Source organism: Cetorhinus maximus, chromosome 4 (assembly GCF_964194155.1).
Source record: "Cetorhinus maximus chromosome 4, sCetMax3.hap1.1, whole genome shotgun sequence".
Taxonomy (NCBI): Eukaryota; Metazoa; Chordata; class Chondrichthyes; order Lamniformes; family Cetorhinidae; genus Cetorhinus; species Cetorhinus maximus.
This window is the reverse complement of record NC_135882.1, coordinates 177751639-177822796: the sequence shown is the minus strand read 5'-3', so window position 1 is coordinate 177822796 and position 71158 is coordinate 177751639. Positions and strand designations below refer to the sequence as shown.

The following is a 71158-nucleotide window of genomic DNA, read 5'->3' as shown; positions in this document are numbered from 1 at the left end:
TTGCCCTTGAGAAGGTGGTGGTGAACTGCTTTCTTGAACCGCTGCAGTCCATGTGGTGTAGGTACACCCACAGTGCTGTTAGGAAGGGAGTTCCTGGATTTTGACCTAATGACAGTGAAGGAACGGCGATATATTTCCAAGTCAGGATGGTGAGTGATTTGGAGAGGAATTTCCAGGTGGTGGTGTTCCCATCTATCTGCTGCCCTTGTCCTTCAAGATGGTAGTGGTCGTGGGTTTGGAAGGTGCTGTCAAAGGAGCCTTGGTGAATTCCTGCAGTGCATCTTGTAGATGGTACACACTGCTGCTACTGTGCATCGGTGGTGGAGGGAGTGAATGTTTGTGGATGTGGTGCCAATTAACCGGGGCTGCTTTGTCCTGGATGGTGTCAAGCTTCTTCAGTGTTGTGGGAACTGCACTCTTGCAGGCAAGTAGAGATTATTCCATCACACTCCTGACTTGTGCCTTGTAGATGGTGTACAGGCTTTGTGGAGTCAGGAAGTGAATTACTTGTCACACGATTCTGACCTGCTCTTGTAGCCACAGTATTTATATGGCTAGTCCAGTTCAGTTTCTGGTCAATGGTAACCCCCAGGATGTTGATAGTGGGGGATTCAGTGATGGTAATGCCAATGAACATGAAGCGGTGATGGTTGGATTCTCTCTTGTTAGATATAGTCATTGCCTGACACTGGCCTGATGGAATACTCCCCACTTACTGCATTGGATGAGTGCAGCTCCCACAACACTCAAGAAGCTTGACACCATCCAGGACAAAGCAGCCCACTTGATTGGCACCACATCCACAAACATTCACTCCCTCCACCACTGATGCACAGTAGCAGCAGTGTGTGTACCATCTACGAAATGCACTGCAGGAATTGACCAAGGTTCCTTCGACAGCACCTTCCAAACCCACGGCCACTACCATCTAGAAGGACAAGGGCAGAAGATAGATGGAAACACCACCATCTGGAACACCCTCCCTAACAGCACTGTGGGTGTACCTACACCACATGGACTGCAGCAGTTCAAGAAGGGAGCTCACCATCACCTTCTCAAGGGCAACTAGGGATGGACAATAAACACTGGCCCAGCTAGCGAAGCCCACATTCCATGAATGAATAAAAAATTATAGGAAGGATGTGAACACAATGGAGAGAGTGCAGAAGAGATTTACAAGAATGGTTCCAGGGATGAGAAACTTCAGCTATGAGGATAGATTGGAGAGGTTGGGACTGTTCTCCTTGGAGAGAAGAAGGCTGAGAGGAGATTTGATAAGGATGTTCATAATCATGAGGGGGCTGGACAGAGTAGATAGGGAGAAACTGTTCCCACTCATAAAAGGATCAAGAGCGAGAGGGCACAGATTTAAAGTGATTTGCAAAAAAAGCAAACATGATGTGAGAGAAAACCTTTTCACACAGCGAGTGGTTTGGGTGTGGAATGCACTGCCTGGGAGTGTGGTGGAGGCAGGTTCAATCGAGGCATTCAAGAGGACATTAGATGATTATTTGAAACAATGTGCAGGGGATACGGGGAAAAGGCAGGGCAATGGCACTAAGTCATAATGCTCCTCTGGAGAGCCGGTGCAGACACAATGGGCCGAATGGCCTCCTCCCGTGTTGGTAAAATTTTGCAATTCTCTGTTCAAATTCAGCTCTTTCTATGTTGTCAGCACCTTTTATTTTGTGGACGGATCAGTTTTGTGATTTGCATGGGAGAAGCAGTTTGTGCCAAAACTTTTGCTGAGGTTCCCAGCATCAAATGGATTGCTGTCCTCCCTGCCCCCACCCCCACCCCCACCCTGCCCCAATGTGCCACAACTTGCCCGGGCAGCGCACAATTCGCATCAATCCAGGCATAAAGTGTCTCATGTTTGAAAGAATTAAAAATAAAGTAAACAGTGTATTACAGCCAACAGATTGGTATTTGTAACAAAAACAAAAATAGCTGGAAAAACTCAGCAGGTCTGACAGCATCTGCAGAGAGGGACACAGTTAACGTTTAGAGTCCGTATGAATCTTCGTCAGAACTAAAGGAAATAGAGAAATGTGGTGAAATATAAAAACAAAAAGCTACTGCGGATGCTGGAAATCCAAAACAAAAACAGAATTACCTGGAAAAACTCAGCAGGTCTGTCAGCATCGGCGGAGAAGAAAACAGTTGACGTTTCGAGTCCTCATGACCCTTCGGCAGAACTGAAGTATAGTTAGGAGAGGGGTGAAATATAAGCTGGTTTAAGGTGGGGGGGGGCGGGGGGAGAGAGAAGTTGAGGGTGGGTGATTGTAGGGATAAGCAAGCAGTGATAGGAGCAGATAATCAAAAGATGTCACAGACAAAAGGATCAATGAGGTGTTGAAGGTGGTGATATTATCTAAGAAAAGTGCTAATTAAGAATGGATGGCAGGACACTCAAGGTACAGCTCTAGTGGGGGTGGGGTGGAAAGACTAACAAGGTATTAGTTGTAGATTTAAAAATAATGGAAATAGGTGGGAAAAGAAGAATCTGTATAAATTATTGAAAAAAAAACAAAAGGGAGGGGGAAGAAACGGGGTGGGGATGGGGGGAGGGGGAGTTTAAGATCTAAAGTTGTTGAATTCAATATTCAGCCCGGAAGGCTGTAAAGTGCCTAGTCGGAAGATGAGGTGCTGTTCCTCCAGTTTGCGTTGGGCTTCACTGGAACAATGCAGCAAGCCAGGGACAGACATGTGGGCAAGAGAGCAGGGTGGAGTGTTAAAATGGCAAGCGACAGGGAGGTTTGGGTCTTTCTTGCGGACAGACCGCAGGTGTTCTGCAAAGCGGTCGCCCAGTTTGCGTTTGGTCTCTCCAATGTCGAGGAGACCGCATTGGGAGCAACGAATGCAGTAGACTAAATTAGGGGAAATGCAAGTGAAATGCTGCTTCACTTGAAAAGAGTGTTTGGGCCCTTGGACGGTGAGGAGAGAGGAAGTGAAGGGGCAGCTGTTGCATCTTCTGCGTGGGCATGGGGAGCTGCCATAGGTGGGGGTTGAGGAGTAGGGGGTGATGGAGGAGTGGTGCAGGGTGTCCCGGAGGGAATGATCCCTACAGAATGCCGCCAGCGGGGGTGAAGGGAAGATGTGTTTGGTGGTGGCATCATGCTGGAGTTGGTGGAAATGGCGGAGGATGATCCTTTGAATGCGGAGGCTGGTGGAGTGATAAGTGAGGACAAGGGGGACCCTATCATGTTTCTGGGAGGGAGGAGAAGGCGTGAGGGAGGATGCGCGGGATATGGGCCGGACACGGTTGAGGGCCCTGTCAACGACCGTGGGTGGAAAACCTCGGTTAAGGAAGAAGGAGGACATGTCAGGGGAGCTGTTTTTGAAGGTAGTGTCATCAGAACAGATGCGACGGAGGCAAAGGAACTGAGAGAATGGGATGGAGTCCTTACAGGAAGCGGGGTGTGAGGAGCTGTAGTCGAGGTAGCTGTGGGAGTCGGTAGGCTTGTAATGGATATTGGTGGACAGTCTATCATCAGAAATTGAGACAGAGAGGTCAAGGAAGGGAAGAGAAGTGTCAGAGATGGACCATGTGAAGATGATGGAGGGGTGGAGATTGGAAGCAAAATTAATAAATTTTTCCAGGTCCCGACGAGAGCATGAAGCAGCACCGAAGTAATCATCGATGTACCGGAGAAAGAGTTGTGGGAGAGGGCCGGAGTAGGACTGGAACAAGGAATGTTCCACATACCCCATAAAGAGACAGGCATAGCTGGGGCCCATGCGGGTACCCATAGCCACACCTTTTATTTGGAGGAAGTGAGAGGAGTTAAAGGAGAAATTGTTCAGTGTGAGAACAAGTTCAGCTAGACGGAGGAGAGTAGTGGTGGATGGGGATTGTTCGGGCCTCTGTTCAAGGAAGAAGCGGAGAGCGATCAGACCATCCTGGTGGGGGATGGAGGTGTAGAGGGATTGGACATCCATGGTGAAGAGGAGGCGGTTGGGGCCAGGGAACTGGAAATTGTTGATGTGACGTAAGGTGTCAGAGGAATCACGGATGTAGGTGGGAAGGGACTGGACAAGGGGAGAGAGAAGGGAGTCAAGATAACGAGAAATGAGTTCCGTGGGGCAGGAACAGGCTGACACAATCGGTCTGCCAGGACAGTTCTGTTTGTGGATTTTGGGGAGGAGGTAGAAGCGGGCTGTCCGAGGTTGGGCGACTATCAGGTTGGAAGCTGTGGAAGGAAGATCTCCAGAGGAGATGAGGTCAGTGACAGTCCTGGAAACAATGGCTTGATGTTCTGCGGTGGGGTCATGGTCCAGGGAGAGGTAGGAGGAAGTGTCTGCGAGTTGACGCTCAGCCTCTGCGAGGTAGAGGTCAGTGCGCCAGACAACAACAGCACCACCCTTGTCAGCGGGTTTGATCACAATGTCAGGGTTGGACCTGAGCGAACGGAGTGCAGCAAGTTCAGAGAGAGACAGGTTAGAGTGGGTGAGAGGAGCAGAGAAATTGAGACGGCTAATGTCACACCGACAGTTCTCAATGAAAAGATCAAGAGAAGGTAAGAATCCAGAGGGAGGGGTCCAGGTGGAGGGAGAATATTGGAGGTGGGTAAAAGAATCCGTTGAACGGGGAGAGGACTCCTGCCCAAAGATGTGAGCACGGAGACGAAGACGGCGGAAGAAGAGTTCAGCATCATGCCGAGCCCGAAATTCATTGAGATGAGGGCGCAAGGGTATGAAACTAAGTCCTTTGCTGAGCACTGAACGTTCAGCGTCGGAGAGGGGAAGGTCAGGGGGTTTGGTGAATACACGGCCGGGGCTGGGATTGGAAGATGGGGTGGGGACGGAGGGACAAGCAGGAGTGGAGGGTCCTGGATGGGTGTTGGTGTCGATGAGTTGTTAGAGCTTGCGTTCCTTAGCACTTGAGAGAAAGAGAAAAAGTTTCTTGTTGAGGCGTCGGATGAGGCGAAGAATAAAATGAAACTGGGGGCACGGACAGCTTTGAAAAAGGGTGTGGCGGTGCTGCTGGAGGGAGAGGTCGAGTGTGTTCATATGGCGGCGCATGGCACTGAGTGTGGATCTCAGAATGCGACGGGAACAGCAGTCCGAGGAGCGTTTTATGTCCCGGAGATACCTGTAATCCTGGGTGGGTTCGAAACAAGAGGGATGGAATTTCAGTTGAAATCCACGTGGGGTGAGTCGGAGACGGAGACAGTCACTGAGAAAGGAAATATGGCTGTGAAAGCGGGTTTTAGTAAACACCTTGTCAAACACCAGGAGAGAAATGGAAAGCAATGAAGGTGAGCAGGGCAGAAGAGACAGGTGGAAATCCTGTCGGAGAACAGAGCAATACTTCTTCAGGGAAGGCATTTCTTGAAGAGAGGTGGCAGTCAATTAAACACAGAGATAAAAACAAAAAGCTACTGCGGATGCTGGAAATCCGAAACAAAAACAGAATTACCTGGAAAAACTCAGCAGGTCTGGCAGCATCGGTGGAGAAGAAAAGAGTTGACGTTTCGAGTCCTCATGACCCTTCGGCAGAACTGAAGTATAGTTAGGAGAGGGGTGAAATATAAGCTGGTTTAAGGTGGGGGGTGGGGGGAGAGAAGTTGAGGGTGGGGTGGTTGTGGGGACAAGCAAGCAGTGATAGGAGCAGATAATCAAAAGATGTCACAGACAAAAGGATCAATGAGGTGTTGAAGGTGGTGATATTATCTACAAAAAGTGCTAATTAAGAATGGATGGCAGGATACTCAAGGTACAGCTCTAGTGGGGGTTCTTCTCCACTTTCTCTTCTTTTCTTCTCCACCGATGCTGCCAGACCTGCTGAGTTTTTCCAGGTAATTCTGTTTTTGTGGTGAAATATAAGCTGGTTGAGGGGGGTGAGACAGGTGGAGCTGGATAGAGGGCCAGTGGTAGGTGGAGGCAAAGAAGAGATTGCCAAAGATGTCATAGACAAAAGGACAAACAAGTGGCAGATAGCCCTAGTGGAGGTAGGGTAGGGGGGAAGGGATCGAAATGGGCTAAAAGGTGGAGATAAAACGATAGATCGAAATAAATTTAAAAATAGGTGGGAAAATCACAGAATCACAGAATGACAGTGCAGATGAGGCCCTTTGGCCCATCGAGTTAGCACCGACACGTCAGGAACACCTGACCTACCTACCTAATCCCACTTAGCAGCACTTGGCCCATAGTCCTGAACGTTATGACGGGCCAAGTGTTCATCCAGGTACTTTTTAAAGGATGTGAGGCAACCCGCCCCCACAGTGAGCTTGCACAGGAACAGGAGAGAGAGCACATCCTGAGTGGGGCACAGCCAGAGTGGGTATTCGGAATTTGGTGCGAAGCGGGAATTTGGTGCATAGGGGACGAGGTGCTTTTTGCATTTTTTCCTTGCGATCCAACTTCTTAAATGTTCAGAGCGTGCTGCAGCAGGAGAGACTATAAGGGAAAGGAATCACTGGTAAGTAGTGGGTAAGGTATTTATTAATTTAATCGCTTATTGTTTAAGGTCTTTTTGTGGTTTACAGTTTGTATATTCTACAGTAACGAGGATCAGGAAGGAAGGACCCTAGAGTATTTGATCTAAAAGGTTTAATTTAAAGGGATAAGTCATGGCAGGAGAGCTCAAAGCCGTGGTGTGCTCCTCGTGCTCCATGTGGGAAGCCGGGGACATTTCCAGTGCCCGGGACCAGCATGTGGGCAGGAAGTGTGTCCAGCTGCAGCTCCTGGAAGCTTGGGTTTCAGAGCTGGAACGGCGGCTGGGGACACTGTGGAGCATCTGCGAGTCTGAGAGCATCGTGGATAGCACGCTTAGAGAGGTGGTCACACCGCAGATGAAGGGACTTGAGGAAGGAAGGGAATGGGTGACCACCAGGCAGTACAAGAGAAACAGGCAGGTAGTTCAGGAGTCCCCTGGGGTCCCGCTCACAAATGGGTATTCCGTTTTGGAGGCTGATGAGGGCGCTGGTTCCTCCAGGGAGTGCGGACAGAGCCAAGCTTCTGGCACCATAAGCAGCCTGTCTGTACAGGAGGGGAGGAAGGGAGGAAGAGCAATTGTAATAGGGGGTTCGATAATCAGGGGAACAGATAGGCGCTACTGTGGCTGTCAACGTGACTCCAGGATGGTGTGCTGCCTCCCTGGTGCAAAAAAAGCAAACATGACGTGAGAAAGACTTTTTCACACAGCGAGTGGTTTGGGTCTGGAATGCACGGCCTGGGAGTGTGGTGGAGGCAGGTTCAATCGAGGCATTCAAGAGGACATTAGATGATTATTTGAAACAATGTGCAGGGGTACAGGGAAAAGGCAGGGCAAAGAGACTAAGTCATAATGCTCCTCTGGAGAGCCGGTGCAGACACAATGGGCCGAATGGCCTCCTCCCGTGTCGGTAAAATTTTGCAATTCTCTTTTCAAATTCAGCTCTTTCTATGTTGTCAGCACCTTTTATTTTGTGGACGGATCAGTTTTGTGATTTGCATGGGAGAAGCAGTTTGTGCCAAAACTTTTGCTGAGGCTCCCAGCATCAAATGGATTGCTGTCCTCCCTGCCCTCACCCCCACCCCCACCCTGCCCCAATGTGCCACAACTTGCCCGGGCAGCGCACAATTCGCATCAATCCAGGCATAAAGTGTCTCATACAAAAACAGAATTACCTGGAAAAACTCAGCAGGTCTGGCAGCATCGGTGGAGAAGAAAACAGTTGACGTTTCGAGTCCTCATGACCCTTCGGCAGAACGGTCGCCCAGTTTGCGTTTGGTCTCTCCAACGTAGAGGAGACCGCATTGGGAGCAACGAATGCTGTAGACTAAGTTAGTTCAACCCCCCCTGGCGGCATTCCGTAGGGATCGTTCCCTCCGGGACACCCTGGTCCACTCCTCCATCACCCCCTACTCCTCAACCCCCACCTATGGCACCTCCCCATGCCCACGCAGAAGATGCAACACCTGCCCCTTCACTTCCTCTCTCCTCACCGTCCAAGGGCCCAAACACTCCTTTCAAGTGAAGCAGCATTTCACTTGCATTTCCCCTAACTTAGTCTACTGCATTCGTTGCTCCCAATGTGGTCTCCCCTACATTGGAGAGACCAAACGCAAACTGGGTGACCGCTTTGCAGAACACCTGCGGTCTGTCCGCAAGAAAGACCCAAACCTCCCACTAGAGCTGTACCTTGAGTGTCCTGCCACCCATTCTTAATTAGCACTTTTCTTAGATAATATCACCACCTTCAACACCTCTTTGATCCTTTTGTCTGTGACATCTTTTGATTATCTGCTCCTATCACTGCTTGCTTATCCCTACAACCACCCCACCCTCAACTTCTCTCTCCCCCCGCTCCCCACCTTAAACCAGCTTATATTTCACCCCTCTCCTAACTATACTTCAGTTCTGCCGAAGGGTCATGAGGACTCGAAACGTCAACTGTTTTCTTCTCCACCGATGCTGACAGACCTGCTGAGTTTTTCCAGGTATTCTGTTTTTGTTTTGGATTTCCAGCATCCGCAGTAGCTTATAGCTTTTTGTTTTTATAAAGTGTCTCATGTTTGAAAGAATTAAAAATAAAGTAAACAGTGTATTACAGCCAACAGATTGGTATTTGTAACAAAAACAAAAATAGCTGGAAAAACTCAGCAGGTCTGACAGCATCTGCAGAGAGGGACACAGTTAACGTTTAGAGTCCGTATGACTCTTCGTCAGAACTAAAGGAAATAGAGAAATGTGGTGAAATATAAGCTGGTTGAGGGGGGGGTGGGACAGGTAGAGCTGGATAGAGGGCCAATGATAGGTGGAGACAAAGAAGAGATTGCCAAAGAGGTCACAGACAAAAGGACAAACAAGTGGCAGACAGCCCTAGTGGGGGTAGGGTGGGGGGGAAGGTGTCGAAATGGGCTAAAAGGTGGAGATAAAATAAATAAATATAGCTGTTCTCTAGTCCTCTGGCATCTCCCCCGTGGCCAGAGAGGAATTAAAAATTTGGGTCAGAGCCCCTGTGATCTCCTCCCTTGCCTCCCTCAGCAGTCTGGGACACAAATCATCCAGACCTGGAGATTTGTCCACTTTTAAGCCTGCCAACACCTCCAATACCTTGTCACTCCCTATATCAATTTGCTCAAGAACCTCACAGTCTCTCTCCCCAAGTTCAATACCTTCATCCTCATTCTCTTGGGTGAAGACGGATGTGAAGTATTCATTCAACACTCTAGTGATGTCCTCTGGCTCCACCCATAGATTGCCCCCTTGGTCCCTTATGGTCCCTACTCTTTCCCTGGTTATCCTCTTCCCATTGATATACTTATAGAATATCTTGGGATTTTCCCTACTTTTACCAGCCAGAGCTTTCTCATATCCCCTCTTTGCTCTCTTAATTGCTTTCTTAAGCTCCACCCTGCCCTTTCTGTATTCCACTAATGCCTCCGCTGATTTGCTTCCCTTGTACCTGCTAAAAGCCTCTCTTTTCCTTCTCATCGTAACCTGAATATCTTTGGTCATCCATGGTTCTCTGGGCTTGTTACTCTTTCCTATCACCCTAGAGGGAACATGTTGAGTCTGTACCCTCCCCATTTCCTTTTTGAACATCCCCCACTGTTCCTCTGTAGATTTCCCCACAAGTAGCTGTTCCCAGTCTACCTTGGCCAGATCCTGCCTTATTTTACTAAAATCCACTCTCCCCCAATCCAACACAATTTTTTTCAACTTGTCGATTTCTTTGTCCATAACAAACTTAAACTGTACCATGTTGTGGTCGCTATCACTAAAATGCTCCCCCACCACCACCTCAGCCACCTGTGCGGCTTCATTCCCCAGAATTAGGTCCAGCAATGCACCGTCTCTTGTTGGACCCTCTACATTTTGACCTAAAAAATTCTCCTGTACACATTTCAAGAAATCCACTCCATCCAAGCCCTTAACACTATTTCTAACCCAATTAATGTTGGAAAGTTGAAATCACTTAATATAATTACTCTATTGTTATTGTTTTTACACACCTCCACAAATTGTACACGTATTTGCTCCTCAATTTCCCACTGACTATCTGGGGGTCTATAATAAACACCTAACAATGTGGCTGCCCCTTTTTTATTCCTAAACTCTACCCTCAAATCTTCATTTGATGCCTCCTCCAAGATATCATCTCTCCTTACTGCAGTAACTGACTCCTTAACTAAGAATGCAACACCTCCTCCTCTTTTACCCCCTCCCCTGTCTCGCCTGAAGATTCTATATCCTGGAACTCCCTCCCTAACAGCACTGTGGGTGTACCCACACCACATGGGCTGCAGCGGTTCAAGAAGGCAGCTCACCACCACCTTCTCAAGGGCAACTAGGGATGGGCAATAAATGCTGGTCCAGCCAGCGAAGCCCACATCCTGTGAATGATTTTTTAAAGAAACAATGGAATCTAGAGCAGATAAAAATGCCAATGCTAGAAACGTTGTTGCTGGAGACGAGATGTTAGAGTTGGTACCTGTCTCTGGTGAACCATTAAAAGTGACGTTCGCTTGATCTTTTCAAATCAAAAGGAAACTCAATGATGTAAATTACCTAGTGAGTACTCCAGACAGGAGGAAGAGTCAGCGAGTGTGACACATGAATATGTTAAAATGATATTATGACAGGGAAGATAGTCAGGAGGGGAGTGTGTTTACAGTTGTGGGGAGTGAAATAAAAAATATAGAGCGATTCGGGAATGGATCAGTAGCTGAAAATGACATTATTGAACCGAGTCACAGTAGCTGGAGCTCGCCTATTATAACTCTCTTTCAGAGTTAAAACAATAAACTAAATTAACAAAACAAGGGGTAAATCAAGCACAGCCCCTAAGTCAGGTCAGCTGTAAAATCAAGGAAAAACTTTAAAGGAACCTTACAAATATCAAACCAAGATGTGATTAAAGGGGTCAACAAAACACCCCAGTCCCCGCGGTGCCCACCGGGCACGGAAGGTCGCCTATTGTAACTCTTGTAGAGTTAAAACAATTAACTAAAGCAGCAATAACAAGGGAGAAATCAAGCACAGCCCCTAAGTCAGGTCAGCTGTAAAATCAAGGAAAAACTTTAAAGGAACCTTACAAAGGTCGCCTATTGTAACTCTTTTGAGTCAAAACAATAAACTAAATGAGCAGAAAGAACAAGGGAGAAAACAAGCACAGCCCCTAAGTCAGGTCAGCTGTAAAATCAAGGAAAAACTTTAAAGGAACCTTACAAAGGTCGCCTATTGTAATGGTACTGAAACCAGATGGGTCTCAATGACGATGTATAGATTATTGCAGAGTTAATATGGTAACAAAGATGGATTCATATCCAAATCCACAGTTAAAAGACTGCATTGAGAAGATTGGACAAGCCAAGTTCATTACAACAATTGATTTATTGAAGGGATGTTGGCAAGTTCCATTGACAAATAGGACCAAAGAAATCTCAGCTTTCACAGCCCCGGATGGACTGTATCAATGTTAAGTCAAACCTTTCGGAATGAGAAATGCACCAGCAACTTTTTCAAAGATTAACCAACAAGATCATTGAACTGTACGGTATAGATTGCTGATCTGGTTATGTTCAGCCAAACATGGGAGGAACATTTACAAAACTTAAACAAATTGTTTGATCGGTCACAAAGAGCCAATTTGGTCATAAACTTGGTAAATAGTGAATTTGCCAAAGCAAAAGTGACTTTTTTGGCCACACTGTGGGACAAGGGCAAGGAGCACCCACAGGAGCTAAACAAGCACTACCTTGGCTTTTCCCATGCCTAAGACAAGAGGCTCAGTGGTAGATAGGCATGGACTCATTGATTGTGTTGTGGATCAGTGCTGAGACCAGCCGTATAACCCAGACACCATTGCAAAAACCCAACCATCCATTCTTTACCTTTGGACTTTTAACCTTTGGCTGAATTCCTCCATTTCTATTTTTTACTTTGTTTTTCTTGTGTATGTGTGTGTGTGGGTGTGTGTGTGGGTGTGTGTGTGGGTGTGTGTGTGTGGGTGTGGGTGTGCGTGTGGGTGTGTGTGTGGGTGTGCGTGTGGGTGTGGGTGTGTGTGTGGGGGTGTGTGTGGGTGTGTGTGTGTGGGTGTGCGTGCATGTGGGTGTGTGGGTGTGTGTGTGGGTGTGTGTGGGGGTGTGTGTGTATGTGTGTGGGTGTGGATGTGTGGGTGTGTGTGTGGGTGTGTGTGTGGGTGTGTGTGTGTGTGTGTGTGGGTGTGTATGTGGGTGTGTGGGTGTGTGTGTGTGTGGGTGTGGGTGTGTGGGTGTGTGGGTGTGGGTGTGTGTGTGGGTGTGTGGGTGTGTGTGTGGGTGTGGGTGTGTGGGTGTGGGTGTGTGTGTGGGTGTGTGTGTGGGTGTGTGGGTGTGTGGGTGTGGGTGTGTGTGTGTGTGTGGGTGTATGTGTGGGTGTGTGTGTGGGTGTGCGTGTGGGTGTGGATGTGTGGGTGTGTGAGACTGACTCACTTAGGGTGACTTGAAAGAGTAATTAGCATAATTTCATCTTCCATTCTGTATGTTGATGAGCTTCACATTTCTATTCAACAATTCTGGTGTTTATAATAAACTAATAAGTTTGTTGTTTATTGAAAGAAGCCTGGTTAAAAACTCTTTTATTCTGGGTAACAGTCATGAAGGGAAATAATTGACCATTTTGATGAGTGAATCAAACTTTTAACTAATGTTGTGACCTGTGGAGCAGTGAGTCTGGATCAACTGCACACTCCCAACAGAACACAGTACTGACCCTCCAACAGTGCAGCACTCCCTCAATACTGACCCTCCAACAGTGCAGCATTCCCTCAGTACTGACCCTCCAACAGTGCAGCGCTCCCTCAGTACTGACCCTCCGACAGTGCAGCACTCCCTCAGTACTGACCCTCTGACAGTGCAGCACTCCCTCAGTACTGACCCTCCAACAGTGCAGCACTCCCTCAGTACTGACCCTCCGACAGTGCAGCACTCCCTCAGTACTGACCCTCTGACAGTGCAGCACTCCCTCAGTACTGACCCTCCGACAGTGCAGCACTCCCTCAGTACTGACCCTCTGACAGTGCAGCACTCCCTCAGTACTGACCCTCCGACAGTGCAGCGCTCCCTCAGTACTGACCTTCCGACAGTGGAGCGCTTGTAATGGTGTTTTTGAAATGGTTTGGAATGTGGTTGAAGATATTTTATGAATAAAGTATATTTTTGCAAAAAAAAAACAATAATAAAATGAACTACTGGAAGGAGCGAGTGTCTATGGTGAAAAGGAAACTGGGCATGTGGGAGCGACGCTCCCTCTCCATTGCGGGTAAGAACCTGGTCATCAGGTGTGAGGCACTCTCGCTGTTGCTGTACGTGGCGCAGGTCTGGCCCATTCCAGACTCCTGCGCGACGGCGATCACTCGAGCCATCTTCCGCTTTATTTGGAGGTCGAAAATGGATCGGGTCCGCAGGGATGCGATGTACAAGCCTCTGGATAAAGGGGGAAAAAACGTGCCCAACATCGCCCTCATACTGATGGCCACCTTTGTGTGCGGCTGCATCAAGCAGTGCGTAGACCCTCAGTACGCAAACACCGAGTGTCACTACATGCTGAGGTTCTACCTGTCCCCGGTGTTGCGAAGGATGGGTCTGGCCACGCTGCCGCGGAACGCTCCAAGTAGTTGGACCGTGCCGTACCACCTGTCCCTGGTGGAAAAATTTATGCAGAGAAACACCTTTGACCACAAGTCCATCAGGCAGTGGTCGGCATGTAACATCTTAGAGGCCCTGCAGGAAAAGGAGAGGGTGGATCCTGTGGGATGGTTCCCCGAGCAGACTGTCAAAGTCATTTGGCAGAATGCCTCATCACCAGAACTTTCCAACAAGCACCAAGACATAGCTTGGCTGGTGGTGAGAAAGGCCCTCCCCATCAGATCCTTCCTACACGCCAGGAGTCTCACCCCCTCGGCACGTAACCCTCGAGGTGGCTGTAGTGGGGATGAGACCGTTGTTCACCTCCTGGTGGATTGTGCCTTTGCAAAGAAGGTCTGGAGAGAGATGCAGTGGTTGCTGTCGAGGTTCATCCTGAGCAGTTCTGTGACACAGGACTCTGTGCTCTATGGGCTGTTCCCAGGGACACACACCGAGACAAACATCAACTGCAGCTGGAGGATCATCAACTCGGTGAAAGACGCTCTTTGGTCTGCCCGAAACTTGTTGGTCTTCCAGCGCAAAGAGTTGTCCCCGACCGAGAGTTGCAGACTGGCACATTCCAAGGTCCAGCACTACGTGCTGAGGGACGCACTAAAGCTTGGGGCAGCCTCCGCAAAGGCGCAATGGGGAAAGGTCGCTGTCTAAGACCTTCGGTGCACCGAGGGGCTGGGAATTGTATAGACCCCTCGGGCTGTACGACTCACAATGAATGTCTGCATTGAATACTAATTGTATTATAATTGTATTGAAGCACCTCAGAGTGCAACATGATGTATGTTGATAACTCCAATCCCATTGTCTGATTGTCTGTAATGACCATATTGAAATGACTATAATATTCATTGATTGTATTGAAGCAGCTTGTGATCCATGTGTAAAAGTTGAATCTGATTGTACTTTTTGTGATGGCCATTTAGAAATGTTTTGTGACGTTCTTCCAGATATTTTATGAATATAGTATTTTTTTAAAAACAATGACATAAAATCGCCTCCAGCCGGGGTCTCGTGACTTTCTCTTGGCCACACTAATCCGACAGGAAGCCTTCAACAAATTAACAGACCCCAAGAAGTGTAATTGGGAAATCCCCCACAGGGGGTCACTGTTTAAACAATAAGGGGTCAATCATTTAAGACAGAGATGAGGAGAAATTTTTTCTCCCAGAGGGTCGTGAGTCTTTGGAACTCTCTGCCTCAAAAGGCGGTGGAAGCAGAATCCTTAAATGTTTTTAAGACAGAGGTGGGTAGATTCTTGATAAGAAAGGGGTTGAAAGTTTATCAGGGGGTAGGTGGGAATGTGGGGTTGAGGTTACAATCAGATCAGCCATGATTTTATTGAATGGTGGAGCAGGCTCGAGGGGCCGAGTGGCCTCCTCCTGCTCCTAATTCATACGTTTATGTGCTTGTGTGTTCGTACACTTCCTGCCTGTGAGCCAAATTCGCCACTTGCCCTTGAATTATGAACTCCCACATTCTAACAGTCTGCCGTGTGGAACCTTGCTAAAAGTCTTGCTAAAATGCATGTTGATTACATCAAGTGCACTACCCTCATTGTCCCTCCGATCAATCAAGTTAGTCAGGCATGGCCTTCATGAACTAGTCCTTGTCGACCTCACTTGATTAATCTGTGCCTCTCTACATGACAATTGTGAAAACAGACGCGAAGTATTTATTAAGACCCATGCCCGTGTCTTCTGCATTCAGACACGAGTTAACTTTATGATCTCGAATCAGCCTGACTCTTTGTTTAGTTGTCCTTTTGCTCTTTCTGTATTTATAAAACATCCTTGGGTTTTCCGTGACGTTACTTGCCAATATTTTTGAGTTCTCTCCTTGCTTCCCTCATTTGCTTTTTAATTTCACCCCTGCACTTTGTGTATTGCTGAAGGTTTATTGCAGCATTGAGCTCTCCGAGTCTGATATAAGCCTCCAATTCTTTCCTTAGAACCATAGAACCATAGAAAAGTTACAGCACAGAAAGAGGCCATTCGGCCCACCTTGTCCATGCCAGCCCGAGGACACCCAGGTGCCCTTTCTAATCCCACCTTCCTGCACCCGGCCCATAGCCCTGCAGCTTACAGCACTTTAGGTGCAGATCCAGGTACTTTTTAAAAGTGTTTAGAGTTTCTGCCTCTACCACCAACTTGGGCAGCGAGTTCCAGACACCCACTACCCTCTGCATAAAAAAGTTCTTCCTCATGCCCCCCTACACCTTCTGCCACTTATCTTGAATCTATGTCCCCTGGTTCTAGAATTCTCCATCAAGGGAAACATTTTTATCCTGTCCACTCTATCTATTCCCCTCATAATTTTGTACACCTCAATCAAGTCACCTCTCAGCCTTCTTTGTTCTAAGGAAAATAACCCCAACCTATCCAATCTCTCCTCATTGCTACACTTTTCTAACCCTGGCAACATTCTTGTAAACCTCCTCTGCACTCTCTCCAGAGTTATTACATCCTTCCTGTAATGTGGTGACCAGAACTGCACACAATACTCCAGTTGTGGCCTCACCAGTGTTTTATACAATTCCAACAGTATATCCTTACTTTTATATTCTATACCTCTGCCAATGAAGGAGAACATTCCATATGCCTTCTTTACAACCTTGTCTACTTGAACTGCTGCCTTCAGGGACCTGTGTACTTGTACGCCAAGATCTCTCACTTCATCTACCCCTCTTAGTATATTCCCATTTATAGTGTAATCCCTGTAACTGTTTGACCTCCCTAAATGTATGACCTCACACTTCTCTATGTTAAAATCCATCTGCCACTTTACCGCCCACTCCACCAACCCACCTATATCGTTTTGGAGATTATGACTATCCTCTACACTATCCACTACTCGGCCAATCTTTGTGTCATCTGCAAATTTCCCAATTGTGCCCCCCAAGTTCAGGTCCAAATCATTAATATATAACACAAACAGCAAGGGTCCCAACACCGAGCCCTGTGGAACACCACTTGAGACAACTTTCCATTCGCAAGGGCATCCATCGACCATTACCCTTTGTTTCCTTATTCTACTCTGTAAGTTCTCCATCATCTAGAGTGGCTCTAGGGTTGAGAGCCCTGGTCTGTGGCAACATATTTATTCTGGAAACTCTCCAGTTCCTCCTTCAGTGCCTCCCACTGATTTGACAGCTGCTGACTGATTCATGCTGAGATATTTCTGTTTATTCTAGATGTTCACACGATAATAAGTTCACAGGCTTTATTTCAAGTGAAGTCTTGGTCTTGTGCCCTGGCACTTCTCTGCGTCTAGCAATGTAACTGGGTCCTTTTTCTTATTATTACCTGGGATGTGGGTATCGCTGGCTGGACCAGCATTTATTGCCCATCCCTAATTACCCTTGAGAATGTGGTGGTGAGCTGCCTTCTTGAGCCGCTGCAGTCCCTGCAGTATTGGTACACCCACAGTGCTGTTAGAAAGGGAGTCTCAAGATTTCCAATGCATCTGCTGCCCTTGTCCTTCTAGATGGTAATCGCCATGGGTTTGGAAGGTGCTGCCCAAGGAGCCTTGGTGAATTCCTGCAGTGTATCTTGTAGATGGTACACACTGCTGCTACTGTGCGTTGGTGGTGGAGGGAGTGAATGTTTGTGGATGTGGTGCCAATCAAGCGGGGCTGCTTTATCCTGGACGGTGTCGAGCTTCTTGAGTGTTGTGGGAGCTGCACTCATCCAGGCAAGTGGGGAGTATTCCATCACACTCCTGACTTGTGCCTTGTAGATGGTGGACAGGCTTTGGGGAGCCAGGAGGTGAGTTACTCACTGCAGGATTCCCAGCCTCTGACCTGCTCTTGTAGCCACAGTATTTATATGGCTAGTCCAGTTCAGTTTCTGGTCAATGGTAACCCCCAGGATGTTGATAGTGGGGGATTGACTTGGAAATATATCGCTGTTCCTTCACTGTCGCTGGGTCAAAATCCTGGAACTCCCTCCCGACTCCCTCCCTCCCGAACAGCACAGTGGGTGTACCCATACCACATGGACTGCAGCAGTTCAAGAAGGCAGCTCACCACCACCTTCTCAAGGGCAACAATAAATGCTGGGCCCAGCCAGCGAAGCCCACATCCCGTGTAAGAGTAATTTAAACAAAAATATTTGCTGATGGAGTCCGTGTTGCTGTGGCAACTTGTACATTTACACACGTGTTGTGGTCCGGAGCGATGGATAACGAGGGTACAGGCTCCACGTTCTCTCCATCCTATGGCTGCCATTGGCAGGTGTAGGAAGGATTTGCAGGTTAATACACAATCGGTTCGGTTACTTTACAACACAACTTTCGCGGCCATCAAGTCACAGCAGCTGGAGCCCTGACTGAGAGGCAGATTTACAGCTCCCGGCTCCACAAGGCCTCGTGGCTCAGTGAGAAGGAAAGTATTTGCAGTGGTCGGGGGACTCGAGGATAAGGGGACATACGTCGATAATTAGAGTCAGGCCTTTGTGGAGAGAAAGTAGGAAAAACTTCAACACAAAAAAAAGGCGGTAAAAGTTTAGAACTCTTCCGCACAAAAAGCAATTGATGCCGAGTAAATTTGTAATTCCTCAGGAGGATGAATTCCTGGAGTGTCTGTGAGATGGGTTTGTGGAGAATTACGCTGAGGAACCAACTAAGGATCAGGTTATTTTGGATTTGATGTTTTGTGATGAGAAAGGGTCAATTAAAGCCATCCTGGAAAGTTGCCCTTGGGAAACAGTGATAGTGTCTCCTCCAGGCCTGAGGGTGGCGCTGCCAGCGGGAGGGGCAGCGTCTCCTCCGGGCCTGAGGGTGGCGCTGTGAGCGGGAGGTGCAGTGTCTCCTCCAGGCCTGAGGGTGGCGCTGTGAGCGGGAAGGGCAGCACCTACTCCCGGCCTGAGCTGCAGTGTCTCCTCCAGGCCTGAGGGTGGCACTGTGAGCGGGGCGTGCAGTGTCTCCTCCCGGCCTGAGATGCAGTGTTTCCTCCTGGCCTGACGGTGGCGCTGTCAGCGGCAGTGTGTCCTCCAGGCCTGAGGGTGGCGCTGTCAGCGGGAGGTGCAGTGTCTCCTCCCGGCCTGAGGTGCAGTATCTCCTCCCGGCCTGACGGTGGCGCTGTCAACGGCAGGGGCAGTGTGTCCTCCCGGCCTGACGGTGGCGCTGTGAGCCAGTTTCCCGCCGCTCAGTGTCCGGCCGCCGCGATGCAGAAATATGAGAAACTGGAGAAAATCGGGGAAGGTAAAGGGGGCGAGAGCGGGGCCGAGTCCCGGGGCCTGGTGGTTCCGAGCGGCATGTCCGAGTGTCGCTGGCCGCCGCCGGGCTCGGGCAGGCCCGGGGTTAGGGTCCGAGTGTCCGGCTCCTGCTGGAGCGGCCCTGCCGCTGGGATTAAATCCCCGGCCCCGGGTGAGGGCCCCGGGCCGCTGAGCGGAGCCTGATCACCGGGGAGAGTCCGGCTCGACCCACAGCCCGAGCTCTGTGAACGTCAGCACCGACCCTCTGACAGTGCGGCACTCCCTCAGTACTGACCCTCCGACAGTGCAGCACTCCCTCAGCACTGACCCTCTGACAGTGCAGCACTCCCTCAGTACTGACCCTCTGACAGTGCAGCACTCCCTCAGTACTGACCCTCTGACAGTGCAGCACTCCCTCAGTACTGACCCTCCGACAGTGCAGCACTCCCTCAGTACTGACCCTCCGACAGTGCGGCACTCCCTCCGCGCTGACCCTCCGACAGTGCAGCACTCCCTCAGTACTGACCCTCCGACAGTGCGGCACTCCCTCCGCGCTGACCCTCCGACAGTGCAGCACTCCCTCAGTACTGACCCTCTGACAGTGCAGCACTCCCTCAGTACTGACCCTCCGACAGTGCAGCACTCCCTCAGTACTGACCCTCCGACAGTGCGGCACTCCCTCAGTACTGACCCTCTGACAGTGCAGCACTCCCTCAGTACTGACCCTCCGACAGTGCGGCACTCCCTCAGTACTGACCCTCCGACAGTGCAGCACTCCCTCAGTACTGACCCTCCGACTGTGCAGCACTCCCTCAGTACTGACCCTCTGACAGTGCAGCACTCCCTCAGCACTGACCCTCCGACAGTGCAGCACTCCCTCAGTACTGACCCTCTGACAGTGCGGCACTCCCTCAGTACTGACCCTCCAACAGTGCTGCACTCCCTCAGCGCTGACCCTCCGACAGTGCAGTACTCCCTCAGTACTGACCCTCCGACAGTGCGGCACTCCCTCCGCGCTGACCCTCCGACAGTGCAGCACTCCCTCAGTACTGACCCTCCAACAGTGCAGCACTCCCTCAGTACTGACCCTCCGACAGTGCAGCACTCCCTCAGTACTGACCCTCCGACAGTGCAGCACTCCCTCAGTACTGACCCTCCGACAGTGCAGCACTCCCTCAGTACTGATCGTCCGACAGTGCAGCACTCCCTCAGTACCGACCCTCCGACAATGTGGCACTCCTTCAGTACTACGTTGTGTCTAAATCTCTGGGGTGGGAAATAACCCACGACCTTCTGACTGAAGAATAACCCCTGTATTTGCCACATATCTAACGCCTTTGTGATATGACAATTCACATTATATCGCACTTTTAATGCAGAATAGCTACCCACGGAGCGGTTCTGAAAGATGACCTGATAGCGTGCCAATGCATAAGGAGATATCAGCGCAGGTGACCAAAAGCTTGGTCAATGGGGTAGGTTTTAAGGTGGGCCTTAAAAAGCTAAGAGAGAGGCAGAGACTTGTAGGGAGGGAATTACAGAGCTTGGTGACCAGCAATGGTGGAGCGATTAAAATTGATGATGCACAAGTGGCCAAAATTGGAGGAGCACAGAGTTCTCAGAGGGGACAGCATAAAAGCTAAAGAGAAAGCATACAATGTGGCGAAGAGCAGTGGGAAACCAGGGGATTGGGAAGCCTACAAAGACCAACAGAGGACAACTAAAAAAGAAATAAGGAGGGAGAAGATTAAATATGAGGGTAAACTAGCCAGTAATATAAAAGAAGATTGCAAGAGTTTTTTTTAGATATATAAAGGGTAAGAGAGAGGCAAAAGTGGACATTGGGCCGCTGGAAAATGACGCTGGAGAGGTAGTAGTGGGGAACAAAGAAATGGCGGAGGAACTGAATAGGTACTTTGCGTCAGTCTTCACAGTGGAAGACACGAGTGACATCCCCAAAGTTCAAGAGAGTTGGGGGGCAGAGGTGAGTATGGTGGCCATTATCAAGGAGAAGGTGTAGGAAAACTGAAAGGTCTGAAGGTGGATAAATCACCTGGACCAGATGGATTACACCCCAGAGTTCTGAAGGAGATAGCTGAAGAGATAGTGGAGGCGTTAGTGGTGATCTTTCAGGAATCACTGGAGTCAGGGAGGGTCCCAGAGGGCTGGAAAATCGCTAATGTAACCCTCCTGTTTAAGAAGGGAGTGAGGCAAAAGATGGGAAATTACAGGCCGGTTAGCCTGACCACAGTCGTTGGTAAGATTTTAGAGGCCATTATTAAGGATGAGATTTCAGAATACTTGGAAGTGCATGGTAAAATAGGGCAAAGTCAGCATGGTTTCATCAAAGGGAAGTCATGCCTGACAAATCTGTTAGAATTCTTTGAGGAGGTAACGAGCAGGTTAGACAAAGGAGAGCCAATGGATGTTATCTACTTGGACTTCCAGAAGGCCTTTGACAAGGTGCTGCACAGGAGGCTGCTCAGTAAGATAAGAGCCCATGGTGTTAGAGGCAAGGAACTAGCATGGATAGAAGATTGGCTGTCTGGCAGGAGGCAGAGAGTGGGGATAAGGGGGTCCTTCTCAGGATGGTGGCCGGTGACTAGTGGAGTTCCGCAGGGGTCAGTGTTGGGACCACAACTTTTCACTTTATATTAATGATCGAGATGAAGGAACTGAGGGCATCCTGGCTAAGTTTGCAGATGATACAAAGATAGGTGGAGGGACAGGTAGTATTGAGGAGGCGGGGAGGCTGCAGAAGGATTTGGACAGGTTAGGAGAATGGGCAAAGAAGTGGCAGATGGAATACAACGTGGGGAAGTGTGAGGACATGCACTTTGGTAGGAAGAATAGAGGCATAGACTATTTTCAAAATGGGGAGAGAATTCAGAAATCTGGAGTGCAAAGGGATTTGGGAGTCCTAGTCCAGGATTCTCTTAAGGTTAACTTGCAGGTTGACGCGGTAGTTAGGAAGGCAAATGCAATGTTGGCATTTATTTCGAGAGGACTAGAATATAAAAGCAGGGATGTGCTGCTGAGGCTTTATAAGGCTCTGGTCAGACTACATTTAGAATATTGTGAGCAATTTTGGGCCCCGTATCTCAGGAAGGATGTGCTGGCCCTGGAGAGGGTCCAGAGGAGGTTCACGAGATTGATCCCAGGAATGAAAGGCTTAACATATGAGGAACGTTTGAGGACTCTGGGTCTATACTCGATGGAGCTTAGAAGGATGAGGGGGGATCTGATTGAAACTTACAGAATACCGAAAGGCCTGGATAGAGTGGACGTGGGGAAGATGTTTCCATTAGTAGGAGAGACTAGGACCTGAGGGCACAGCCTCAGAGTAAAGGGAAGACCTTTTAGAACAGAAATGAGGAGAAACTTCTTTAGCCAGAGAGTGGTGAATCTATGGAATTCATTGCCACAGAAGGCTGTGGAGGCCAGGTCATTGAGTGTATTTAAGACCGAGATAGATAGGTTCTTGATTGGTAAGGGGATCAAAGGTTACGGGGAGAAGGCGGGAGAATGGGGTTGAGAAACTTATCAGCCATGATTGAATGGCGGAGCAGACTCGATGGGCCGAATGGCCTAATTTCTGCTCCTATGTCTTATGGTCTTATGGTATGGGGGATTGAAGAGGTTACAGGGATAGGGAGGGATGAAGCCAGGGAGGATTTGAACAGTGGGTTGTGAAGTTTTAACATGGAGACATTTGCTGGACTCCGAGGGAAATATGCCGGAGTGAGTCCCAGGCTTTTCAGAGTGGAACCTGCAGTCACAGTGGAATTGGACAGCCACACAAAGCTGGTAATGGGGGCTGGCAGTGTTCTTCAAGTGGTAGTTTATGAAGCTGAGTCGACCTGGTCAGACTACATTTACTTTCTGCCCTGAATGGTTAAGGGGCTGCTTGTCACACCTTGTTACTGACCCACTGAGCTTTTGTTTTGACTGTCACTGCAAGACGCATGTTCCAGAATGTGAAACTCCTTGGGGACAAAAGGAACAGGAGGCCATTCAGCCTCTCAAGCCTGCTCTGCCTTTCAGTTAGATCATGGCTGATCAATATGCCTCGGTTCTGTAACTTTAATACTCTAATTCAACATAAAATCTATTAATACAAAAGCAAAATACTGCGGACCCTGGAAATCTGAAATAAAAACAAAATGCAGAAATACTCAGGTCTGGGAGCATCTGTGGTGCTGTTGGTGCCTGTCTCTCCCTCTCTCTTTGGTGTATTTCTCTCTCCTCCTCTCACACTCTGGTGTCTCGACCTCTCACTCACTTGGTATCTCTTCCTCTCTTGGTGTCTCTGTCTCTCCCTTGCATGGTGTCTCTCTCTCTCTCCTGGTGCCTCTCCCCCTCTCTCTGTTGGTGTCTCTCTCTCTCTCCTTCTCTGTTGGTATCTCTCCCTCTCTGTTGGTTGGTGTTTCTCTCGCTCTCTCTCTCACTCTGGTGTCTCTCCCTCTCTGTGTCTCAAAGGAGAGTCTCCCACCCCTGTCTCTCTCTCTATTTCTGTTGATGTCTCTTTCTCTCTGTTGGTGTTTTCTTCCCTCTCTCTCTCTCTCTCTCTCACACACACACACACTTTGGTGTCTCTACCTCTGTCTTTCTTGATGTCTCTCTCTCTCTCTGTGTTGGCATCTGTCTCTCTATTGCTGTCTGTCCCTCTCTCTCTGTTGGTGTCTTTCCCTCTCTCCCAGTTGGTGTCTCTCTCTCTCCCTCGTGTATTTTCACTGGTGTCTCTCCATCTCTCTCTGTTGGTATCTCCCCCTCTGTCTCTCAGGTGTTTCTTCTCCCCCCACTCTCTCTTTCTCTCTCCCTCTGCTGGTGTCCCTCCCTCTCTTGGTTGATGTCTCTCCCTCTCTGTCTCTTGATTAAGTCTCTCTCGATTGGTGTTTCTCCCTCTCTCTCTGTTGGCGTCTCTCTCTCTTTCTCTGTTGCTGCCTCTCCCTCTCTCTCCATTGGTGTTTTTTTTTCACTGTCTGTTAGTGTCCCTCCCTCTCTCCTCCTGTTGGTCTCTTCCTCTCTGTGTTGCTGTCTGTCTCTCTCTGTGTTGCTGTCTCTCTTTCTCTCTGTTGATGTCTCTTTCTCTCTCTCTTTGTTGGTGTCTCTTTCCCTCTCTCTTGCTCACACTCTCTGGCGTCTCTTTAGGCTCTCTCTCTGCACCCCCCACCCCACTCCCCAGTTGGTGTCTCTCCCTCTCTGCATGTGGGTGTCTCTCTCACCTGCTCTTGCAATGTGTGGAACATCAAGGGGTATTTGAAACTGAAGTTATTTCCATGAGATGGGAATTGGAAACAGCTCTGTGTCCTTTCCTCATAGGGACCTATGGGACGGTGTTTAAGGCCAAGAACAGGGAAACCCATGAAATTGTAGCATTGAAGAGAGTTCGTCTGGATGATGATGATGAGGTAAATACTCATGCATTGCTGGACTAACACACACAGCAGCCCTTGTATCCTCTTGGGTTACACTGCGAATCTACCCTCTGGTGTCACCATGTGTGTTTACCCTCTGATATGGCAGCATGTGGCTGTACCCTCTGATGTTGCAGTGTGCGACTGTACCCTCTGATGTTGCAGTGTGTGACTGTACCCTCTGATGCTGCAGTGTGTGACTGTACCCTCTGATGTTGCAGCGTGCGACTACCCTCTGATGTTGCAGTGTGCGACTGTACCCTCTGATGTTGCAGCGTGCGACTGTACCCTCTGATGTTGCAGTGTGTGACTGTACCCTCTGATGTTGCAGCGTGCGACTACCCTCTGATGTTGCAGTGTGCGACTGTACCCTCTGATGTTGCAGCGTGCGACTGTACCCTCTGATGTTGCAGTGTGCGACTGTACCCTCTGATGTTGCAGTGTGCGACTGTACCATCTTGATGTTGCAGTGTGCGACTGTACCCTCTTGATGTTGCAGTGTGCGACTGTACCCTCTTGATGTTGCAGTGTGCGACTGTACCCTCTTGATGTTGCAGTGTGCGACTGTACCCTCTGATGTTGCAGTGTGCGACTGTACCCTCTGATGTTGCAGCGTGTGACTACCCCGTGATGTTGCAGCGTGCGACTGTACCCTCTGATGTTGCAGCGTGCGACTGTACCCTCTGATGTTGCAGTGTGCGACTGTACCCTCTGATGTTGCAGTGTGCGACTGTACCCTCTGATGTTGCAGTGTGCGACTGTACCCTCTGATGTTGCAGTGTGCGACTGTACCCTCTGATGTTGCAGTGTGCGACTGTACCCTCTGATGTTGCAGTGTGCGACTGTACCCTCTGATGTTGCAGTGTGCGACTGTACCCTCTGATGTTGCAGTGTGCGACTGTACCCTCTGATGTTGCAGTGTGTGACTGTACCCTCTGATGTTGCAGCGTGTGACTACCCTGTGATGTTGCAGCGTGCGACTGTACCCTCTGATGTGGCAGTGTGCGACTGTACCCTCTGTTGTTGCAGCGTGCGACTGTACCCTCTGATGTTGCAGCGTGCGACTGTACCCTCTGATGTTGCAGCGTGCGGCTGTACCCTCTGATGTTGCAGCGTGTGACTACCCTGTGATGTTGCAGCGTGCGACTGTACCCTCTGGTGTGGCAGTGTGCGACTGTACCCTCTGTTGTTGCAGCGTGCGGCTGTACCCTCTGATATTGCAGCGTGCGACTGTACCCTCTGATGTTGCAGCGTGCGACTGTACCCTCTGATGTTGCAGCGTGCGGCTGTACCCTCTGATGTTGCAGCGTGCGGCTGTACCCTTTGATGTTGCAGTGTGCGACTGTACCCTCTTGATGTTGCAGTGTGCGACTGTACCCTCTTGATGTTGCAGTGTGCGACTGTACCCTCTGATGTTGCAGTGTGCGACTGTACCCTCTGATGTTGCAGCGTGTGACTACCCCGTGATGTTGCAGCGTGTGACTACCCCGTGATGTTGCAGCGTGCGACTGTACCCTCTGATGTTGCAGCGTGCGACTGTACCCTCTGATGTTGCAGTGTGCGACTGTACCCTCTGATGTTGCAGTGTGCGACTGTACCCTCTGATGTTGCAGTGTGCGACTGTACCCTCTGATGTTGCAGCGTGCGACTGTACCCTCTGATGTTGCAGCGTGCGGCTGTACCCTCTGATGTTGCAGCGTGTGACTACCCTGTGATGTTGCAGCGTGCGACTGTACCCTCTGGTGTGGCAGTGTGCGACTGTACCCTCTGTTGTTGCAGCGTGCGACTGTACCCTCTGATATTGCAGCGTGCGACTGTACCCTCTGATGTTGCAGCGTGCGACTGTACCCTCTGATGTTGCAGCGTGCGGCTGTACCCTCTGATGTTGCAGCGTGCGGCTGTACCCTTTGATGTTGCAGTGTGCGACTGTACCCTCTTGATGTTGCAGTGTGCGACTGTACCCTCTTGATGTTGCAGTGTGCGACTGTACCCTCTGATGTTGCAGTGTGCGACTGTACCCTCTGATGTTGCAGCGTGTGACTACCCCGTGATGTTGCAGCGTGTGACTACCCCGTGATGTTGCAGCGTGCGACTGTACCCTCTGATGTTGCAGCGTGCGACTGTACCCTCTGATGTTGCAGTGTGCGACTGTACCCTCTGATGTTGCAGTGTGCGACTGTACCCTCTGATGTTGCAGTGTGCGACTGTACCCTCTGATGTTGCAGTGTGCGACTGTACCCTCTGATGTTGCAGTGTGCGACTGTACCCTCTGATGTTGCAGTGTGTGACTGTACCCTCTGATGTTGCAGCGTGTGACTACCCTGTGATGTTGCAGCGTGCGACTGTACCCTCTGATGTTGCAGTGTGCGACTGTACCCTCTTGTTGTTGCAGCGTGCGACTGTACCCTCTGATGTTGCAGCGTGCGATTGTACCCTCTGATGTTGCAGCGTGCGACTGTACCCTCTGATGTTGCAGCGTGCGGCTGTACCCTCTGATGTTGCAGTGTGCGGCTGTACCCTCTGATGTTGCAGCGTGCGACTGTACCCTCTGATGTGGCAGTGTGCGACTGTACCCTCTGTTGTTGTTGCAGCGTGCGACTGTACCCTCTGATGTTGCAGTGTGCGACTGTACCCTCTGATGTTGCAGCGTGCGACTGTACCCTCTGATGTTGCAGCGTGCGGCTGTACCCTCTGATGTTGCAGTGTGCGGCTGTACCCTCTGATGTTGCAGCGTGCGACTGTACCCTCTGATGTTGCAGCGTGCGACTGTACCCTCTGATGTTGCAGCGTGCGACTGTACCCTCTGATGTTGCAGCGTGCGACTGTACCCTCTGATGTTGCAGCGTGTGGCTGTACCCTCTGATGTTGCAGCGTGCGGCTGTATCCTCTGATGTTGCAGCGTGCGACTGTACCCACTGCTGTTGCCGTGTGTGACTGTACATTCGTGTTGCTATGTGCGAGTGCACCCTCTGGTTTGGCATGTGTGATTGTACTCTGGTGTTATGGTATTCAATTGTACTCTGGTGTTACTGTCTGTGACTGTGCCCTCTGCTCTTGCAGTGTGTGACTGTACCCTCTGGTGGTACCGTGTGCGGCTGTACGCTCTGCTGTTGTGTGCGGCTGTACCCTATGGTGTTACCGTGTGTGACTGTACGCTCAGTTGCTGATGTGTGTGACTGTACGCTCAGCTGTTGATGTGTGTGACTGTACGCTCAGCTGTTGATGTGTGTGACTGTACGCTCAGCTGTTGATGTGTGTGACTGTACGCTCAGCTGTTGATGTGTGTGACTGTACGCTCAGCTGTTGATGTGTGTGACTGTACGCTCAGCTGTTGATGTGTGTGACTGTACGCTCAGCTGTTGATGTGTGTGACTGTACGCTCAGCTGTTGATGTGTGTGACTGTACGCTCAGCTGTTGATGTGTGTGACTGTACGCTCAGCTGATGATGTGTGTGACTGTACGCTCAGCTGTTGATGTGTGCGACTCTGCTCAACTGTTGTGTGCAATTGTTCCCTCTGATGTTTTGTGTGTGATTGTACCCTGTGGTTTGGCTGTGTGACTGTATCCTCTGCTGTTGCTGTGTGTGAGTGTAGCCTATGGCAATGCCATGTGTGACGGTATCTTCTGTTGCCGTGTGTGATTGTACACTCTGCTGTTGCCGTGTGTGATTGTACACTGCTGTTGCCATGTGGAACTATAACCTCTGCCGTTGTTGTGTGTGTCTGTATCCTCTAATGTGGCCATATGGATCTGTACCCTCTGGCGTGGCTGTGTGCAACCTTACCCCCTGACATTGCCATGTGGGACTGCACCCTTTGCTGTCTCCGTATGCAACTGTACCCTCTGCTGTTGCCGTCTGTGACCATCCTCTGCTGTTGCCGTGTGTGACTATTCTCTGCTCTGGCTGTGTGTGACTGTATCTTGTGTTAGTGTGAGACTGTAGCCTCTGGCGTTGCCTCGTGATTGTATTTTCTGATGTTGGTGTGTGACTGACTCTGGTGTTAACAGCCTGTAGCTGCTTGTTTAATGCTATTTTTGTTCTGTTTCTCTCAGGGTGTCCCCAGCTCAGCTCTGCGAGAAATCTGCCTTCTGAAAGAGCTGAAACATAAGAACATTGTGCGGTAAGAGTGGTGTCTGAGACAGACGTTCACTGATCAATTTTCTGTTGCAATCTGTGTGCTTCAGTGACCTGGGGCTGTACAAAGGATGAAGTGCCTGAGGTTCCTTTGTGTATTGGTGCAGTAGTGAACTCTGTCGCACGAGGGCACCAGTCAGTAATAGAAACAACGATTTTGACCCTTTTTTAAATTCATTCATGGGATGGGATGTGGGTGTCACTGGCTAGGGCAGCATTTTTATTGCCCATCCCTAATTGCCCTTGTTCAGAGGGCAGTTAAGAGTCAAACACGTTGCTGTGGGTCTGGAGTCACATGTAGGCCAGACCGGGTAAGGACGGCAGATTTCCCTTCCCTAAAGAACATTAGTGAACCAGATGGGTTTTTTACAACAATCGACAATGGTTTCATGGTCACCATCAGACTTTTAATTCCAGATTTTTATTGAATTCAAATTTCACCATCTGCCGTGGTGGGATTCGAACCTGGATCCCCAACCTTGGGTCTCTGGATTACTAGCCCAGTGACAATACCACTACACCACTGCCTCCCCTGAGATGAGGGTAGGGGGTGTTTTGCGGGCAGGGTTCAAAGGACAGTGGAATTAGGGTGGGGCTCCAGGGCCTGTAGTTGACAAGGTTCAGGCGTCACTGGGGCCAGGGCAGGGTTCAGGGACACTGTGATAAAAGCAAAATACCGCGGATGCTGCGAATCTGAAACAAAATCAGAAATGCTGGAAAAACTCAGCAGGTCTAACAGCATCTGTGGAGAGAAAAAAACAACAGTTAACGTTTTTAGCTCTGTAGAAGAGTCATACGTACTCGAAACGTTAACTCTTTTTTTTTCTCCACAGATGCTGTTAGACCTGCTGAGTTTTTCCAGCATTTTCTGTTTTTATTTCAGGGACACGGGCAGGTTTTGGGGAGCTCAGTGTAGGGTTTGTAGATTCATGGGCAGCGGGAGAAGGGCTGGGAATGGTTCGGGTGGAGCGGGTGCTGTGGGCTCGAGGCAGGGTTCAATGGGAGGTGGTGCAGAGCCATTTTCATACTGACTCATATCATTCATGTTGACCCAGTTGGGTTGATTGTAAAAGCTGGGAGCAGGAGTCAGGCCACACAACTCTTATTTCAAAGCTGAAACATTAATTCCACTGCCAGGGATTGGGGATCTGATCTGTATTTTCTGTTCCCTCCAAAGGCTACATGATGTTCTACACAGCGACAAGAAGCTGACGCTCGTGTTTGAGTATTGTGACCAGGTAACTACAGATCTCTGCAACAACCTCCATCTCCAGCAGACAGTAACAGAGTGAGTTGCAGGCTGGGGTCTAATGCAGAGAGTTGGTGGGGCTTATACATAGAATAATGGGTACCCAGGAGTGAATCACAGACTGGAATCTCTACGAGGTATTCCCTACCACTGAAGTCAAATTGACTGGTCTGTAGTTGCCGGCTTTATCCTTGCACCCCTCTTTTGAAGAAGGGTGTAACATTTGCAATTCCCCAGTCCTCTGGCACCTCCCCTGTGTCTAAGGAAGACTGGAAGATTATCACTGGTGCCACTGCAGTTTCTACCCTCACCTCCCTCAGTACCCTCGGATGCATTTCATCCAGTCCTGATAGCTTATCTATTTTAAGTAAAGATAGCCTTTTTTACACCTCCTCCTTCTCAATTGTAAGTGTTTCTACAGTGCCAGTTACCTCCTCTTTCACCTTTGCCTGGGTAGCATCTTCTCCCTTTGTAAAGACAGATGCAAAGTACTCATTTAATACCTCTGCTATTTCTCCTGCCTCCTTGTGCAAGTTCCACTTTTGTCCCTAATCAGCCCTATTCTTTCTTTTGCCACCCTTTTATTATTTACTGCTCATAAAAGACCCTGGGTTTCCCTTTTATGTTCACTGCCAGTCTCTTTTCATGCTCTCTCCTTGCTTTTCTTAATGGTTTTTTCACTTCCCCTCTGGTCCTTCGATATTCAGCCTGATTCCCCATTGTATTTTCTACCTGACATCTGTCGTACGCGCACTTCTTCCTTTACATCTTCACCTCTACCTCTCTCATCATCCGGGGTGCTCTGGATTTATTTGTCCTACCTTTCCCCTTCAAGGGAATATACCTTGAATAGACATTGCCTGCAGTATCTTTTCTTTGAAGGTGGCCCATTGTTCAGCCACCGTCTTTTCTGCCAACATTTGATTGTAACTCACTCAACTCAGATGTATTCTCACCCCATTGAAGTTGGCTTTCCTCCAGTTAATTATCCCCGCTCTGGATTGTCCCCTGTCCTTTTCCATGACCAACCTAAACCTTATGATACAATGGTCACCGTCGCCGAAATGCTCTCCCACTGATATTTGATCCACTTGGGCCAACTCATTCCCCAGAACCAGGTCCATCAGAGCCTGCCCTCTCGTTGGACCGGAAACACTGCTGCAGAAAATTATATTGAACACTGTAGTAATTATGGTTTTATTAAATGTTGGACTGTACCTTGAAGAATAGTCCTGTGGTGTAAGATCACATGATCCGTGTAAACCAATGTGTTAGCAGTGTGGGCTACCTCTACAGGCAGTGTAGAGATAGAGATGGAGTTGAAAGCACACGTGTAGTTGCTGCTGTCTGTATTGTAAATAAACCTAATGTTTCCACTTAGAAAGTTGTCTGCAGATCAACTCGATTACAAATAGGTGATAAGGCCACACTACAACACCCAGTCTATATTTGGATAATTAAAGTCCCCATTATGATCGCTGTATAACTCTTGCATCTCTCTGTAATTTCTTTGCAAATTTGTTTCTCTACATCCCCTCCACTAGTTGGTGGTCTATATACTATACCGATCAATGTTATTGCACCTGTTTCATTCCTTACCTCTAACTATAAAGACTCAGTCTTTGACCCCTCTGAAACATCCTCTCTCTCCAGTACTGTAATACCACCTTTAATCAATACTGTCACTCCCCTCCCACCCTTTTCTTCCTTTCCTGTCTCTCCTAAATATCTTGTACCCAGGAATATTTAATGCCTAGTTCTGTCCTTCTTTGAGCCAGGTCTCTGTTATAGCGATAATATCATAATTCCATTTGTCAACCTGTGCCTGTAGTTCACCAATCTTATTAACCATACTCCGTCCATTCACATACACGCACATTTACCCTGACTTAGGCTTTTTAACTTTCCCCTTTACTCTGACCCCATCTAATGACTTAGTATTTTTTTTCATTATTCATTTACGGGATGTGGGCATCGCTGGCTATGTCAGCATTTATTGTCCATCCCTATTGTCCTTGAGAAGGTGGTGGTGAGCTGCTTTCTTGAACCGCTGCAGTCCATGTGGTGTAGGTACACCCACAGTGCTGTTAGAGAGGGAGTTGCAGGATTTTGACCCGGCGACAGTGAAGGAACGGTGATATAGTTCCAAGTCAGGATGGTGAGTGACTTGGAGGAGAACTTCCAGGTGGTGGTGTTCCCATGTGTCTGTTGCCCTTGTCCTTTTAGATAGTGGTGGTCAAGGGTTTGGAAGGTGCTGTCTAAGAAGCCTTGGTGAGTTTCTGCAGTGCATCTTGTAGATGGTACACACACTGCTGCCACTGTGCATCGGTGGTTGCAGGCTGCTTTGTCCTGGATGGTGTCAAGCTTCTTGAGTGTTGTTGGAGCTGCACTCATCCAGGCAAGTGGGGAGTATTCCAACATATTTCTGACTTGTGCCTTGTAGATGGTGGACAGGCTTTGGGGAGTCAGTCAGGAGGTCGGTTACTCGTTGCAGGATTCCTAGCCTCTGACCTGCTCCTGTAGCCACAGCATTTATATGGCTAGTCCAGTTCAGTTTCTGGTCAATGGTAACCCTCAGGATGTTGATAGTGGGGGATTCAATGGTGGTAATGTAATTGAGCATCAAGGGGCGATGCTAGATTCTCCCTTTTTGGAGATGGTGATTACCTGACACTTGTGTGGCGTGAATGTTACTTGCCACTTGTCAGCCCAAGCCTCGAAATTGTCCAGGTCTTGCTGCATTTGGACATGGATTGCTTCAGTATTTGAGGCATCGTGAATGGTGCTGAATATTGTGCAATCATCAGTGAATATCCCCACTTCTGACCTTATGATGGAAGGAAGGTCATTGATGAAGCAGCTGAAGATAGTAGGGCCTAGGACACTACCCTGAGGAATTCCTGCAGTGATGTCCTGCAGCTGAGATGACCGATCTCCAACAACCACAACCATCTTCCTTTGTGCTAGGTATGACTTCAACCAACGGAGAGTTTTCCCCCTGATTTGCATGACTCTAGTTTTGCTAGGGCTCCTTGATGCCACACTCGGTCAAATGCTGCCTTGATGTCAAGGGCAGTCACTCTCACCTCACCTCGGGAGTTCAGCTCTTTTGTCCATGTTTGAACCAAGGCTATAATGAGATCAGAAGCTGAGTGGCCCTGGCAGAACCCAAACTGGGCATCAGTGAACAGGTTATTGCTAAGCAAGTGCCGCTCGATAGCACTGTTGATGACCCCTTCCATCACTTTACTGATGATTGAGAGTAGACTGATGGGGCGGTAATTGGCCGGGTTGGATTTGTCCTGTTTTTTGCGTACAGGACATACCTGGGCAATTTTCCACATTGCCAGGTAGATGCCAGTGTTGTAGCTGTACTGGAACAGCTTGGCTAGGGGCGCGGCAAGTTCTGGAGCACAAGTCTTAAGTACTATTGTCAGGGCCCATAGCCTTTGCAGTATCCAAAGCCTTCAACTGTTTCTTGATATCACGTGGAATGAATTGAATTCGCTGAAGACTGGCATCTGTGATGCTGGGGACCTCCGGAGGAGGTCAAGATGGATCATCCGCTTGGCACTTCCGGCTGAAGATTTTTGCAAATGCTTCAGCCTTATCTTTCGCACTGATGTGCTGGACTCCCCCATCATTGAGGATGGGGATATTTGTGGAGCCTCCTCCTCCTGTAAGTTATTTAATTGTCCACCACCATTCACAACTGGATGTGGCGGGACTGCTATCCTCATCTGATCCATCACTTGTGAAATCACTTAGCTCTGTCTATCACTTGTTGCTTATGCTGTTTGACATGCAAGTAGTCCTGTAGTGTAGCTTCACCAGGCTGACACCTCATTTTTAGGTATGCCTGGAGTTGCTCCTGGCATGCTGTCCTGCACTCTTCATTGAACCAGGGTTGATCCCATGGCTTGATGGTATTGATAGAGTGGGGGATATGCTGGGCCATGAGGTTACAGATTGTGTTCGAGTACAATTCTGCTGCTGCTATGACCCACAGTGCCTCATGGATGCCCAGTCTTGAATTGCTAGATCTGTTCGAAATCCACCCCATTTAGCACGGTGTTAGTGCCACTCAACACGATGAAGGGTATCCTCAATGTGAAGATGGGACATCGTCTCCACAATGACTGTGCGGTGATGACTCTTACCGACACTGTCATGGACGGATGCATCTGTGGCAGGCAGGTTGGTGAGGATGAGGTCAAGTATGATTTTCCCTCTTGTTGGTTCCCTCACCACCTGCCGCTATGTCCTTTAGGACTCGGTCAGCTCGATCAGTAGTGGTGCTACCGAGCCACTCTTGGTTGAAGTCCCCCACCCTGAGTACATTCTGTACCCTTGCCACCCTCAGTGCTTCCTCCAGGTGGTGTTCAACATGGAGAAGCACTGATTCATCAGCTGAGGGAGGGCGGTACGTGGTAATCAGCAGGAGGTTTCCTTGCCCATGTTTGACCTGATGCCATGAGACTTAATGAGGACTCCAAGGGAAACTGCCTCCTGACGTATACCACTGTGCTGCCACCTCTGCTGGGCCTGTCCTGACAGTGGGACAGGACATACCCAGGGATGGTGATGGTGGAGTCTGGGACATTATCTGTAAGATATGATTCTGCGAGTATGACTATTTCAGGCTGTTGCTTGACTAGTCTGTGAGACGGCTCTCCCAATTTTGGCACTAGCCCCCGGATGTTAGTAAGGAGGACTTGGCAGGGTCGACAGGACTGAGTTTGTCATTGTCGTTTCCGTTGCCTACTCTAATTCTATCAAACTCTCCAAGTGTTCTGTTTACCTTGATACTCCTCTCTGAGATATCCTCCTTATCGGTTAATACTTTGCTACTTCCCACTGCCAGTTTTTCTCCTTTCTACTCTGAATTTCTCCTCAGGTTCCCATCCCCCTGCCAATCTAGTTTAAACCCTCCCCAACAGCACTAACAAACCTCCCCGCAAGGACACTAGTCCCAGTCCTGTTAAGGTGTAACCTGTCCTTCTTGTACAGGTCCCACCTGCCCCAGAAATGGTCCCAGTGCCTCAGAAATCTAAAGCCCGCCCTTCTACTCCATTTCTCTAGCCATGTGTTGAACGGCTCAACCTTCCTATTTTAATTCTCACTAGCACACGGCACTGGGAGTAATCCTGAGGCTACTGCTTGAGGTCCTGCTTTTAAATTCCCTTCCTAACTTCCTAAAATCTGCTTTCAGGACCTCATCCCTCTTTCTACCTATCTAATTGCTCCCAATGTGGACCACGACCCCTGGGTGTTCACCCTCCTGAAAAGAATGTCCTGCAGCCGCTCTGTGACATCCTTGACCCTGGCACCAGGGAGGCAACATACCATCCTGGAGTCATGTCTATGGCCACAGAAACGCCTGTCTGCTCTCCTAACTAACGAATCCCCTACCACTATAGCACTTCCACTCTTCCTCCTCCCCTCCTGTGCAGCTGAGCCACCCGTGGTTCCACAAAGTTGGCTGTTGCTACAGCCCTCTGAGGAACCATCTCGCTCACCAGTATCCAAAATGGAAAAGTGGTTAAAGAACGAGATAACCTCAGGAGATTTTTGCTCTACCTGCCTGTTTCTCTTAGATACTCTGGCGGTCATCCATTCTCTCTCTGCCTGTGTACTTCTTCGCTGTGGTGTGATCACCTTTCTAAACTTGCTGTCCATGTAATCCTCTGCCTTGCGGATACACACACTGACTCCAGCCACTACTTGAGTTCTGCAACCCGGAGTTCAAGTTTCTGCGGCTGGTGACACTTGCTGCAGATGTAGTCATCCTCCGCGACTTCCCACATCCTACAAGATGCACATTCCACATGGCCAAGTTGCGTTGGCATACCTTAGACTTTATATAAAGTGTTTACTCCAGTATGATATAATGTAATAACTCATCTGTCACTCACCAATCCTCTCCTCTGTGCTGAGTCTGGAAAGGACTATGCTTACCAACCAAACAGCTTACGGGACTCATGTGATGTCACTTTTAGATTTTATCTGTAAACTCCCTGCTCTCTTTCTCTGCTACTTTTTGGGCTCTCTCTCTCTCTCTCTCTCTCTCTCTCTGAACTCCACTCCTTGATTGGCTTTATGTGTTAATTAGTTAATAAGTTTAACTAATTAATTTATAATGACTAAACCTCCCAATAAGTCTTGTCAGTTAAATTTACCAGTACTAATAAAAACTTACAGTCACTAATAATTGCAGGCAGTTAGAGGTCTTAAAATATTAAGTTTTTTACAATATCAGTGATTTTAAGTCTGTTAAATATTTTAAGTTAGGTAATTACAGGGTGTTTAATTTTTTACGTTATACTTAATTTCAGCACTTTACACATGGTCCCTAAAAGCAGTAACTCGCCAACCAATGAACTCATGGCTTTCCTGTAATGTGACTGCTTGATCTTTTTTGCTTCTAACCCAGTGTTTTAGAGCTGAAGCATCTGTCCCTGGTGTGTTCTCCAATCAGGTTCACTCTCTACCTCTCTCCCGGCTAAATGTAGGCCCCCAAGCCCCACTCTCTCTCTATATCCTCGCTGTTCCCGGTGCACTGTCCCCATCCCCGGTGCGATCATAATATGACTGAATTTACACTCAGTTTGAGGGAGAGAAGATTGGGTCCAAGACTAGCATTTTAAACTTAAATAAGGGCAATTATGTGGGAATGAAAGTAGAGCTAGCTAAAGTGAACTGGGAAATGAGGTTACGGGATAGGTCAATAGAGATGCAGTGGCAGACATTTAAAAGGATATTTCAGAATAGACAGAATAGATACATTCTAATGAGAAAGAAAAATTCCAAAGGGATGACCTACGATCCATAGTTAACTAAAGCAATTAAGGACGGTATCAAACTTAAAGACAAAGCATGTAATTGCGCAAAGACAGATAGCATGTCAGAAGATTGGACAGAATATAAAGAACAGCAAAGAATGACAAAAATATTAACAAGGAGGGAAAAATTAGAGTATGAGAGAAAGCTATTTAGAAATATAAAGACAGACAGTAAGAGTTTCTATAGATATTTAAATAAGAAAAAGAGTTAATAAAGTGAGCGTTGGTCCAACAGAAAGTGAATCTTGGGAAGTAATAATGGAAAATAAGGAGATGGCGGATGAATTAAACAGGTATTTTGCATTGGCCTTCACTACAGAGGATGCAAGTAACATCCCAGAAATAGATGTAAATCAGGAAATGGAAGGGAGGGAGGAACTCAGGAAAATTACAATCGCCAGGGAAATGATACTGAGCAAATTGTTGCAGCTGTATGGTGACAAATCCCCGGGTCCTGATGGTCTTCATCCTAGGGCCTTAAAAGAAGTGGCTAGTGTGATAGCTGATGCGTTGATTTTAATTTTCCAAAATTCTCTAGATTCAGGGAAGATTCCATTAGATTGGAAAATCGCAAATGTAACTTTTTATTCAAAAGGGGAGGGAGACAGAAAGCAGGAATCTACAGACCAATTAGCTTAACATCTGTCATAGGGAAAATGTTGGAAGGTATAATTAAAGATGTTATGGCAGGGCACTTAGAAAGAAATCATGGCAATCAGGCAGAGTCAGCATGGTTTCGTGAAAGATAAAGGGGAACTGGTGGATGTACTGTACTTAGATTTCCAGAATGCTTTTGATAAGGTGCCACATCAAAGGTTATTGCAGAAAATAAAAGCTCATGGTGTAGGGGGTAACATATCGGCATGGATAGAAGATTGGCTGGCTAACAGGGAAAAGAGTGTAGTCATAAAAGGATCTTTTTCAGGTTGATGGGATGTAATAGGTTGATGGGATGGGATAGTGGTGTGCCACAGGGATCAGTGCTGGGCCCTCAACTTGTTTACAATTTATATCATGATTTGGATGAAGGGATCGAAGGGATGGTTGCTAAATTTGCTGATGATGCAAAGATAGTTGGAAAGTAAGTGGTGACGAGGACATGAGGCTACAATGGGATACAGATAAGTGAGCAGACAAAGATCTGGAAAATGGAGTATAATGTTGGCAAATGTGAAATCGTTCATTTTGGCAGGAAGAACTAAAAAGAAGCATGTTATCTAAATGGTGAGAAATTGTAGCGCTCTGAGATTCAAAGGGATCTGGTGTCCCTAGTGTGTGAATCACAGAAGGCCAATATGCAGGAACAGCAAGTAATTGGGAAAGCTAATAGAATGTTATTATTTATTGCGAGGCGAATTGAATACAAAAGTAAGGAGGTTATGCTTCAGTTGTACAGGGCACTGGTGAGATCACATCTGGAGAGTATTGTGTACAGTACTGGTCTCCTTATCTAAGGAGGGATGTAAATGCATTAGAAGCAGTTCAGAGAAGGTTTACTAAACTAATAGCTGGAATGGGGAAAGATTGGACATGCTGAGCTTGTATCCGCTGGAATTTAGAAGAATAAGAGGTGACTTGATTGAAACATATAAGATCCTGAGGGGTAGAGAGGATGTTTCCCCTTGTGGGAGAATCTAGACTGCTTAAAAATAAGGGGTCGCACATTTAAGACAGACGAGGAGAAATTTTTTCTCTCAGAGAGTTATGAGTCTTTGGAACTCTCTTCCTCAAATGGCAGCGAAAGCAGGGTCTTTGAATATTTTTAAGGCAGAGCTAGATATATTCTTGATTAACAGGGGGGGTGAAAGATTACTGGAGGTAGGTGGGAAGTTACAGCCAGATCAACTAAGATTTTATTGAGTGGAGAATCAGACTTGAAGGGCCAAGTGGCCTACTTCTGCTCCTTGTTTGTATTTTCTCCACCAGGTTCGCACTCTGCCTGTCTCCCAGGTAAATGTAGGCCTCAAGCTCTACCCTCTAATAAGTCGTAGGAGCAGAATAGGCCATTTGGCCCATCGAGTCTGCTCCGCCATTCAATTATCAGATCATGGCTGACCTGATAATCCTCAACTCCACTTTCCTGCCTTTTCCCCATAACCCTTGATTCCCTTACTGATTAAAAATCTATCTACCTTGAATATCCTTAACGACCCAGCCTCTACAGCCCTCTGCAGTAAAGAATTCCACAGATTCACTACCCTCTGAGAGAAGAAATTTCTCGCCCCTTACTCTGAGATTATGCTCTCTGGTCCTAGACTCTCCCACAAGGGGAAACAACTTCTCAAGCCCTCTAAGAATCATATATGTTTGGAGGGGAGATGGTGGCATAGTGGTATTGTCACTGGACCAGAGGTCTGGTATTCCAGAGACCCAGGGTAATGCTCTGGGGACCCAGGATCGAATCCCACCACGGCAGAAATAAAAATGTGGAATTAAAAGTCTGATGATGACCATGAAACCATTGCCGATTTTGCAAAAACCCATCTAATGTCCTTTACCTGCTGTCCTTACCTGGTCTGGTCTGGCCTATATGTGACTTGGGCCTTGCTGCATGGCGGCATGGACTGCTTCAGCATCTGAGGAATCGCGAATGGTGCAGAACATTGTGCAATCATCACCACTTCTGACCTTATGATGGAAGCAGCTGAAGATGGTTGGGCCTAGGACACTACCCTCAGGAACTCCTGCAGTGATGTCCTGGGACTGAGTTGATTGACCTCCGTCAACCACAACCATCTTCCTTTGTGGTAGGTATGATTCCAGCCAGTGGAGAGTTTTCCTCTTGATTCCCATTGACTGCAGTTTTGCTAGGGCTCCTTGATGCCACAGTCGGTCAAATGCAGCTTTGATGTCAAGGGCAGTCAGTCTCACCTCACTTTGGGAGTTCAGCTCTTTTGTCCATGTTCGAACTAAGGCTGTAATGAGGTCAGGATTGAGCGGCCCTAGCGGAACCCAAACTGAGCGCCAGTGAACAGGTTGTTTCTAAGCAAGTGCCACTCGATAGCACTGTCGATGACACCTGACATCACTTTGCTGATGATCGAGCGTAGACTGATGGGGTGGTAACTGGCTGGCTTGGATTTGTTCTGCTTTTTGTGTACAGGACATACCTGGGCAATTTTCCACGTAGCCGGGTAGATGCCAGTGTTGTAGCTGTACTGGAACAGCTTGGCTAGGGGTGCGGCAAGTTCTGGAGCACAAGTCTGCAATACTATTGCCAGAATATTGTCAGGGCCCATAGCTTTTTCCGTATCCAGTACCTTCAGCCGTTTCTTGTTATTACGTGGAGTGAATCAAATTCGCTGAAGACTGTCATCTATGATACTGGGACCTCAGGAGGAGACCGAGATGGATCATCCACTCGGCACTTCTGGCTGAAGATTGTTGAAAATGCTTCAGCCTTATCTTTTGCACTGCTGTGCTAGGCTGCTCCATCATTGAGGATGGGGATATTTGTGGAGCCGCCTCTTCCAGTGAGTTGTTTAATTGTCCACCACCAGTCATGACTGGCTGTGGCAGGACTGCAGAGCTTCGGTCTGACCCGTTGGTTGTGGGACCGCTTAGCTCTGTCTGTCACTTGCTGCTTATGCTGTTTGCCGTGCAAGTAGTCCTGTATAATAGCTTCACCAGATTGACGACTCATTTTTACGTATGCCTGGCGTTGCTCCTGGCATGCCCTCCTGCACTGTTCATTGAACAAGGATTGATGCCCCAGTTTGATGATGATCCCCAGTTTGATGACCTTCCTTCCATCATAAGGTCAGAAGTGGGGATGTTCGCTGATGATTGTGCAATGTTCAGCACCATTCACGACACCACAGGTACTGAAGCTGCCCGTGTTAAAAATGCAGCAAGACCAGGACAATATTCAGGCTTACAAGTGGCAAGTAACATTTGTGTCACACAAGTGCCAGGCAATGACCATCTCCAACATTAGAGAATCTAACCATTGCCTCTTGATATTCAATGGCATTACCTTTGCTGAATTCCCCCACTGTCAACATCCTGGGGATTACAGTAAGGAACATATCTTTTTATTTCTGTTGGACTGTTGTAAAGAACATATCTTTTTATTTTCTGTTGGACTGTGGATTAAAATTACAATGGCTACAGTTTGAAAGACATGTCCACTGGAACAGGATGAGAGGTATATACAATGTTGCAGTCCTGGAACAGAGTGTGCCATGAAAGACAGGATGGTGCCGGAAAGGAGTCCTTGACCAAGGGAGCTGCCTGGCAACAACAATTTAATTGGCTCCTGACCGGGTGACCAGGTTTTGTGTGAGAGCAGTGCAGCAGAATAGCTCCTAGCCTGAAAGGAAAAAGACCTAAAACCTCTCCTGTGTGTAAGATTCCAGTAATTCCACGTTAATAGTTAGCTGGCTTTTTCTTCTCATACCTCTATAATCTGCTCTCTCTCTGAAAACCCCTGACAAGAGGCAAAGGGGAAAATCACTGTTAGGGACATTGAAAGGCAAGTTGCTCAACCAGTGAACTAAATACTGAAAGTGCTGGAAGACCACCTCGTGTTATCAACAAGAACTGAAAGGAATTTAGAAGACATCGATCAAAATCAACCCACTGAATCCTGTGCTCCGGAATTGGTGCTATTGAACTGTTTTATCCCACCCTTAAAATCCATGTTTTTGTGTGTCTTGCTTGTGTGTGTACAGGGGTTTAAGAAGGGGTAGAGTTTAAGTTATAGAGTTAGAAATCAGCAGTTCATGTTTCTTTCTTTTGCCACTGGTTAACGACAGTTTGTTCAATAAACAGTTATTTTCTTATTAAGTTTACAAACCTGGTGCTCGTATTCTGTTAACCTAAATTATACAGTTGAGTAGAATTGGGGAAATCTGGTGGTTTGGTCAAACTTTTCACATTTGTCGTGGCTCAGGGAACAGTGGGGCTGATATTACAGCGCACTGTCCCCAGTGGGTCATGACAGTTACCTTTGACCAGAAACTGAACTGGACCAGCCATATAAAAACTGTGGCTACAAGAACAGGTCAGAGGCTAGGAATCCTGCGACAAGTAACTCACCTCCTGGCTACCCAGAGCCTGTCCACCATCTACAAGGCACAAGTCGGGAGTGATGGAATATTCTCCACTTGCCTGGATGAGTGCAGCTCCAACAACGCTCAAGAGGCTTGACACCATCCAGGACAAAGCTTGATGGGCACCCCATCCACAGACATTCACTCCCTCCACCACCGACGCACAGTGACAGCAGTGTGTACCATTTACAAGATGCACTGCAGGAATTCACCAAGGCTCCTTAGACAGCACCTTCCAAACCCACGACCACTACCATCTAGAAAGACAAGGGCAACAGATACATGGGAACACCACCACCTGGAAGTTCCCCTCCAAGTCACTCACCATCCAGACTTGGAAATATATTTCTGATCCTTCACTCTCGCTGGGTCAAAATCCTGGAACTCCCTTCCTAACAGCACTGTGGGTGTACCTACATAACATGGACTGCAGCGGTTCAAGAAGGTAGCCCCCCACCACCTTCTCAAGGACAGTAAAGGATGGGCAATAAATGCTGGCCTAGCCAGCAACACCCACATCCTTTGAATGAATTAAAAAGATTGGCCTTAGCAGTTATCTACGTACCTACCAGAACCCTACCAAACACCCCAGACGATCAGCATTGTCATCTTCACCTTGAAGAATGAACAAGCAAGTGACATCCAAGGAGCTGGAATCTAATTGAGGGGCTCCAGAGTTTATAGTTAAAATAACAGATAACTGGGACGAAATTACAGGCTGGAATTTAATCAAAGGGTGTGGGCGGTTTATATGTAGCATACCCGGGAGTGCATTACAAGCCTGGAATCTCACCAATGGGACTTTTCTCAATCTGTCTCTGGAGTTTTGCTGGTGCCTCTCCTACCTGCATGCCTTTTACAGTTTTGCCTCTTGAATTTTGTGACAGGATTTGAAGAAATATTTCGACAGCTGTAACGGAGATCTGGATCCTGAGATTGTGAAGGTAAATGCAGTTCCCCTTATGTCTGTTGGGAGCTCCATGTATTCTAGACACTGATACAATGTCCCCTCAAATACTCCCAGGGTAGTACAGCACAGGGTTAAATGCAGAATAAAGCTCCCTCTACCCTGTCCCCATCAAATACTCCCAGGGTAGGTACAGAACTGGTTAGATACAGAGTAAAACTCCCTGTACGCTGTCCCCATTAAACACTCCCAGGACAGGTACAGCACGGGGTCAGATACAGAGGAAAGCTCCCACTGCACTGTCCCCATCAAACACTCCCAAGGTAGGTACAGAACTGGTTAGATACAGAGTAAAACTCCCCCTACACTGTCCCCATCAAGCAATCCCAGGAGAGGTACAGCACGGGGTTAGATACAGAGTAAAGCTCCCTTTACACTGTCCCCATCAAACACTCCCAGGACAGGTACAGCACGGGGTTAGATACAGAGTAAAGTTCCCTCTACACTGTCCCCATCAAACACTCCCAGGACTGGTACAGCACGGGGTTAGATACAGAGTAAAGCTCCCTCTACACCATCCCCATCAAACACTCCCAGGTCAGGTACAGCACGGGGTTAAATACAGAGTAAAGCTCCCTTTACACTGTCCCCATCAAACACTCCCAGGACAGGTACAGCACGGGGTTAGATACAGAGTAAAGTTCCCTCTACACTGTCCCCATCAAACACTCCAAGGGCAGGTACAGCACGGGGTTAGATACAGAGTAAAGCTCCCTCTACACTGTCCCCATCAAACACTCCCAGGACAGGTACAGCATGGGGTTAGATACAGAGTAAAGCTCCTTCTACACTGTCCCCATCAAACACTCCCAGGACAGGTACAGCACAGGGTTAGATACAGAGTAAAGCTCCTTCTACACTGTCCCCATCAAACACTCCCAGGACAGGTACATCATGCGGTTAGATACAGAGTAAAGCTCCCTCTACACTATCCCTGTCAAACTCCCAGGGCAGATGTATATATCTTTAATCTCACCATTTCTTTTATTCTCTCCCTGCAGTCTTTTATGTATCAGTTACTGAAGGGTTTGGCGTTCTGTCACAGCAGGAATGTGCTACACAGGGACTTGAAACCACAGAACCTCCTGATCAACAGGGTGAGTCTAAGCACACAACAGAGACCCTCAGGTTAAGTCAGAAGAACCCGAGAGAGACCCTGAGCCTGAGTTGCTATTAGAGGAACACGGTCCTTCCGGAGGACATGTAGATGTTGGAAGAGGCCCTAAGTTGTTATCTAGTCTGGAGGAGACCTCTGGGGGCTGGGGAGGGTGGTCTAATGGTAATGTCAATGGACTAGCAATCCAGAGGCCCGGGCTAACACAGGTTCCAATCCCACAACGGCAGCTGGTGGAATTTAAATTCAATTAATATATCTGGAATTGAAAGCTAGTCTCAGTAATGGTGACCATGAAACCAGTATCGATCATCTTAAAAACCCATCTGGTTCACTATTGTCCTTTAGGGAAGGAAATCTGTCATCTTTACTTGGTCTGTCCTACATGTGACTCCAGACCCACAGCAATGTGGATGACTCTTAAATGACCTCAAAATGGCCTAGCAAGCCACTCAGTTGTATCAACCCTTTATGAAGCCGCAAAGAGAATGAAACTGTACAGACCCTCCTAACAGCACTGTGGGTGTTCCTGCACCACATGGACTGCAGCGGTTCAAGAAGGCAATTCGCAAGGGCAGTTAGGGATGGGTCATAAATGTTGGTCTAGCCAGCGAAGCCCACATCTTGTGAAAGAATTTTTAAAAAGGTGGTGCCTAAACTGGGAAGCATTGTGGGGTGGGAGGTACACCTACTGTGGGAAACCTGGGTGAATCAGGGGAGGCTGAGTGCTGTGGTTGTGATGCTTCATATTCAGTGTGGCTCTGAGTTTGTTGTGCTTTGCCCTTCTCCCCCACGCACTCCTTTGCTTTGTTTTCTGCCACACAGAACGGTGAGCTGAAACTGGCGGATTTCGGGCTGGCTCGAGCGTTTGGTATCCCTGTCCGATGTTACTCTGCAGAGGTAGGGGAGCAGTTTCAATCAGCTGAGATTTGTCGGGTCAGAGAGTCATAAACCTGTATGAATCCTCTAGGCTTGAGCAGCCATTGGAATCATGCCTGAAGGGACCTTTATTAATGGGTGAGACTGCGTAGAGTGACGTCAGTCTGGGCACCCTCCACTGGGTTAAACCTGCCTCAAAAAAATTCCCCACTAGCTCTACCTTTCATAAGGTGTGAGGAAGGGGAATTACTCCTCTCCAAGCCCAGGCCTTCAAGGCACTGGGGACCCCAGGAAGTGGGGAGAATAGGTTGAGTTGGTGGTTGAAAGGTGTGGCCCAAGAACAGAATGGACAATGGACCAACTGGAAACTCAGTGACAACACTGGATCCTCATCTCTTCACCCGCATCTTAACTATCAGCTGTGGTTCAGTGAGCCAGGTCATGGATTCCAGTCCCATTCAGAGCCCATAACCCAGGCTAACATTCCATTGCAGTGCTGAGGGAGTGCTGCACTGTCAGAGGGTCAGTACTGAGGGAGCGCTGCACTGTCAGAGGGTCAGTACTGAGGGAGTGTTGCAGTGTTGGAAGGTCAGTACTGAGGGAGAGCTGCACTGTCGGAGGGTCAGTACTGAGGGGATGCTGCACTGTCGGAGGGTCAGTACTGAGGGAGAGATGTACTGTTAGAGTCAGTATCAAGTGTGCACCACACTGTTAGAGGGTCGGTAGTAAGGGAGTGCTGCACTGTCGGGCTGTCAGTACTGAGGGAGCGCTGCACTGTCAGAGGGTCAGTACTGAGGGAGTGCTACACTGTCAGGGGGTCAGTACTGAGGGAGTGCTGCACTGTCGGAGGGTCAGTACTGAGGGAGAGATGTACTGTTAGAGTCAGTATCAAGTGTGCACCACACTGTTAGAGGGTCGGTAGTAAGGGAGTGCTGCACTGTCGGGCTGTCAGTACTGAGGGAGCGCTGCACTGTCAGGGGGTCAGTACTGAGGGAGCGCTGGGCTGTCAGTACTGAGGGAGTGCTGCACTGTTGGGCGGTCAGCACTGAAGGACTGTTGCACTGTCAGAGGGTCAATACTGAGGGAGTGCTGCACTGTCGGACGGTCGGTACTGAGAGAGAGCTGCACTGTCGGAGGGTCAGTACTGAGGGGATGCTGCACTGTCGGAGGGTCAGGACAGAGAGTGCTGCACTGTCGGAGGGTCAGGACAGAGAGTGCTGCACTGTCGGAGGGTCAGGACAGAGAGTGCTGCACTGTCGGAGGGTCAGGACAGAGAGTGCGCACTGTCGGAGGGTCAGGACAGAGAGTGCGCACTGTCGGAGGGTCAGGACAGAGAGTGCTGCACTGTCGGAGGTGCTGTCTTTCAGACAAGACTCTAAGCTGAACCCCTGTCATTCCCCTCCAGTGGATATAAGCATGCCCAAAACACTAGTGGAAGAAGAGCAGGCCTGTTCTTCCTGTATAACATTTATTCCTCAACCTACATCACTAAAAACAGATTACCTGTCATTCTGCTGCTGTTAGAATCTTGGGTTGGGTTTGCTGACTGTGGTTGAGCTGACTGCTGTTGATATCCTTAGGGAGAAGAGGTGCTGGAGTTGTTTAACCTGCCCTTTGCCCATTGCAGGTGGTGACACTGTGGTATCGCCCTCCAGACGTGCTGTTCGGCGCCAAACTCTACTCCACTTCCATAGACATGTGGTCAGCTGGCTGTATATTTGCAGGTAATTCACAGACTTGATGTGAGGACACACTGCTCCCCTAACCATCCCACCAATGCCACCACCCCCCCCGGCCAATAAATCCTGTCCCCGGCTGTAAGATTACCAGCCTGTGCTGTGTTAACTGATCCCAGCCCAGGTGCTTTCCATGTTGGGTTTCTGCTACATTCCTCTGACTTTTTTAAGTTACTGGTTCTGGAGCGTTGGGTCCAATTCTGAGCCCCACACCTTAGGAGAGGGTTGTTACTGATTAGGGACCAGTAATTTCTTCTTTAAAGTAGACAAAGTTTGAATTCCCAGTGACCCGACAAGCGTGTGCTCCCGCCAGCTGAAATATCACATGAGCGCAGGATGACATCGGGACGCTCGCTCAACGTCATCTCACGCGATTTCATGTCTGATCAGGTCGGGCACACCAACCTAAAACTTCTGCCCCAGATTTCCTTCCCTAAAGGACATTCATTAGTGAACCAGATGGGTTTTTACAACAATTGATGATCGTTTCATGCTCACCGTTACTGAGACTCGCTTTCAATTCCAGATTGTTATGAATTGAATTTAAATTCCACCAGTTGCCGTGGTGGGATTTGAACCTGTGACCCCAGAGCATTAGCACTGGGCCTCTGGATTACCAGCCCAGTGACATTACCTCTATGCCACCATCTCTCCTGTGCTATATCATTCCATGAAGAATTAAATATCACCTCATTGATGTGGACAGGGTCAAACTTAATAGATTAATTGAATTTTTGAATACTACCTTTAGCAGTGAGACACACTTGGGGTGCAGAAAAGCAGACACAAACATCAGCCTTTAATTTGATGGACTGACACTGTGAATACAATGTTTAAATAATAAAGGCAGAGTAACTAAAATGCCCTTAGTTTATGTACAGTTTGAGAAGTGATTGTATTTTTAGACGAAATATTCTTTTGGAGACCTCCCCAGTGTAGCATTCTCACTAACAAACACTTCTTTTTCCTAGAGTTAGCAAATGCAGGAAGACCACTGTTTCCTGGCAATGATGTAGATGATCAGTTGAAGAGGATTTTTCGATATCCTTTTTAATTCCTGTGCTTTCAACCGTCTATCAATAACAACAGTCTGCATTTATATAGTACCCTTTATTGTACTAAGCATCCTGAGGCATTGCAGGGGAATAAGAGGAACTGAAGCCAACCCTTGGGAAGGGAAGCTATAGGTGGGTGACTTATAGCCACAATCGGTTTTGGGAAGGTTTTAAATGAGAATGGAGGGGGTGGAAGGTTGATGGAAGGAGCTCACTAGGGCAGTGTTAGAACAAAGGGAGAGAGCGCTGAGCAAGTTGGAGTCAGAAGAATAAAGTGCGCAGGAGGGGAAGCACGAATAGGAAAGGGAACGGGTGTTTGACAGGGGGAAAAGGTCACAGATTGGGGAGAGGGTGAATGACAGGGAGGGGTTAGAGGTTAGGAAGGGGCTGTGTGACGGAAGGGGTAAGAGGTTGGCGAGAGGGTGAATGTTGGGGAAGGGTGAATGACAGGGAGGGGTGGTCAGAGGTTGGGGAGGAGTGAATGATGGGGAAGGAGTCAGAGGTTAGGGAGGGGGTGAATGACTGGGGGAGGGGGGTCAGAAGCTAGGGAGAGGGTGAATAAGTGAGGGAGTCAGGTTGGGAAGGGGCTGTGTGACTGGGGAGGGGCTGTGTGATTTGGGAAGGGGGTTATAGGTTGGGGAGGGGCTGTGTGATTTGGGAAGGGGGTTATAGGTTGGGAAGGGGCTGTGTGACTGGGGAGGGGCTGTGTGATTTGGGAAGGGGGTTATAGGTTGGGGAGGGGCTGTGTGATTTGGGAAGGGGGTTATAGGTTGGGAAGGGGGTGTGTGACTGGGGAGGGGCTGTGTGATTTGGGAAGGGGGTTATAGGTTGGGAAGGGGCTGTGTGACTGGGGAGGGGCTGTGTGATTTGGGAAGGGGGTTATAGGTTGGGAAGGGGGTGTGTGACTGGGGAGGGGCTGTGTGATTTGGGAAGGGGGTTATAGGTTGGGAAGGGGCTGTGAGACTGGGGAGGGGCTGTGTGATTTGGGATGGGGGTTATAGGTTGGGAAGGGGCTGTGTGACTGGGGAGGGGCTGTGTGATTTGGGAAGGAGGTTATAGGTTGGGAAGGGGCTGTGTGATTTGGGAAGGGGGTTATATGTTGGGAAGGGACTGTGTGACTGGGGAGGGGCTGTGTGATTTGGGAAGGGGGTTATAGGTTGGGAAGGGGGTGTGTGACTGGGGAGGGGCTGTGTGATTTGGGAAGGGGGTTATAGGTTGGGAAGGGGCTGTGTGACTGGGGGCCGGGGTACAGATTTAGGCGAGTTGTGAGGCTGTGAAGGTATTTGAAAATAAGAATCCTATTGGATGCTCTGGTGAACATTGTAGATGTCCTGACTATCATCTTCTAAAATTCTCTTGATTTGGGAACTGTTCCTTTAGATTGGAAAATTGTGCGTTTCACTCTGCTATTTAAGAAAGATGAGAGAGAGAAACCAGGGAATTGTAGACCAATTAGACTAACATTTGTTGCCAGGATATTGCTAGAGTTTATAATTAAGGCAAGGGTAGCTGAACTGTATTATCAGTTGACCAGAGTGTGTCAGGGTGGATTTGTAAAGGAAAGGTAATGCTTAATGAATCTGAATTTCTTGAAGACATGGTCAAGTAATGGACTGGGGAGTGTCATGGACTTCCAGAAGGCATTTGACAAAGTCCTTCATAATAGACAGTTAGCTGAACTTGAAGCTCATAGAATTGAAGCAGATTATTAACTTGTTCCAGGTATTGGCTGATCTTCAGGGCAGTTAGCCTGATGTTAGTTGTCAGGGAAATGCTGGAATCTATTATTAAAGAAGTCTTAACAATGCACTTAGAAAATCCTAGTACGATCAGTCAGGGTCAACATGGTTTTATGAAAGGAAAATTGTGTTTAACAAATTTGTTGGAGGTTTTTTGAGAATGTAACTAGTAGAGTAGACAAAGAAGAACCAGTATCATAGATGTAGTATACTTGGATTTCCAAAAAGCATTTGAATAAGCTGCCTCACAAAAAGTTAATAAGCAAGATAAGAATTCATGGTGTTGAGGGTAATGTATTAGCACGGATAGAGGGTTAAAGGATAGGCAGCAGTGCATAGGGATAAATTGGGACATTTTCAAGTTGGCAGGCAGTGAATAGTTGAGTGCTACAAGGATCAGTGCTGGGGCCTCAGCTATTTACAATCTATATTAATGACTCAGATGAAGAAACAAAGAGTAATGTATCCAAGTTTGTTGACAATACAAAGGTAGGTTGTATGTTAACTGTGAGGAGGACAGGTTAAGCGAGTAGGCAACAAGATGGCAGATGGAGTATAATGTGGGGAAGGGTGAGGCTATTCACTTTCGTTGTAAGAATGGAAAAGCAGAATATTTTTTTAAAAGGCTTGAAACTTTTAAATGTTGATTTTCAGAGAGACTTGGGGACACTCATATAAGGAGCACCGAAAGTTAATAAGTAGGTATAGCAAACAATTAGGAAGGCAAAAAACGTTTTGGCCTTTAAAGTAAGGGGACTGGATTGCAGGAATAAGGAAATCTCACTGCAATTATGTATGGCTTTGGTGAGGCCACACCTGGAGTACTGTGTGCAGTTGTGGTCATTTTATCAAGGAAGAATATATTTGCTTTGGAGGTGAAAATAGGAACATAAGGAATTACAGGATCACAGAATTGTTACGGTGTAGAAGAGGGCCATTCGGCCCATTGTGTCTGCACTGGCTCTCTCAGCATTTTGACTTAGTACCAATGCAAATAGGAGCCCGGAGTAGGCCATTCGGCCCTTCGAACCAGCTCTGCCATTCAACTAGATCATGGCTGATCTTCTACCTCAAAGCCATTTTCCTGCACTATCCCCACATCCCTTGATATCTTCAATAGCTAGAAATTGTCCATCTCTGTCGTGAACATATTCAGTGACTGAGACTCCACAGCGCTTTGGGCTGGAGAATTCCAAAGATTGACCACCCTCTGAGTGAATGTTCACTGGATTGATTCCTGGGATGAGGGGGCTTTCCTATGATGAGAGGTTGCGTAAATTGGGCCTACTGTATATTCTCTGGAGTTTAGAAGAATGAGAGGTGATCTCTGAATCATCCCAGAATTCTGAAGGGGCTGGACAGGGCAACTGCAGAGGTTGTTTCTCCCTGCTTGGGGAATCCAGAACAGGGGTGCACAGTCTCAGGATAAAGGGTCGATCATTTAAGACTGAGATAAGGAGACATTTCTTCACTCAAAGGATAGTGAATCTTTGGAATTCTCTACTCCATCATTCAATATATTTGAGACTGGGATAGACAGCCTAATTCTCAGGGGATTGAGGGATATGGGGAATGAGCGAGAGAGTGGAGTTGAAGCCCAAGATCATATTGAATGGCGGAGCAGGCTTGACGGGCCATGTGGTCTATTCCTGCTCCTATTTCTTATGTTCTTATGAGCAGCAGAAGTCAGAGAGCAGGAGATCTACCCGGCTATGTGGAAAATTGCCCAGGTGTGTCCTGTACACAAAAAGCAGGACAAATCCATCCCAGTCAGTTACTGCCCCATCAGCCTACTTTCGATCATCAGCAGCGTAATGGAAGGGGTCATAAACAGTGCTATCAAGCGGCACTTGTGTAGCAATAACCTGCTCACTGATGATCATTTAGGTTCTGCCAAGGCCACTAAGCTCCTGACCTCATTACAGCCTTCGTCCAGACATGGACATAGGAGCTGAACTCAAGGAGTGAGGTGAGAGTGACTGCCCTTGACATCAAGGCAGCATTTGACCGAGTGTGGCATCAAGGAGCCCTAGCAAAACTGGAGTCAGTGGGAATCGGGGAAAACTCACCGCTGGTTGGAGTCATACCTAGCACAAGGGAAGATGTGGTTGTTGGAGGTCAGTCATCTTATCCCAGGAAATCACTGCAGGAGTTTCTCAGGGTTGTGCCTTAGGCCCAACTATCTTCAGCTGCTTCATCAATGACCTTCCCTCCATCATCAGGCCAGAAGTGGGGATGCTCGTGGGTGATTGCACCATTCGCGACGCCTCAGATACTGAACTGGTCTATGTCCATATGTAGCAAGACCTGGACAATATCCAGGCTTGGACTAATAAGTGGCAAGTAACATTCGTGCCACACAAGTGCCAGGCAATGACCATCTCCAACAGGAGAGAATCGAACTATCGCCCCTTGATGTTCAATGGCATTACCATCACTGAATCCCCCACTATCAACATCCTGGAGGTTACCATTGACCAGAACCTGAACTGGACCAGCCATTTAAATACTGTGGCCAGAAGAGCAGGTCAGAGGCTGGGGATTCTGCGGTAAGTAACTCACTTCCTAACTCCCCAAAGCCTGTCCACCATCTACAAGGCACAAGTCAAGAGTGTGATGGAATACTCTCCACTTGCCTGGATGAGTGCAGCTCCCACAACACTCAAGAAGCTTAACACCATCCAGGACAAAGCAGCCCCGCTTGATTGGCACCACATCCACAAACATTCACTCCTCCCACCACTGGCGCACAGTAGCAGCAGTGTGTACCATCTACAAGATGCACTGCAGGAACTCACCAAGGCTCCTTAGGCAGCACCTTCCAAACCCACGACCACTACCACCTAGAAGGACAAGGGCAGCAGACACATGGAAACACCACCACCTGGAAGTTCCCCTCCAAGCCACTCACCATCCTGACTAGGAAATATATCGCCGTTCCTTCACTGTCGCTGAGTCAAAATTTTGGAACTCCCGCCCTAACAGCACTGTGGGTGTACCTACACCACATGGAATGCAGCGGCTCAAGAAGGCAGCTCACCACCACCTTCTCAAGGGCAATTAGAGATGGGCATTACCTGCTGGCCCAGCCAGCGAAGCCCACATCCCGTGAATGAATGAAAAAGACAAGACATAAATAATGGGCAGGGACTCAAATTGGCAGAATGTGACTGGTAGTGTCCAGCAAGGATCTGTGTTTGCGCCTCAACTATTCATCTGTTTATTATCTATTTATTACTTATTAATGTCTTAAATGATGGGATAGGAAGCCACCTATCCAAGCTTGCCATATTCACAAGGGTAGGCAACATTGTTATCAGTGTTGATTGAAGTTGAAAAAGTACAGAGAGATATTAATAGGTAAAGTGAATGGGTAAAACTGTGTCAAATGCATGTCAGTGTAGGCAACTGTGACGTCATCTACTTCAAACCTAAAGGATGAAACAGAGTATACTCTAGATGGTGAAAAGCTAGAAACGGCAGAAGTCCAAAGATTCACTCTGTGTAGCATTAAGAAACGGCTGAAGGCACTGGATACTGTAAAGACTATGGGGTCCGAAAAGCATCCAGCAATAGTACTGAACACCTGTGCTCCAGAACTAGCCGTGGCTCTAGCCAAAGTGTTTCATTATACAGCACTGAATCCCCCAATATCAACATCCTGGGGATTACCTTTGACCAGAAACTGAACTGGACTAGCCATATTAATACTGTGGCTACAAGAGCAGGTCAGAGGCTGGGAATTCTGCAGAAAGTAACTCACCTCCTGACCCTCCAAAGCCTGTCCACCGTCTACAAGGCACAGGTCAGGAATGTGATGGAATACTCCCCACTTGCCTGGATGAATGCAGCTCCCACAATACTCAAGAAGCTCAACACCATCCAGGCCAAAGCATTGACATTGGCACCCCATTAACCACCTTCAACATTCACTCCCTCCAACACCAATGCACAGTAGCAGCAGTGTGTACCATCTGCAAGATGCACTGCAGGAATTCACCAAGGCTCCTTAGACAGCACCTTCCAAACCCGCGACCTCTATCATCTAGAAGGACAAGGGTAGCAGGCACATGGGAACACCACCACCTGGAAGTTCCCCTCCAAGTCACTCACCATCCTGACTTGGAAATATTTCGCTGTTCCTTCACTGTCGCTGGATCAAAATCCTGGAACTCCCTCCCTAACAGCACTGTGGGTGTACCTACACCACATGGTCTGCAGCGGTTGAAGAAGGCAGCTCACCACCACCTTCTCAAGGGCAATTAGGGATGGGTAATAAATGGCCTTACCAGTAATGCCTGACTTGGGGGTCCAGGTATATAGATCATTAAAATGTCATGAAGAGGTACAGAAAAATCAGAAAAGCAAATGGAATGCTGGCCTTTCTATCTCGAGGACTGGAATGGCGGGGGGGTTAACGTTATGTTGTAGCTGGACAAACCCTTGTTAAACCACACCTGGAACGATGTGAGCAGTTCTCTGTTCCACATCTTAGGAAGAGTACATTGATCTTGGAGGGTAGATTTACCAGAATGATATCTGGACTCCAGGAGACACATTACAAGGAGCGGAAAGCAATAGGCAATACGCCTGGAATTCAGAAGATGAAGGAGTGATATGACCGACGTTTTCAAAATATTAAATAGGGTATATAGGAGCATGTAGGGTAGGTTCACATAAACGATTCCTGCTGGTTGGGGAATCCAGGACTAGAGGGAATAGTCTAAAAATTAGAGGCAGACCTTTCAAACAATACAGCACAGGAAGAGGCCATTCACCCCATTGAATCGGTGCTGGCTCTGTGTAGAGCAAACCAGTCAGTCCTGTTCCTCTGCTCTAATCCCATAGTCCTGTAAGTTTATTTCTCTCATGTGCCCATTCAGTTTCCTTTTGAAATCTTTGCTTGTCTTCGCTTCCAGGGGGCAGAGTGTTTCAGGTCATTACCACTCACTGCATATAAAAAAAATTCTTTCTCACATTATTCCTGCATCTCCTGCCTCAAATCTTAAATCTGCTGCCTCGTCCTTCTACCAATAGGAACAGCTTTTCTTTGTCTACCTTATCCAAACCTGTCATAATCTTGCACAGTTCTACCCAATCTCCCCTCAATCTCCTTCGGTCCAAGGAGAACAATCATCTCCAGTTCTACTGATATTTTGTCAGCATCCTCTTCTGTAGTAAACATCAATACAAAGAACTCATTTAATACTCTAGCCTTACTCGGTGCCTCTAAGCATATATCACCCTCTTTTTCTCTAATAGGACTCACTCCCCACTTACCATTTACATGCCAGTAGAAAATGTTGGGGTTCTCTTCTGATGTTGACTGCTATCCTGTTCTCGTACTCCTCTCTGCCAGTTTTATTTTCCTCTGTGCCTCCCCTCTTTATGTATTTGGCCTGATTCTCAGTTAAAGGGATTCAGGAGGGAAATGAGGAAACACTCATATACACAAAGGGTGGGAGAGGTTTGGAAACTCTATTGCACAAATGGCAATTGGCGCTAAATCAATTGTTAATTTGAAATCTAGGATTTGATAGATTTCTGTTATCCTAAATTATTGAGAGATGTCGGGTAAAAGTGGGCATGTGGATGTTGGTCACAGATCTGCCATGGTCTCATTGAACAGCCTCTTCCTGTTCCGATGTTCCTCCGGTGGACAGGGGTGGTGGGAGGGTTTCAGCAGCCTGGTGTGTGAGTGCGGGACAAGCAGGGATAACGTTGCCGAGGTGGGGGTGAGATGAAGATGGTGATGCAAGGAATGTGGGACGTGACGCTCAGCTCAGGGGCAGACACGGCACCAGTGGGGGTTTGCTACAGCTTGTGAAACATGTTGGAGTGTGATTTATGCTGAGCCCCAAGAGCGAGCACTTTGCTCTCCACTGTGTTTGGCAGAAGAAAACTGACTATTTAAGACTTGGCCTGAGTCGGGCAGTCTGACTGGATGAGGCTGTAGAGTTGGTTCCTTCACACTGTACAGTCGAGATGATGTGGTTGATCATGTTGAAGCCTGCAGACAAGTTGCAGAGGGCTAATCCATCATACATGGCAGTTTTATTTAGAGTCAGGAAGGGTTGCTGTGGGTGGAGCTGCATCAAAGATTGTTCATACCTTTCATGTATGGAGTTTGTCTGCTGTAAAAACAGAAATCTCGGGAATAATAATGTCATGTTCTCCCATCAACCTCTTCACTGTCTTTAGCTGCCTCTAGCCTCTCTTTGTCTCTCAATGTTTCTCTCTCGAACTCTGCATCTTTCTCTCCTCATATCTGTCTCCTTCTGTCTGTTCCTTTGCTTACCCTGTCACTCCCTCTCTTACTTTGTTGCTGTCTTGTTCTCTCCCTTGCACTCTCACCCACTCTTTCAATCCCGCACCCTCCCCCGTCATCTTTCTCTCCCTCGCTGTCTCTCTCTCTCCTCCTCCCCGCCTCTTTTCTCTCTCTCTCTCCCTCGCCGTCTCTCCCTTCGCTGTTTTTCTCTCTCTCCCCTGCCATCTCTCCCTTTTTCTCTCTCTCCCTCCCCCACCGTGTCTCTCTCTTTCTCTCTCCCTTGCCATTTTTCTCACTCCCCCACCATCTCTCTCTCTCCCCTGCTGTGTCTCTCTCTCTTTCTCTCTCCCTCGCCATCTTTCTCTCTCTCTCCCTCGCTGTCCCTCTCTCTCTCTCTCTCGCTCCCTCTCTCTCCCTCCATCGCCGTCTTTCTCCCTCTCTCCCTCGCCGTCTCTCTCTCCTTCGCCGTCCTTCTTTCTCCCTCACTGTCTTTCTCTCTCTCTCCCTCCCTTGCCATCTTTCTCTCTCCCTCGCCTCTTTTCTCTCTCTCCCTCGCTGTCTCTCTCTCTCCCCTTGTCATCTTTCTCTCTCCCCCCCTCTCCCTCGCCTCTTTTCTCTCTCTTCCTCTCTCTCACCCTCACTGTTTTCTCTCTCTCCCCCGCTGACTCTCTTTTTCTCTCTCCCGCCCACCATCTCTCTCTCTCCCCCTCGCCATTTCTCTCCCTCACCATTTCTCTCCCTCGCCATCTCTGTCTCTACCCCATTGCCGTTTTTCTCTCTTTCCCTCGCCGTCTCTTTCTCTCTCCCTCACCATCTTTCTCTCTCCCTCGCCTTCTTTCTCTCCCTCACCGTCTTTCTCATTCTCTCTCTCCCTTGCCGTCTTTCTCTCTCTCTCCCTTGCCGTCTTTCTCTCTCTCTCCCTTGCCGTCTTTCTCTCTCTCTCCCTTGCCGTCTTTCTCTCTCTTCCCCTCGCCGTCTTTCTCTCTCTTCCCCTCGCCGTCTTTCTCTCTCTTCCCCTCGCCGTCTCTCTCTCTCCCCCTTCGCCGTCTTTCTCTCTTTCTCCCTCGCCGTCTCTCTCTCTCTCTCCCCCTTCGCTGTCTTTCTCTCTTTACTGCTCTCCGTCTTTCTCTCCATTCCCCTCTCCCGTCTTTCTCTTTCCCCCTCACCGTCAAATTCTCCCTCTCCCCCTCACCGTTAAGTTCTCTCACGCTCTCGGTCTCTCTCCCCCACGCTATCTCTTTTTTTCTTTTTTCCCTTCTCCCTGTCCCCAGCTCTCCGTCTTTCTCTCTCTCTCTCTCTCTCTCCCCCCTCTCCCTCTTGCCAGCTCTCTCACCATCTCCCTGTCACTTACTATCTCCCTGAAACCGTCTCCTGTTCTCACTGTGTTTTATTCTGTCTCTCTCTCTCTCTGTGTTTCTCTCTCTCTGTGTTTCTCTCTCTCTGTGTTTCTCTCTCTCTGTGTTTCTCTCTCTGCGTTTCTCTCTCTCTGCATTTCTCTCTCTCTGTGTTTCTCTCTCTGCGTTTCTCTCTCTGCGTTTCTCTCTCTCTGCGTTTCTCTCTCTCTGCGTTTCTCTCTCTCTGCGTTTCTCTCTCTCTGTGTTCCTCTCTCTGCGTTTCTCTCTCTCTGCGTTTCTCTCTCTCTGCGTTTCTCTCTCTCTGTGTTTCTCTCTCTCTGCGTTTCTCTCTCTCTGTCTCTCTCTCTCTCTGTGTTTCTCTCTCTCTGCGTTTCTCTCTCTCTGCGTTTCTCTCTCTCTGCGTTTCTCTCTCTGTGTTTCTCTCTCTCTGCGTTTCTCTCTCTCTGCGTTTCTCTCTCTCTGCGTTTCTCTCTCTCTCTGTTTCTCTCTCTCTGCGTTTCTCTCTCTCTGCGTTTCTCTCTCTCTGTGTTTCTCTCTCTCTGCGTTTCTCTCTCTCTGCGTTTCTCTCTCTCTGTGTTTCTCTCTCTGTGTTCCTCTCTCTGCGTTTCTCTCTCTCTGCGTTTCTCTCTCTCTGTGTTTCTCTCTGCGTTTCTCTCTGCGTTTCTCTCTCTCTGTGTTTCTCTCTCTCTGTGTTCCTCTCTCTGCGTTTCTCTCTCTCTGCGTTTCTCTCTCTCTGCGTTTCTCTCTCTCTGCGTTTCTCTCTCTCTGCGTTTCTCTCTCTCTGTGTTTCTCTCTCTCTGTGTTTCTCTCTGCGTTTCTCTCTCTCTGCGTTTCTCTCTCTCTGCGTTTCTCTCTCTCTGTGTTCCTCTCTCTGTGTTTCTCTCTCTCTGTGTTTCTCTCTCTCTGCGTTTCTCTCTCTCTGCGTTTCTCTCTCTCTGCGTTTCTCTCTCTCTGCGTTTCTCTCTCTCTGTGTTTCTCTCTCTCTGCGTTTCTCTCTGCGTTTCTCTCTCTGCGTTTCTGTGTTTCTCTCTCTCTGCGTTTCTGCGTTTCTCTCTCTCTGCGTTTCTCTCTCTCTGCGTTTCTCTCTCTCTGTGTTTCTTTCTCTCTGTGTTTCTCTCTCTCTGCGTTTCTCTCTGCGTTTCTCTCTGCGTTTCTCTCTCTGCGTTTCTCTCTCTCTGCGTTTCTCTCTCTCTGCGTTTCTCTCGCTCTGCGTTTCTCTCTCTCTGCGTTTCTCTCTCTCTGCGTTTCTCTCTCTCTGCGTTTCTCTCTCTCTGCGTTTCTCTCTCTCTGCGTTTCTCTCTCTGCGTTTCTCTCTCTCTGCGTTTCTCTCTCTCTGTGTTCCTCTCTCTGCGTTTCTCTCTCTCTGTGTTTCTCTCTGCGTTTCTCTCTCTCTGCGTTTCTCTCTCTCTGTGTTTCTCTCTCTCTGTGTTCCTCTCTCTGCGTTTCTCTCTCTCTGCGTTTCTCTCTCTCTGCGTTTCTCTCTCTCTGCATTTCTCTCTCTCTGCGTTTCTCTCTCTCTGCGTTTCTCTCTCTCTGTGTTTCTCTCTCTCTGCGTTTCTCTCTCTCTGCGTTTCTCTCTCTCTGCGTTTCTCTCTCTCTGCGTTTCTCTCTCTGCGTTTCTCTCTCTGCGTTTCTCTCTCTCTGCGTTTCTCTCTCTCTGCGTTTCTCTCTCTCTGCGTTTCTCTCTCTCTGTGTTCCTCTCTCTGCGTTTCTCTCTGTGTTTCTCTCTCTCTGCGTTTCTCTCTGCGTTTCTCTCTCTCTGCGTTTCTCTCTCTCTGCGTTTCTCTCTCTCTGCGTTTCTCTCTCTCTGCGTTTCTCTCTGTGTTTCTCTCTCTCTGCGTTTCTCTCTGCGTTTCTCTCTCTCTGCGTTTCTCTCTCTCTGCGTTTCTCTCTCTCTGCGTTTCTCTCGCTCTGCGTTTCTCTCGCTCTGCGTTTCTCTCGCTCTGCGTTTCTCTCTCTCTGCGTTTCTCTCTCTCTGCGTTTCTCTCTCTCTGCGTTTCTCTCTCTCTGTGTTCCTCTCTCTGCGTTTCTCTCTCTCTGCGTTTCTCTCTCTCTGCGTTTCTCTCTCTCTGCGTTTCTCTCTCTCTGTGTTCCTCTCTCTGCGTTTCTTTCTCTCTGTGTTCCTCTCTCTGTGTTTCCCTCTCTCTGTGTCTCTCTCTCTGCGTTTCTCTCTCTCTGCGTTTCTCTCTCTCTGCGTTTCTCTCTCTCTGCGTTTCTCTCTCTCTGCGTTTCTCTCTGTCTCTCTCTCTCTCTGCGTTTCTCTCTCTCTGCGTTTCTCTCTCTCTGCGTTTCTCTTTCTCTGCGTTTCTCTCTCTCTGCGTTTCTCTCTCTCTGCGTTTCTCTCTGCGTTTCTCTCTCTCTGCGTTTCTCTCGCTCTGCGTTTCTCTCTCTCTGCGTTTCTCTCTCTCTGCGTTTCTCTCTGCGTTTCTCTCTCTCTGCGTTTCTCTCTCTGCGTTTCTCTCTCTCTGTGTCTCTCTCTGTTTTTTTCTCTCTCTCACACATACACACCATCTGTGTGCCTCATCTCCTTTCCTATCTCCAGTTTCTATCTTTCCCTTTCTCACTCCTGCTTCTGGAATGTTCCTTGACATTCTTACTTTGCTGGGGACCCCAACAGAGGAGCAGTGGCCCTCCATGACTAAGCTACCTGACTACAAGGTGAGTGAGGTATTCCTGCTGCATTTTGTGTCAACCGCCCGAGAGGAGAGTTTACATTAGGACAGAGAAGCTGCAAGGGGGATTTGAGGGAAGTGCTTAAATTTACAAAGAGATCAAAACAGAAACCATGTCTACATGATTAGACAGGTCATTGAAGGATTGTAGATAAAGGGATATAGGATTGAGATTAGGATTACTGCTTCTCCATAGTTTTAGCAATCATCCCAAGACTTCCAAGGAACAGGAACCTGAGGCTCCTGCCCTCGGGGTTCCAGCGCTGGGAAGGCAGGAAAGAGAGTGAGAGGGTGTCAAGGGATATGGAGCAAAGCTGGGTAAATGGAGTTTAGGTATATTTTAGCTATGATCTGATTGAAGGGCAGAACAGGCTCGAGGGGCTGAATGGCCTCCTGTTCCTATGAGAATGGGAATGAGTGCGAAATCATTTGATAATAGACATTTCTGAGCTGATTCTGCCAGACTCTGGTTGAATAAAGAGATACGGTCAACAATGAAACTGTCAAACAATAAATATGTGGAACATAAAGGCGATGACGATAAAGGGGAAATTGAAAAACATCGAGGGGCTATTCATATGGAGAATAGACATCAACATTGACTAGATGTCCAAACAGCCAGTAGTAATTTCTGTGTAATTCTGTGATCTCCCTTCTGTGTCTAACCTTTTACCCTGGGTTTCCCCTCCTGTGTTTTACACTGTCCCCAACGATTCCCCTCTCCTCATCACCCACACTCCTCCCCCCCACCCCCACCCCACCACCACCCCCACCCCAACCCCAACCCCCACCCCCACCCCCACCCCCACCCCAACCCCCACCCCCACCCCCACCCCCACCCCAACCCCCACCCCCACCCCCACCCCCGACCCCCGACCCCCACCCCCGACCCCAACCCCCACCCCCACCCCCACCCCGGCAGCAGGGATTTGAAGTGTATGAAAACCAGACGGGCCAGTCTGTGAAATGTCACATCTCAGTGATAGAGTTCAGGTTCATCCTAGACCTCGCAGCTAAATTGGCCCCCATTTGTCTTTGGAACAGCTGGTTATGGACAGAGAACGCGGGTGAGGTTGGTAGGAGAGTTTAGAGGTTTACTGTCCATTCCCTAATGGTCAAGTCAGTCCTCTCCTGGCTGGACACGAAATTTAAATGGAGGATTGAATTGTTGAGGAGAGAAGTAGGATTTGCTTTGATTTTCATTAATATCTCCATATGTGTCGGTAACCCAAAGCGGCTTTTCCATTATATCTGGCCTCAGCTCACCAAATACATCATTTACAATTAGAAAAGTGCACATGTGAGAAACACAGTATCTTGTTCTGATCACAAGAGTCCTGTTGTTGTGCCCACATTATTAAAAATTAAATATTAGACAGATGGGCACACTCCTGTTCAATAAGATACTCGGATCACTTATGGGAGAGATTTTAAAAAATTCTTTCACAGGGTGTGGGCATCGCTGGCTAGGCCAGCATTTGCTGTCCATCCTTAATTGCCTGAAAGAATATTTAGGCAGATAATGTCACCTCTCTCCTGATCACTCTTTCTCTCTGTCTCTTTCTCTGCCTCGCTCTGTCCCTCTCATACCCTAGTTTCCATCTAACCCATTATTTTTCTTCATTGCATCGGTCACTTTCTCCTGGTCCTACTGCTTTATTAATGCTCTGTCTCTCACTCTTTCCTTTTAGTTTCCCTCTCTCACAGTTTTAATATTACTCCATCTGTCTACCCCTCTCTCTCTATCTCACTCTTTGTCCAGATCTCTCTTTTCTTCCAATTTCTCCTCTTTCCCCTTCCTCTCTCACCCTCCATCTCTGACACCCTCAATCTTCCACCCCTCCCCTTACCCTATCTCTCTCCTTCCTGCTTCCTGACACCTTCTCCCTGATTCCCTCTCACCACTATCTCTGACACCCTCTATCTCTCTCCCTCCCCCCGGTTCCCCCTTTCTCTCTCCCTTTCTATCTGCTTTCTTTACCTGGTCTGCCTCCGCTCTAAAACCGTCCACGCTATGTAAACCTTTCTAACCCAGTCTCCTCTACTCAAACCCACTTACTCCCCTCCGGTGGTCCTCCCTTCACCCGATCTCTTTGCCCTTGTGCCCCTCTGTTTTCTCCTTCTCGCACAGTCTTCCCCATCCTCTTTCTTGATCTCTATCTCCACCATCAACTATATCTGTCCTTCATGCCCTGGTCCGCCTCCTCATTCCCTCTCTTACTGAAGCCCTCTCACTCTCCCCAGTGCCTACCTTCTCTCTTCCGACCTCCACTTCCTTCTTCCGCTAACCCTCTGCCCCTGAGTAATGTTCCCATCTTCCCCTTGGGATGGAGGCTTTGTTTCATTAGTAAGATGCAATCCCTCAGGAGCTGTGGCGTGAATTGTAGTGCTGAGCATTCCAGGCCGGAAGATCGCTAATGGCAGTCCAGGCTTCTGATCAGAGCAAGGCCGCTGGAGTTAGCGTGTGGAATATAGATGCTGGTGATGAACATGGTGGTCTGAGTAAGTCAGTACCTGCACTGCACCAGAGGAAGACTAACTAATAATGATTTTCTACGTGAACATTTTATCTAACTGTGTTTGTTTTAATGCATGTTCCTTCTACCCAGTCTAATCTCTGCACTCATAGAAAGCAGTTTAACAAGAATCCCTGACTCTGTGTTCTTTTCCAGCCCTATCCCATGTACCCAGCGACAACATCTTTACTAAATGTCGTTCCAAAACTCAACACTACTGGACGAGACTTGCTGCAGGTGAGAGAGACTCTGTGGGATCAGATGGTTATTAAAATTGTATTTGTTAACTTCTCCAGGCTCCTTTGTCAGAGTTTCAGCTTCCCTGATGCCACTTTTGACTCTGATTCAGAGGCCTGTGGGTTCAAGCCTCGTGCCAGAGACTTCATAGAATGGTTACAGCGCAGAAGGAGGCCATTCAGCCCATCTGGCTCTCTGCAAAGAGCAACTCCCTTCCCCAGTAGTCGTGCAACTTTTTTGCCTTCAGATAATGATCCAATTCCCTTTCGAATGCCTCAGTTGAACCTGCCTCCACCACACGCTCAGGCAGTGCATTCCAGACACTAACCACTCGCTGTGGGGTAAAAAAAGGACTTTCCTCATGTCAACATTACTCGTGGAGGGCAGGTGAGGGAGGAAATATGCAGACAAATTAGGAATTGAGTAAAGAAACATGTAATTATAATCATGGGGAACTTCAGTTACCCTGATATTAATTAGACAGAAGAGGTAGTAAAGAGGATAAGGGAATGGAGTTCCTACAATGTGTACAGGACCCCTTTCTATCTCAATATAAGTCCTACTAGGGATGATTTGCTGTTCAATCTCATATTGGGGAATGAATGAGAGCAGGTTCAGAACCTCAAATACCGAAGCAGTCCATGTTCAAATGCAGCAAGACCTGGACAATATCCAGGCTTGAGCTGACAAATGGCAAGTAACATTCGCACCACACAAGTGCCAGACAATGACCATCTCCAACAAGAGAGAACTAACCTTGACGTTAAATGGCATTACCATCACTGAATCCCCCACTATCAACATCCGGGGGGGGTGGTTACCATTGATCAGAAACTGAACTAGACTAGCTATATAGATAATGTGGCTACAAGAGCAGGTCGGAGGCTAGGAATCCTGCAGCAAGTAACTCACTTCCTGACTGACTCCCCAAAGCCTGTCCACCATCTACAAGGCACAAGTCAGGAGTGTGTTGGAATACTCTCCACTTGCCTGGATGAGGGCAACTCCCACAACACTTAGGAAGCTTGACACCATCCAGGACAAAGCAGCCCGCTTGATTGGCACCACATCCACAAACATTCACTCCCTCCACCACTGATGCACAGTAGCAGCGGTGTATACCATCTACAAGATGCACTGCAGGAATTCACCAAGGCTGCTTCGACAGCACCTTCCAAACCTATGACTAGTACCATCTAGAAGGACAAGGGCAGCAGATAGATGGGAACACCACCACCTGGAAGTTCCCCTCCAAGTCACTCACCATCCTGACTTGGAAATATATCGCCGTTCCTTCATTGTCGCTGGGTCAAAATCCTGGATCTCCCTCCCTAACAGCACTGGGGGTGTACCTACATCACATGGACTGCAGCAGTTCAAGAAGGCAGCTCACCACCACCTTCTCAAGGGCAACTAGGGATGGGCAATAAATGCTGGCCTAGCCAGCGAAGCTCACATCCCGTGAATGAATAAAAAAATTTTTTTAAATAAGAGAATTAAAAGTGAGGGAACATCTACAAAATAGTGATCATAATATACATGCGCTTTAGGATGATGATGGAGAATGACATAAGTATGATGAAAACAAAATTAATATATTGGCGAAAAGCTGATTTTGACGGGGTTGAGAATAGAACTTGGGAAAATAAAATGGGCAACAATATTGGCAAATGATAGTGTAGAGCAACAATGGAACCGGTGTTCAATAATAGAGTGGAGGACAAACATATTCCACTGAAAGGAGAGAGCAAACTAAACACTCGTGAAACTCCATGGATGAATAAAGGCAAGGGAAAATATTCTTTCTCATCGGACATGGATGTCACTGGCAAGACCAGCATTTGTTGCCCTTGAGGCTTAGGAAAGAGTCAAACATTAACTACATAGACAGCAGAGGAGTTTAGGATAAGAAAATATCAAGAGATTAGGAGAGAAGTCAAAAAAAAAAACAAATGAAATGGCAAAGAGGACCAATGAAATTAAATTATTAAGGAACATCAAATAAAATAGTAAAATACATTACAGGCACATTCATTTCAAAAAAGGAATTCAAAGATGATGAAGCCTCTAGTCCAGATGGATCGTATCCACGTATTTTAAGAGTATCTAGTGAAGAGATAGCAGAGACATTACTATAGATATTTAATGACCTGTCAGAAAACGGCGGAGTGTCAAGGGATTGGCAGATAGCTAATGTAATTCCTGTATTTAAGAAGGGCGATGGAATAGGTGTAGGGAATTATAGACTAGCCAGTTTAGTATCAGTAGTAGGAAAAATAATCAATCCCCTACTAAAGGAAAAAATAGAAGAACATCTAGAAATAACAAATAGAATAATGAATAGGAAATAAACTTGGAGGACTCCTGGGTCAAGTGGGGGACTGAGACTGACTGGATTACTCTGTGGGGAGCTGGCAAGGACTTGATGGGCTGAATGGCCTCCCTCTGTGATGTAAATGACTTTGATTCTCTGAATAGTCAGCATGGATTTCAAAAGGGAAACTCTTGCTTGACCAACCTTATTGAATTTTTTGAGGAGGTAACCGTCACCAAGAAATTCACTAGGAAACTCCTTTACCTAGAGAGTGGTGAGAATGTACAACTCACTACCACAGGGAGTGGTTGAAGCAAATATAGATGTATTTAAGGGGAAGATAGGCAACTATGTGAGGGAGAAGGGGAGATAGAGGGTTACAATGGTAGATTTAGATGAGTAAAGATGGGGGGGAGACTCGAGTGGAGCATAAACACCCATGGACTGATTGGCCTGTTTCTGTACTGTATATCCTATGGTGACATTTTTCATTTCAGTGTCCCCAGTCTGTGACCTCCCTGTTGAGATTGTCCTTTGCTTACAAAACTTTTACCAGTTGTGGCCGTGGCCCATTTGGGTTTGTGTCGAAAACCACCTGAAGTTACCTTGTGTAGGAACTTTCTGGAGGAATCTCTATTGCTGTCACCCTGTGCTGTGAGAGGATGGTGACTATAATTGTCCCGTCTCTCCCTTAAGATTCATTTGTCTCTTTTTGTGTTTTATGTGCAGAACCTGTTGAAATGTAACCCAGTGCAAAGAATTTCAGCTGAGGAAGCCTTGCAACATCCCTACTTCGCAGATTTCTGCCCCCCTTAAGGGGAAGTGTGACATCCAGAGCTGCCTCAGTCACCCACCCCAAGACTGCTTACCCGTTCTTTACCTGTCAACCCGAAGGAACCAACCACAACTCTAGCTGCCTCCCATTCCGCACTAGCCAGACGTCTCGTCGCTGTAGCAAACAATTTGACGGACAGCTGGGGTGACCTCATTATGGGTGGGGCTCCTGAGAATGAGTGTTTTTCTAGAAGGAATTTTTGTTAGCATTCCATTACAATTAATATGAGAGAGAAAGCACTTTTTTGTTTGTAAGGAAATCGTGTTGAAACTTGTCCTGTTGACTGATGTCTGTGCACGTGTGTCAGTGTATGTGTCCTTTTGCTTGCATGTGTGTCATGCACATGGGTGTATGTTTTATGTCTGCATATGTCCACGAGTGTTATTGTGTGCGTGCTTGTCACCACGTGTGCAATCAGGTGTACAGTCATGTGTGGCCCTGTTTGCGTTGATGTGCACTTGTGTCTGTGTCATCATGGATGCCCTTGCTTCTCAGTCATGTGCCCTCTCACTTGTCTATGTGTTATTAGATGTACACTCTTATCATGGTCTGTGCTGCCATGTCCCTGTATGTATGGATTTACATCCTGTGTGCACACTCCTGTATGTGTGTTATTGCATGTGCTTCTGTGTATTCATAAGTTAACATGGATTTTGTGGCTGTGTAATTGTGTGTATTGCAGACTGTTTTGTTAATGACCAAATAATGTTACTGAGTAAAGTATTAGTGTGGAATCGGAGCACGGATTGTCTGCTGCAGACCCTGTCTTTTTCTGGAATGATTTTCTTAGAATTCTGTTTATCATGAAAGTATTTTGTTGGAAAGAAATGTCGTGAAATTTAGAAGTTTAGTTATTTGCTTTGTACGTGTATTCTTGTGTGTGTTCTCACACCATGCGTGTTTTTATTATTGAACGTATGTATTGTGTGCTCTTTCGTCTATTGTATGGGATCTTGTATGTTGCCATGTACACTCGTGTTTTATTGTTTTTGTGTGTACATTAACACATTTGCATTTGTGTGTCTTGTATGTATCCCCATTATTGAGAGTGCTCTTGTGTCAATGTGTGCGCTGTTGTGTGTTAATATTTGTGCTCTTGTGTGTCCATGTTAGCACGTGCCCTTGTGTCTGTACGTGTTGGCATTTGTGCTCTCGTGTTTTGTCTGCATTGGCACAGATGCCCTTGTGCGTCTGTGTTGGCATTGTGCTGTTGTGTTTCTCTGCCTTGGCATGTGTACTGTCGTATGTACCTGTTAGCATGTATGCTATTGTTTCTTTGCGTTGGCATGTGCGCGCTCGTGTACCTGTTAGCATGTGTGCTGTTGTGTTTCTCTGCGTTGGCATGTGTACTCTCGTGTGTGTCTGTTAGCATGTGCGCTCTTATGTTGTTGGTATGTGTGCTATCATGTCCACATTGGCACATGTACTGTTGTGTGTCCCTGTTAACGTGCTCTCATGTGTGCCCACATGGGAAGGTGTGCTCGCTGAGTGTCTTGAGTGTGTATTGAGCACTTTTTTTTTGCCAAATGCCTCTGTTACTGAGTAAGGTCTTTCTGTTGAGCCCAAATTCCAGGGGTCACTGATTTAGCTTTCACCCTAAATGATAAAGACATCCACAGCTTGGTTGTTGGATGTCTCCACTTACTGCTCTTGGGATAGGTGCCAAAGACCCCTCCTGTGAACAAAGCTCTCACTTCCTACTCTGCTAATGTAGTGTTGCCTGGAAATCCATTGAATCACTTCTTGTAATTAGGTCACTGAATTGATACAAGCCCTTTTGTGTTTGTTTAGTCTTTGAATAGCAGAAAAATAATCACAGTCTGTGCATCATGGCTCATAAACTGCAGATCAGAAGTAAGTAACAAAATCAAGATGGCAGATTTTACTGGATTACAAAACTTTATACCTCCTCAGATGCAAAACGATTAATAAAAAAGTGGAACATTTTGCTAACTCTTGTAATACTGATGGGCTTTGAAGAGCTTGGAGTATCACATTTATGCTCGAGTTAGTTTTTGGTTACAAAGAGAATTTCACACAAACCTGTAGCATAATCCCAGGATGACCTTGAGAGACTAGTGAGGCTCCCATAATCGGATACAAAAACAGAAACAGAAATACCTGGAAAAACTCAGCAGGTCTGGCAGCATCGGTGGAGAAGAGCACAGTTGACATTTCGAGTCCTCATGACCCTTCAACAGAACTAAGTAAAAATAGGAAAGGGGTGAAATATAAGCTGGGATAAGGGTAGAGGGGGGGTTGTTGGGACAAGACGCCAGTGATCAGTGATAGGTGGAGATAACCAAAAGATGTCACAGACAAAAAGGACAAAGAGGTGTTGAAGGTGGTGATATTATCTAAAGGAATGTGCTAATTAAGGATAGAAAGCAGGCCAAACAAGGTACAGATAGACCTAGTGGGGTGGAGTCTATCTGTACCTTAACAAAAACAGAATTACCTGGAAAAACTCAGCAGGTCTGGCAGCATCGGCGGAGAAGAAAAGAGTTGATGTTTCGAGTCCTCATGACCCTTCAGCAGAATTCAGAGTTCTGCTGAAGGGTCATGAGGACTCGAAACGTCAACTCTTTTCTTCTCCACCGATGCTGCCAGACCTGCTGAGTTTTTCCAGGTAATTCTGTTTTTGTTTTGGATTTCCAGCATCCGCAGTAGTTTTTTGTTTTTATCTCTATCTGTACCTTTTTTGTCCTGCTTTCTACTCTTAATTAGCACATTCCTTTAGATAATATCACCACCTTCAACACCTCTTTGTCCTTTTGTCTGTGACATCTTTTGGTAATCTTCACCTATCACTGGCTTCTTGTCCCAACAACAACCCCCCACCCTTAAACCAGCTTATATTTCACCCCTTTCCTATTTTTACTTAGTTCCGTTGAAGGGTCATGAGGACTCGAAACACTAAGTGTGTTCCTCTCTGCCGATGCTGCCAGACCTGCTGAGTTTTTCCAGGTATTTCTGTTTTGGATTTCCAGCATCTGCAGTTCTTTGCTTTTATCCCATAATCGGATAGTGACATAATCCAGATAATCAGCAGCCACTGGTTGTCATCTATGTGAACTTGGTTAATATCCCTCATTAAATTTATTGCAGCTGTCCTTGGTGAGACCACATCTGGAATACTGTGTACAGCTTTGGTCTCATTTGAAAAAGGATATAATTACATTAAAATCAGTTCAGAGAAGGTTCACTCAACCCATTCCTGGGATGACGGGCTTATCTTATGAAGAAAGGTTGAACAGGTTGGGCTGTACCCATCGGAGTTTAGAAGAATGAGAGTTATTATTGAAACATACAAGATCCTGAGGGGACTTGACAGGGTAGATACTGGGAGGATGTTTCCTTTTGTGGGGGGAAGAGTAGAACTAGGGGACACAATTGAAGACTAAAAGGTCTGTCTCCCTTTTAAGACAGATGAGAAATTTTTCTCTCAGAGGGTGGTTAGTTTTTGGAATTCTCTTCCCCAGAGAGCAGTGGAGGCTGGGTCATTGAATTTATTCAAGGCAGGGTTCGATTTTTGATAGACAAGGGAGTCAAGGAGTATGGGGCTCAGACAAGAAAGCGGAATTCAGACCACAGCCAGAATCAGCCATGATCTTATCAAATGGCGGAACAGGCTCGAAGGGCCGAATTGTCTACTCCTGCTCCTAAGTCCTATGTTCCTATGTACTAAGCACCAGGAACAATACAGTTTTTGACATTTCCATGTATAGGGGAGACCAGGACAAGGGGCTATAAACAAAAGGTCATCACCATGTGTGCTCTGCCCAAAGGTAAGTCCTTGGCTCATAGCCTTCTCCATGTCCTTCCGTCCTCTGCCAGTAATGTCCTTCAATTTTCCCTCCATCCAGCATTGATATTCTCTTCCTCTTCCTTAAAATCTTCCCTCAGTTACATCTCTTACTAGTTTATTTCCTCTTGAGATGTGCCCTACCCAGCCTCCGTGCTTTTTTCTAATTATGTTCAGAAAATTACTTTGTTCATTCACTCTCCTCAGCACTTCTTTTAACTTATTCTGTCCAGCTGATCCTTTCTATTCTCCTCCAAATCCATATTTCAAACCTATTTAACAAGTTGGTTTCTCCTATCTGTCTCACATCCTTGCAAAACAACACTCCAAACAAAATGTCCTCACATTATGAGGTACAGTCAACAGGAGAAGGTGACTTCATTAGTGATGAAGTGAGAATGATATACTGAGGAGGAAATGAAATGGAATGGGGAGTAGCAGTGATGCTAGACAAGGAAGCCGCTAACCGTGTGAGTGAACTGGAATGCAAGTCAGACAGACTGCTGCTTATGAAACTCATGGGGCTATCTTTGGACATTACTGCCATTCAGGTACAAATGCCTACAAGTGAACATCCAGACATGAAGATTGATGAAATGTAAGATAGAATTGAAAAACTAATGGAACAGGAGAGTGGAAAAGTTATGTGATTGTTATGGGAGATTGGAGCAGTATTGTTAGAGAAGGAAGAGATAGGACTTAGGAGCAGGACTAGACCATTCAGCCCTCTGAGTCTTCTCCGCCATTCAGTAAGATCATGGCTGGTCTCAACTTTCCTGTCTGCCCCCCATAACCATCAACTCCGATGTGTATCAAAAATCTTACTTAATTGAGCGAGAGGGGAACCTGTCAGCCCTTGTTTGAAAGGCTATGGGGAAAGACCAAGTCAAATTGGACTAATTGTACAGCTCTTTCAAAGAGGTAGCAAGAACATGATGGGCTGAATGGCCTCTTGTACGGTACTGTGATTGTACTTACTGAAAGGACGAAGCTTCCAAACCAATTGAAAAGGTGGTAACAATATTTAATTCAAAGAGCACACAAGTTCAGAGAATACTGTCACAGATTTCACATTAACCCACTTGAGTCTTTCCTCATACCTGAAGGGCTTATTTGTTTTTATTTATTCAAGCTGTTCACTGAAAGCTCGGTATGAGGACAGAGGCTGGCTCAGGACAGGCTATTGTTTTGCAGCCTGCAGAAGATTTGGTGGAGAGCTGAGGCTGCTGACTCTCCCACTTTACAAATCTGGATAGCCCGACATTAAACGGCACCCAGACGGCTGATGCAAGCACAACCAAACTGCCAGTGCTACAGCCAACTCCAATTCGCTGTGGGCACCCGGTGAGGCAGTGGAGTCAGAGGTGGCAGAGCTAGTGAGACTTGAACAGAAACACATCAGCAAGTTACTGCCAACTCTGCTCCATGGAAGGGAGATGGGGGCTGGAATCACCACTGTCAGTTCAGTGATAACCATGGTGCGCTGGAGCCAGCGAGGCGAGAGGGCTGGGCACCGAATGTCAGGGACAGGAAATGGTATTGAGTGGAACAGTTCAGATTTTGGTGCTGTTTTATCACAGGGACTTATGCTGAGAAGCTCAAGCTGAACCCATGTTTCAGCTTATTAAAACTGCCGGTTAATACCAAAAAATATATATTTATATATATAAAGCAGAAATAGCTAGAATTCCACCAGACAATGGAGCCTGGGACATGCATTACATCACACAAAATACAAACAATAATTTATAAGAACTTAGACTTATCTCTGTACATTTTGAAATGTTAAAACCGAAATCCAGCTTTAGTTATTAAAAAAACTGATGGAACGGAGATGCTCGGGCTGTGTCTGCTGGTCTGTGTGGAGTTAGGGGGTACAATGACTGAAAGGGAGCCTGAGGCCAGAAATGACTACTCTTCACAACCCCTACCAGAGAGAAAGTGTGGTTGTGATGCCGACCCAAGTCGAATAGTGAAATAAGCCACTTTGTTTGAGGTATCAGAGGGCATCTGGCACTTGTGCCCCCCACCCCAACAGGAGTCAGTGTCTTTGCAGCGGATAGACAAAGGCAACATGAAAAAGTTTAGGAGCAAAAAGGATGTGACTGTACTGGGCTGTCCCTGCTGCATACCTTTTCTACTAATAACTCAAAACAGGT

At 47.6% G+C, this 71158-nt stretch overlaps 2 protein-coding genes across 3 annotated transcripts in view; one reads left to right on the top strand and one right to left on the bottom strand.

Annotated features, from left to right (window-relative positions):
- The first annotated feature begins 18728 nt into the window (after positions 1-18728).
- cdk5 (cyclin dependent kinase 5) lies at positions 18729-66217 on the top strand. Of its 2 annotated transcripts, XM_078541196.1 has the most exons (12): positions 18729-18816; positions 24132-24220; positions 28281-28348; positions 29540-29600; positions 42395-42451; positions 43476-43571; positions 44414-44488; positions 46095-46191; positions 47175-47244; positions 59218-59278; positions 61965-62045; positions 65089-66217. In XM_078541196.1, exons 1-12 carry the CDS (start codon positions 18780-18782, stop codon positions 65173-65175), a joined length of 879 nt encoding a protein of 292 aa, XP_078397322.1. In that variant the 5' UTR covers positions 18729-18779; the 3' UTR covers positions 65176-66217. The 2 variants fall into 2 exon arrangements, with proteins under 2 accessions (XP_078397322.1, XP_078397323.1); XM_078541197.1 differs by lacking the exon at positions 24132-24220 and having other exon boundaries at positions 18737-18816.
- Positions 66218-70002: 3785 nt separating this feature from the next.
- Positions 70003-71158, bottom strand: part of faim2a (Fas apoptotic inhibitory molecule 2a) — a 48740-nt gene continuing 47584 nt past the window's right edge. Inside the window, exon 12 of the mRNA XM_078541176.1 lies at positions 70003-71158. This exon is cut by the window's right edge and continues 560 nt beyond it. The gene's annotated coding sequence lies outside the window, so the exon portion shown is untranslated.

Coding starts and splice junctions, on each gene's coding strand:
- cdk5 (XM_078541196.1), top strand. CDS start 18,780: ATGCAGAAATATGAGAAACTGGAGAAAATCGGGGAAG. Junction 18,817..24,131: donor ACTGGAGAAAATCGGGGAAG/GTAAAGGGGGCG, acceptor CTTTCCTCATAG/GGACCTATGGGACGGTGTTT. Junction 62,046..65,088: donor CTGGACGAGACTTGCTGCAG/GTGAGAGAGACT, acceptor TTTTATGTGCAG/AACCTGTTGAAATGTAACCC.